Raw genomic sequence first — 62,705 nt, 5'->3', positions numbered from 1 at the left:
GTTAAGCTAGTAAAAGTTCTCCTTTACTAGGTCAACTATTTTACCCTTTTGAAATGTTCGGTTAATCCACCGTCATGTGATTTTCAAATTATTGCTATCCATAATGAACACTGGGGAATACATAGGGTCTTTCCATGAAATAAGAGCCCTTCAAGCTTGTAGTATTAGTAGAAAGGTTATTCTTTAATGCTTCCCCTGCTCCTCAAAAATTAGGATAATCCTGATATAGTTCTTTGATAAGGTCAAACCCAACAACTTTAGTCTGCATTGTTGTGACCAATACATGTTGATACCTAAACGCACCAGCTACTAAATTTAAAGTTTAGCCTTATGCTCAATAAGAAATCAATAAGACTATAAGAGTTCACTCTAATGGTCATGGTTTGGCTGATTTGTTGAGAATTTAAATACTTGAGGGCCTCATGATCTGAAAAGAGTATGAACTCTTTGTTCAGGAGATTGTGACTCTAATGTTGGAGAGCTCGAACAACAACATAAATTCTTTATCATAGGTAGAATAACTAAGTTCAGTATCATTAAGCTTCTTACTAAAAAAAAGTGATGGGATAGCCCTTTTAACTAAGACAGCACTAATATCGATGTTGGAAGCACCATAACTAAATTTAAACATTTGGTTAAAATAAGGAGAGCTATACGACTGGAGCTTTGGTCAACTTCTTCTTAAGCTCCTCAAAATTTTCTGAGCTTGCTCTGTTTATTGAAATTTATCTCCTTTAGTGTACTCTATAAGTGGTGTAGCAATAGAGCTAAAATTATGGATGAACCTCCTGTAGAAAGAAGCTAATTTGTGGAAAGCTTCAAGCTTCTTGAATAGATGTTGGAATGGCTAGCTATCAATGGCTGTAGCTTTGCTTGGATTAACTTGAACACCTTCTGCAATAATGATGCCACCCAAGAACACAACTTCACTGATGAGGAATGTGCGCTTCTTGAGATTAGCATAAAGCTTCTATTCTCACAAGGATTACAAAACTTGTCGTGAGTAAGAAATCATTAAAGTATACAATAATAAATTTACTAATAAAGGGTCTCAATATCTGATTCATTAGGAGCATAAACGTGTTAAGGGTATTTGTCAACCCAAAAGGCATCACATTTCACCCATACAAGCCATCTCTAATCTTAAAAGCAGTCTTCCACGCATCTCTTATCCAAATTCTGATTTGGTGGTATCCATTACGAATGTCAATTTTGAAAAAGGTAGTAGCACCATGTAAATAGTCTAGTATATCATTGAGTTGAGGTATAGAAATCGATACTTAATAGTGATAGTGTTAATAGCTCGACAATCAATGCGCATTCTCTAACTCCCCAATTCCAATCCTTTTTAGGTACTAGAAGAATAGGTACAGTATAAGAGTTGACACTTTCTTGAACTAACCCTTTCTACAATAGCTCTTTAACTTGTCGTTGGACTTTGACATATTCCTGGGACTCATTTTGTAAGCAGGCTTATTAAGAATGGCTACTCCTGGAATGAAGTCAATGGCATGATATATGTCTCGCAAGGAAAGCAACCCTGGTGGTATCTTATTAGATATCACATTTGAAAATTCAGACAATAAAGAAATGACTCTTAGTGGATTAGCAGACTTATCGTTCACTTCAACCACTAAAATGAAGCTCATCATTTGGGCTTCAGACTTTATCACTTTAAATTCCCCTCCTTGGTTATCAAAGGAAATTCCCATGAAGATTGGCTAATCTCACTGGGCGGCAAAGGTACTAGTATGAATTGGACACCATCTTTCGTGAAAGACTAAGTGTTTGCATGCCCTTTTTGCATAGCATGTTGATCTATTGCCATAGTCTCTCAAAAGAAGGTTGCATACATCTATGGGAATAATATCACACAAAATTTCATCACAATATCTATTCCTAATAGCAAAGGTCATGGGGCATTATTTATAAGCTTTTATCTTATTCCCTTTATTGAACTAATGAAGCTTGTAAGGATGTGGATGGTCTTATGTTGGAAACTTTAATTCCTCCACCATGTAGTTAGGCACTACATTTTCACAGCTTTTATTGTTAATAATGACATTACAAACTTTTCCTTGGGTCATGCAATGGGTGTGAAAAATATTACATCGTAGCTAAAGTTCTTCCTCAACTACATTAGTATGCAGACATCATCTAATAACTAATGCTTCCCATGATTTACAGGTATAACTTCTTTATCATATAGTAGATTAGTCTCATAAGACTTAGTCTCCTCCTCATCTTCTTTGAGTTCTTCATACACTTACCTTTCCCTAATGGTCACAACCCTTCGAGTAGGACAATCCATAGCAATGTGGCTAAATCCTTGGCATTTAAAGCATTTAATTACTTTAGAGCTAAATTCCTTAGTGGTAGTATTTACTGCTAGCTTACATATAGCGTCAATTTGCAACTTACTTGAGGGGTAGTCTGTTGAAAGCCTTGTAGGCATCTAAATAACCTCTGAAGGAAGTGGGCTAAAAGATGATCTCTTGGGCATCTGTTTCTCAACACATATGGCTAGATGGATTACATCATCCAAGGTTACTACTGAAGCTGGACTGGATGACTGATGATTATGTTTAAGTTTGCAAGGTATCGAACTATTGCTTGCTCCTCCTTCTCTTGAATGTCACACTTCATCATGAGTTGTTCAAATTCTTTGATATACTCTTTTATAGACAAGGACCTCTGTCGAAGATTTTACAATTGGACAAAGCTGTGGTAATGGTTTGCCAGAAATTTCCTAGTAAGCTGGTGTTTCATTTTTTTCCAAGTCTCAATCTTGTACTTCCCCTCATGTTTTCACTTTTATCTAAGGTTTTCCTACCAAATAGAGGCATGTTTCTTGAGTTTGAGGATTATCTTGACTTTATGTGCATCTACATGTTCAATAATTTAAAGCTAGTCTACGAACTCATCTGGTTGGAGTTTTTCCTTGAATTCAATAATGTCTACCTTGATGTCATTAGAATGAAATTATTATTGTCAAGGACGACGATGGTTGTTAGTAGATGATGAACTGCTACTTCCTGAATCTCCTTCTAAGTTTTCTCTGTTATTGTCTAACTCCTATGTCCTACATTTCATCTCTTCCATCTTAACTCTTGTGTCCTACATCTTATCTCTTCTATCTCCAACTCTCATGTCCTAAGTCTTGAAGGCATTTTGTTAGGAGTCAGGGCTGATAAGGAATAAATTTCTAGGGAAATTAAGGTAAACAAAAATTTTAGTGAATTTAAGGGCAAATAGGAAATGTTGGAAAGATATAGGAGGAAAATAAAAATTTGAAAGGATATGGGGACAGAATGAGAATTTTGAAAAGTAAAATAGGAGTTTCAGAAAAGTATAGGGGTAAAAATAAAAATTTTAAAAGGTATAGGGGTCAAAATGTACTTCTAGAAAAATATAGGGGTGAAAATAAAATTTATGTAAATTTAAGTAAAGTTAAAGGGTCAAAAATATTTTTTGGAAAGATTTAGGGCCAAAATGAAATTTTAAGAACTTCAAGGGTCAAAATGGAAATTTAGGGGTCAAAATGGAAATACTAAAAGGTTTAGGTTAACCTATAATTTTAGAAAATAAGACTGACTAGGCAATATGATGTGGTAGGATATGGTTGGTCTAAGCTGCCATTGATCGATTAGGATGGTGACATGGAGCAAGCATATGTAGCGTGTGGATCGGCGGTAATGATGCATTGGATTCCGGCATGGGTGTGTGAAGGTGTGTAAAGGAGTTTCTAACGACGAGTTAACTATTATTCCACATTTTTTGACCTTCTGAGCACGATGGTGTGGTTAAAATTTTGAAAAAAATGGCTGGAAAGGCAACTTCTGAGTGCGACAGTGAACTCTTTCACCAGTGTTGTCTCAAGTTTGCTTCTAAGGTGTTTTTCCGGCGATTCCCTATCTTTGAAACCTTGCTTTGATACCAAAATGGTTCAAAAACTGAATGGGAAACAAACTCTTGTTTATTGCTTTCAATCTGAGATGCTTTACAAAGGCAATGAGGGTCCTATTTATTGTGCTTAAAGAGTTACGAGAGTTAAGGAGAGATTACAAGAGTTTTATTGTGATCCATTTAATCTCATTACTTGACTTCTGTTGCTTGTTTTTTTGTTTTCCATTTCATTTAGGGTTTGAACAAGAGCAATTTTATCCTAACATTTCTTTAAGTTTATTAAGATAAAGTCTTTTTTCTTCAAGATCTGAAAGGGCAATAATGACTTCAAATAGTTTCTTCTTCGAAAAAAAAAGTCATTATTTTGGATTTGGTTAAGATCTTCTGAAGATTGCTCATCATTTTTTTATCGTATCCTATAATATTTTAACATGTGACCTGATTTGCCACATTTGTAATAGGTAATTTGTTTTTTCAGGATGTCAATATGGGGGCTGAATTCTCATTTAAGTTTTTGAGCTGGTGCATTTGGTTTAGGTTTATGTTTTGGCATGAGGTCAAAATGGTAATTCTTTTGAGGGATTATGGATTTAGGTTTATGTTTTTTACAAGATAAAAACCCAAAATTGTTAGTTAGTGAACATAAGCTATGAGATGGCTATAACTTAAGGAATGGTTTCATTAGCTTGGTTTATCCTAAGAAATTTGGAAGATTAGTTAGGAATTTTTTTTTAAAATGGTTGTTGGCTATCCTCACGAGTGTATACTCTTGTTAAAGTGAATAAGAGTCTTATATTTATGATTTGAAAGTAGTTCAGTAGATAAAGGATCACCAATGGGTTCTCCATTATGGGTAATGGGGGTCCCCCATCAGTTTCTACTTTAATGGCACCAAGAAATTTAACCATTAATGTTTTATTAAATCAAGAAGAAACCTCTTCATCAAAACTAGATAAGAATCCTGAGATAAATTAACTTCTTTTAATTAAAGGAAAATATTATTACCCAAAAGCCACAGCCCCTGACTTCTTGTTAGAAGGATCAAACTTTTAAACATTTTAGTACCAATAATATTTATAAATGGACTATAGATGGCCAAACCAAATATAACATTCTCAACACCATCTAACAACCATGGTAAGTACTGCTTGCCAAACAATCTACAACTATATTGAAGAAGTAATAGTTAACCTCCTTGTTACTGGATTTTTAAGGAAACTTAAATGATGGTGGAATAATTATGTCTTTTAGGAAAAAAAAACCAAAAACCATCTATACCTAAGGTTTTGTACTAGTGATAGTTAGGTAATTGTTGACCTTAACAAAGGACCCAATGTTTCTAGACAACAAGATTTTAAAAGTTGAGGCAAAAATCCAACAACCAAACAAAAATTGGCATATGCCTAACAAAGTTATATAAACATATCTAGTTCACATAGCATGCATGAAAATATTTATAGAATAGTAATTGAAGGCAACAAAATTGTAATAGAGTGTCATTGTATATTCAACAGGGGAGTATCACATAACACAGAGCAGGGAATATAAGAGAGCCGATAACAAATAAAAGAGATGAATAAACTCTATAAGCCAATCATACCTTTTCTTTTGCGAAAGGCATCTTGGAGTAGCCAAGTATTGAACTGTAGGCTCATGATAGCACATGTTCAGAGAAAATTCAAAATTGACTCTCATTTCAAATTTCAACACAAGTTCCTTCAATTCTAACTTTTCCAGTCCCAATATTTAATTTGTCTATTAATATATCGTCCATAAAATTACCTCTAATTCCCCGATCATCCTCTCTCCCATTGTTTGCAAGGGAAAGAAGAGCCATTCAGTATGCTCTGGAGGCTATTGGATATTTAGCATACGTAACAGAACCATATGGATCAACTAATATTTAAACCTCTTGTGGTCAAATTGTGAAAAATTACCTGAATCGATTGTTGAGCGTATGCTAGTGAAACAAAACGCAAAAACCACAAATAAGAGCCTTTCTTTCTTAGACCAACGTTCAACGAACAAGAGGGGAGAAGGCAATAATTTTCAGTTCAAAAATTTGTGCCACCAAAAAATCTCAACATTTGAACCATGAAATCCACTCATCTCCGCCTTAGGCTTTCAGCGAGTGGAGCGAATAGTGATCCGTTAGGTGTCCCAGCCACTGCACACTATTTCTCATTATTGGTAACAGGCTTTTCTGAATTACCAAGATTGCCTCCGTATCAAAGATATTGATTTCATCCGACTCTCATCTCGCTGTCATCAGTTCTCCTCTCTGCAATCCACAGCTTACCTGCTTCGTTTCCTCTTTAATCATCATTCATGCTTCGAGGATTCAGATTTAGATATCCTCTACCACCAACTCTTGGACAGAAAATAAGAAACACGTCAACCTTAAAGCTTTCGAGCCGCATTGATTGAATAAAAAACACAAGAAAATTTACCTTACAAGTTGTGGGCTTCACGGAGATATGATTCTTCTCATGCGAAATGATGATCTCAGAACCCATAAACTTCAGAAGAAGATAGTGAGGATTGAGAATCTAATGCTAATGAGTAATGAGGATTCCAAGGATGCTAGAGGCTTTTATGACAAGTAATTTAGTGACCGTTACGCCCTTTTACGTCTTCACTTGACAACAGTAATAAATCTTTTGTTGTTTTTTTTTTGAAGAACACAACGGTAATGGTCATTAAGAGATCTAAGATTATTAAAATATTCACAATGGTATGCTCTTTCTCCAAGTTTATCTTTGGTCAAAATATTCTTCATGAAACAATTTTCCTAACATTAAGGGAAAAAATAAGCAGCTAGATAAAGAGATTGCATGGAATATATTATTATTATCTCATCTAGATTTTCATATAAAGTAATGTGAACTTAAAGTTAAAAGAATAATTTATCCGTAAAATATTGCAAATCAATTGTTAGATATACTCATCAATCTTAAAAGAATTATCAAGTATCATATTTCAGCTGAAAATGTTTCTATTAGAATTGATATTGTAGTAGGGCAATTAAAAAGTACAAATGAATCTAAGCCACATTCGAAGTGTGGTAGACTAATTAGTTCTAAAGATAAAAATTCTAAAAAGAAGAAAGTAGCACAAAATAAAGGTGGCATAGATAAAGATGGCATAGTAGAGGAAGATAGTACTCTTAAAGAGTACGGAGACATAACTAGTCAGAAGACCTTAGAAGAGGTCCAAGTACCTAAAGATAATCAAGAAATTTTGATAAGTTATGTCAATATGGGAAAAAGATGAAACCGAAATAATATAGTTGTTAATAACATATTTTCATATAATGTTGTTGTGAAAATAATGAATTAAAATAAGGATCTAGAATTGAAATTGATTGAAAAACGTAGACATAGAAATGATTGGCTAAAATGGAAAGTTGCAATTCAAGCAGAGTTAAATTCACTTTCAAAACATGAAGTTTTAGACTTGGAGTTAGAATATCTAATGGTGTATAGCCAGTTGGATATAGATGGGTATTTATGCAAAAACAAAATGAGAAAAATGAAGGTGTTTGATATAAAGCACAACTAGTAACACATGGACTTTTGCAAAAACCTGGTATTGATTATGAAGAGATATATTTTCCTATGGTGGATGCAATCACTTGAAGATATCTAATTAGTCTAGCAATACATAGAAAACTTGATATGTGCCTAATGGATATTGTTATAATCTATCTATATGGCTCTTTAGATATAAAAATGTATATGAAAATCCCTGAAGGATTTAAATTGCTAGAAGCATGTAAAGATTTTTGAAAAAAATATGCAATTTGTTTGGATAAATCTTTGTATGGACTGAAACAATCTAAAAGAATGTGATATAACTGTTTCAGTGAATATTAGCTGAATGAAGGTTATAAAAATAATTCAATCTCTCCATATGGTTTTACGAAAAGAAATAAGTCAGAGTTTGTTATAATTACTATTTATGTGGATGATTTAAATATGATTGAAACTTCTGAAGAGCTCTAAATGGTAGTTGATTGCATAAAGAAACAATTTAAAATGAAAGATCTTAGAAAAACAAAATTTTGCCTTGGTTTACAAATTGAACACTTAGCAAATGAAATTTTTCTTCATCAATCAACTTGTATTGAAAAAAAATATTGAAGTAATTTTACATGGATAAAGCATATTCATTAACTACTTTGATGGTTATAAGATCTCTTAATGAGAAAAAAATTTCTTTTCACCCTTAAGAGAAAGATGAAGAACTTTTTGGTCCTGAAGAACCATACCTTAATGCTATAGGTGCACTGATGTAGCTTGTTAATTCAATAAGACCTAATATTTGCATTTGTTATAAATTTATTAGCAACATTTTGTTCTTCCCTAACAAAAAGGCATTAGGATAGAGTCAAACACTTATTTTGATATTTTTGAGAGACAATTGATATAAGATTATTTTATTCCAATGAATTTGGATCATAATTTATTGGTTATGCAGATGCAAGATTTCGATTAGATCTAGATAAAGGTAGATCACAAACGAGATATTTGTTTACTTGTGGAAGTATAGCAATATCTTGACATTTAACAAAATAAACTTTAGTTGCTACTTCATTAAATCATATAAAAATAATTGCAATTCACGAGACAAGTAGAGAACGTATTTGGCTAAGATCAGTGATCCATCATATCCAAAAAATGTGTGGTTTATTGTGGGAAAAAAATTACAACAATATTATATAAAGATAATACAGTGTGTATAGTTCAATTGAAAGGAGGATGCATCAAAAGAGATAGAACAGCATATATTTCTCCAAAAAAAAATTCACTCATAATATTTTGAAGAGTGGTAATATAGATGTTCAACAAATTTGCTCATGTGACAATCTTGTAGATTTGTTTACTAGGACACTGCTAACTTCGACATTTGAGAAGTTAGTGTATGATATTGAAATGCATAGATTTATAGACATAAGTAATGGTGTCACTAAGGGGAGTGAAGTGATATTGTTGCTAAGAGAAGAGTATGAGGAGTAAATACATGTCCTTTTCCCTTTCTAAAGTTTTGTCCTATTGAGTTTTTCTAAAAAGGTTTTTAATTAGGCAACTTTAACAAGTGTTTAAAAATATTGTATACTCTTTTTCCTTCATTAGGTTTTTATCCCATTGAGATTTTCTTAGTAAGGTTTTAATGAGGTATAATATTTATTATGGACATCCAAGGGAGAATATTATGAATATTATATGATTATACAAGCTCATAACTCCTAATGCTTAAGATTCTTCATCTACCATAACATCCAAATTCTCAAAGAATGATTTAGAATGAGTTTCTCGAGGTTAATGCCTTATAACCTCCAAATATTACATACTATGCTATTATGTCCCTATTTATTCATTTGTAATATTAATGTTAGGCTTTAATAGTTGAAGGCCTATAAATAGAGGCCATGTACAAAGCATTAGGGTTTTCAAGTGAATAAAATATACTCCCTTGTTTTCTTTTCCAGTCCTTCTTTCTTTGCTATTCTCTTTGTCTTTATTTTCATAACAGTGAAGAATATTTAATGAGTTATATATATATATATATATATATAATTTTATTTAAAAGTATCTTATAGTTCGAGGATAAAAAACTTTTAGCCCTTCAAATTTGTTTCAGTTATCGATTTGATCCCTCAAGTTTAATTTTTACCCATTTAGTCCCTTAAGTTGTCTTTAGTTATATATTTGATCCTTATTATTTAAAGAGGAGATAACATGGTTAAAATTTATTGACATAGACAAGGGAATATTGATATTAGTGATATAAATTAATAAAAAGAAGTGTAATTATTTAAATAGGAAAAAACATACTTGAAAATTCTTCAAAACAAAAGAACGAAATGTAACATGAGGGATTATATTGATAAAAATTAAACTAATTTAAGGAATAATTTATTCTCTTTTAGCTACATATACATTTAAGGTTGTCAATATAAATTATATATTAGATTAATTTGATAGTTAATTTGTGTTTTAGAACTTGAAGGACTAATATAATAATTTAAGAAGAATTAAGGGACCAAATTGATAATTAAATCAAATTTGAAGAACTAAGGGTTACATTATCCCTATAATTTGAGAAGGAGGGAGTATCTGACAAAAACTTTAGATAGATCAAATACTTATTTAAACAGTAACTTCACCTGTCAATTTTGATAATGTTTAATTGTTTGAAATACAAATACTTGTTAGATATTATTAAATTCTTGGAAAAATGACATTTAGGAACTCTATAAGAATATTAATGACAATTACAAACTTTAAATCTCAATAAATTATCTTTTATTGATTTGAGACTCACCATGGACTTTTGTAAATTCTCAACTAATTCTATAAAGATTTTCAAGTGTCTTTTATTAATTTTTCAAGCAATAGCTAAAAATCATAAGTGATTGATTTGTGATTCACAATTGACTCTCATAATTTTTCAAGCTGACATAACAAATAATCTCAACTATATTTTATAGATTTTCTAAGCAATTTATTTATAGTAGCGGCAAAAATCACAAGTAATTGGCTCGTAATTCACAATTGATTCTTGTAAATTTTCAATTAATGTTACAAATAATTCTTTTAAGTATATTTCATGATTTTTCAAGTAGTTTATCTGTATATTGAGAGAAAAAAATTGAGATTTACAATTGACTTTAGTAAATTCCCAACTGACGTTATAAATAACTCAAAATGTATTTTGTTGATTTCCAACTAACTATTTTCATTTTTTAAATTGCAAGTAAGGACCATAGTCTATTATTGAGATTTCAATATCTAAGATTTTTAATTGTCATTAATATTTTTATGAAGTCTCTAATTGTTATGTTCTCTAAATTCTTTTAGGGTTGTTGATTGACATTCTTCCTATTTCAATCAAACTAAATGATAACCTGGGTTGCACAGATACTAATACATGTATCGAATACGATACGTATCCGATATGCTGATAAATTAATTTTTAAAAATATAAGATATGACACATTTCCGATATGCATATATATATATATATATATATATTTATAAAAATACTAAAAATATTTTTAATTTAGAAAAATTTAAATTATCATACATATATTGTCCTTTATAATTATACCAAGTAAAATATAATGTTTAATTTAGTTTTTTTTATTTATACCTAATTGCCTACCACCTAGTCCTTACTAATAAGTATAGTATTAATATCACCTCTTTCTAGACCATCATAATATTACATTTCCTCATTTTTATAATTAAGAAAAATGTAATATTTATTCTTTTATTATATTTAAAACTTATTTTTTAAGGAAAATTTAGTCTATAACGGATCAAAAATTATATTAGTAATAAAAAGTTTAATATTACAAGTTTTAATAAATTTAATTTTTTTAAAAAAATATTTTTTAAGTATTGATTAACAATCTAGAAGTATTGAATATGTATTGAAAATTAAAATTTTTAAAATTAAAAAATATTTTTTCAATACTTTTTATATATGTATTGAAGAAATATTAATAAGTATCAGTATTCAATATGATACCAATACAGATATATGAAGCAATTTAAAATATCAGTGCTTCATAGATCATAATTATATGGCCCAAAACAAGAGGTTCGGAGTTCAAAAAATAAAATAGATAAAAGAAGAAAGATGATGGCCATCGCTTGTAGTTTCATTATCGGTCCCAAGATTGTGTAGCATTGCGGATCCATCTTCATTGCTTGCAAGTCGATGAACATCCTCCTAGTGCTCCATCTCTGATGACCCAAAAAAAACAAAACAAAAATCATTTAAATTGCGCTCATCATCAATTGAAATAATATAGATTTAATTAATTAGATTGTTTAAATTTACTAAAAATTAACTATCCAAATTTAAAATTTTAACTTAAATTTTTTATTTTTATTTTTAAGTTCTAGTTAAGCTATTATCTTTATTTTTTTATATTTTATTTATCAAAAATAAAAAATAAAAAATATTATTAAATCTGGACTATCTAAATATATTTGAATAATTAATTTATAAAAATATTTAATATTAAATTGCACTATTCAATATACTAAGTAGGTTGGTGATAAACATTGTGTTTATAAAAATTCTTTTTATAAATTTTTAAATAAAAAAAAAACTTTTAAATCTCAACCATCTAAACTTTAATCCGGAGGATGAAAATCTCATTCAGCACCGAATAGGCGAATACGTACTCGCGTTGTAAGTATTACAAATTAGTAAATTATTTGTTGACGTTTTGACCAGAACGATGTTATTTCTTTATAGAAAATAAAAGTTGTTATAATAAACTGATCTCTATCTCCTTTATATATAAACCCTACTCACTCTTCTTCTCCAGTTCCTCTTGTTTTCTCTGGTTTCGCAGTTTCTGACTGATCTACTTCATATTATATCGATCCATTTAGAAGATTATCTTTATACTAATATTATAAACAAAAAATGTTAGGTATTTTTATCGAATTTCAATCTTAATAAAGTAGTTAATTATCTTTATACTAATATTATATGTCCATATTTACTATTATTTAATAAAATGTTTCACTTAAAAAAACACAATGATTACACTTTAAAACATTAAACCCTTCAAAAAATGCATTATATTTTTGAACAAATGGAGTGGCAAATACACTCTTCATAGAGATAATTAGTGTCGCTTATGCTCAAACTTTCTATGACGCTCATGATATTGTAAATTTTATTTTGTTCTTGAATTCTATGTTGATTTTCAGAATTGAAATATTAGAAATATACGAATTTCATAAATAATTACATGATTTAATTATATATTTATTAAGATATTATTAAAGAAGCACATTTTTTATGCTTCCCATGAAAGACAAATGAATATACAAAATTACACTATTGTCTTACTTGGATTGTGTGCATTTCATCTCAACTGTCAATATAATTAGGAAAGTGCGTATTTTTTATTTTAAAATTATATTTAAATATTTTTAATTTAAATAAAGCATAACATAAATTACATCGATTTTTTTTAAAATTATTTAAAAACATTTAACTTGAAAATATTAAAAAAATTACGACCTATATTCTTGAATATGATCCATATAATCATACTCAACTAGCTATCACATACACACACTCTCTCTAAAAAGACTTGTAAATATATTTTAACTTTTTTTCCTAAATTACAATTATTTTTCAGAATTTTTCTCTAATAAATGGTTCGCGTTCTGCAATTATAACGGCTTACTTTTTGGGCCGGAACGCAACATTGCTTGTTGCTTCATGGTCTCAAGAAGGCGTGAGTATTATTTGTTGTTCATCTGAGCACAAATGTAAAGGCTGTTTAAAATTATTTTTATTTTATTGTTTTGAGAATTAATGTTTTATAAAAAAATATGTTAAAATAAAAAAAATAATAAAAATAGATGTTTTTCTTACTCTCTCTTATTCTCTAGAATAATAATTCCAAAATATCTAAAAATTGTTTCTATTTTTTTGTTCTTTGAAACAATATTTTATTTTTTATTTTCTAAATCACTTTTTAAAAACACGTTATCAAACAAATTTTTTGTTCTTTTGTTTTAAGAAATAAAAAACTGTTCTCAAAATAAGTTGCCAAATAAGCTTGTAACATTTCTTTGTTTTTGTTTTTTGGTTTTTTGATAAGAAAAGACAAAACCAATAGCATTGTGTACACCAGCACCTTCCTTCAAGATAATATCCCTTAAAGCATTGAAATGTATCATTTCTTGTTCATAATAAAGATTCATGCAAGCTCATATCTATCAACTCTATAAAAACCCCACTCACTCGCCTTCTTCCCCGATTAATTACTCTATCATCCTCTCTCATCATTTTGATGTTTCTGGGATCATGATATTGAGTCCATTCAGATTTCCATGGAGATCCAGGAAAAGAGCAAGAAAGAGCGAAAAGATCTCAGTGGGAGACTCTGCTGTTGCTGATCCCAAGCAACAAATTAAGTTCTTGAAATGATTACAGTACCAACATCGAAAAGCTGTGTGATTCCAAGAGAGAAGAAGAAGGCTTACTGATGAGGTGCCTCTGGGAGAAGAAGAAACAAAGATAATAACAAGGAGGATGAAGAGGACGAAGCTTGAAGCCTTTCACGAGTAGTGTTCGTTTTCAAATTCTATGAGAATTATTATATCAATAACAACAGATACTCCTTGTATATCTACTTTCACTTTGGTCCTACGTACAAGTCATCTTTTAACTAAAATTTATAGTCATTTTTATAAGTCAGTTTATATAAAAATGTGGATAATTAATTATTTTCTTTATTAAATTTATCTTTTCACAATTTTTAATGCATAGTGAGTGAAAAGATATACGGGATAAATTATTTTTAAATATAAATTTCATTGTCGATGTGAAAATAAGGTTGGTAGATGATCTATAAGTACCTCTATAAGTAATATTTAAGCCTGGAGATATGCTCAAGTCTTGGTGATCTTCTTAAGATCCAACTCCCATCAACTTTTTTATATACAAAAAAAAAATTAAATTGGGAAATTTCCTTTTGTTTTAAACAACATCAATATCTAACTCTCAAATAGGATTGGAGGCAGTATAATCTAAAAAGAAAATTGTATAGTTCATAGGAAAAATGAAAATATGGATTTTGTAAAAATATTAATCATAAATGAAGACCTTAAGTGTTTAAACATCAGGGAAGGACCATTGTTTCTATTTGTAATTAAAACATTTCTAATTACTAAAATAACTAATCGAAGGTCACCTATAAATTTAACAAAAGTTGATTGTAAATTTAAGGAAGATTACTTGTGAATATAATCATTACTACAAAAAGGCAATTCCACTACCTTAATTCATGTTACATTTTGCAAATGGGATTTAAAAAGAATACAATCCACGTCATCCAAATGAAAAGAGAATGTGAATCAAAAAAATTTATTTTTTTCTAATTTTAATAAGTCACATCCCCCTCCTATCTAGAGGGACATGGCTTTGTCAGAATCCATGTCCCTTAGAGAGGAGGGAGACATGGATTCTACAAAATCCATGTGGATTTTAACAGAACCCATAGAATACTTAGAGGGCTTGAGCTAGCCTTTCAAGGTAAAGTAGGTCATATCTGTGCAAGTACAAACATCTTAGCTTCACTCTAGCAATAATTTCCTAAAGCATACTTCATTATTTCGCTAAACTCTTAGAAAGTATAAAGCTTGCAACCAAAACAAGAAAATCCCAAATTCAAGGAGAAACATAAGATATAGCTACTAAATAAAAACAAGTGGTTCAACCCCAATTGATTATAGGAAGTATCGAGCTAAAAGACTTGAACTCATTAAGTAAACTTAAAATGAAAGTTAAGCTTGCTTTTATACCTAAAAGGAAACTTCATCAACCAACAATAACATTCAATGCATTACAAGGTCATATTAAAGACTTGCTTTTTGGGAAGCAAGGACTAATTTACACTAACATTTTGGTTGCATCTGTGTGTACGAGGAAATTAAGGGAGGGGAAATTAAATGCAAGGGTGCCTGTTGGTGGGAACTTCAATTTTGTAGATAACTTCTTCATCTTCATCAACTTCTTCTTCCAAGTGCTTTTCTTTTTTGGCAATTGCTTTCTCAATAGCCTATCACAATCATATTGTACCCGTTAGATGAATCAAATTTCTATCAAAACTAGAAAGTTTTTAATTAGTCAAGGAGCTTACGATGTTGTCAAGCTTGATTCCAAAACTGAAGCACAGGTCTTCAAATTATGCAGAAGCCATGTAGATTCTAATAGAATCCACGTCCCCCTCCTTTTAGGGATGTCGCTTCTACAGAAGTGGATTCTAACAGAATCCACGTCCCCTTCCTTTCAAGGAACGTGGCTTCTGCAGAAGCCACCTCCCCCTGAGAGGAGGGTGATGTATAAGCTTTTTTAGCCCCGCGCCGCCTATTTTTTCAAAAGCCATACTCATTGTTTGCTGCCTCTTGTCTCTCTCAACTCAGCCTCATCTCTCAATTGCTCTGCCTCTCTTCTCTCTTAGCCTTTTAGCTACTTTGCCTCTCATCTTTCTCAGCTCATCACTGTCTCTGTCTCTGAGCTTCGTCCCTCACTCTCTGTCTTTATTTTGTCTTCTAGCTTCCTTGCTATCTCTCATCTCTTATCTTCATCCTCGTCTTTCATAGCTCAGCTCATTGCCTTTCGTCTTTGTCCTCTCTCGGTTACTTTATGTCAACAAAGGCCTAGCACTCATAAAGCCCAGCTTAGTGTCTCTTCTCGCTACCCCTCTCCTTTCCTCTTCTCTATTGAACAACAAAGCCTCATATATATATTGTTTCTTTCTTTCTTGGTTTTTTTTTGAAGTTATCTCCATTGTGTCTTTCTAATCCATTTTCAATTTATTTTCTCACATTGTGTCTTTTTTTCACCATAAAATGCTTAGCTGTGAAGAGTTTAAAGTTATGCTTGTGGTATTTTACAATCTTTGTTAAACAAGGGATAATTTTTGCTAAGATAGACTTAATGCAGCTAAACCCATTAAAAGACTAAGGGATGGGAAACTATAAAAATATACTATAAGGATTAAGGACTAAAAAAACCTAATTAAAGTTAAAAAAACTTTAGATGAAGGATAAAAATAATAGACGGAGTAGCATAAAATTAAAGGTTTAATGGTTTGTGTTTTTTGCTGGAGAGGTGAGGAGTTTGATAAATACATTCAATCCAATTAAAATATATATATATATAATTGTCATAGATAGAGAATAAGTATCTTTTCATATAAGTCTTCTAAAAATCTTTTATATATATATATATATATATATATTTAATTTTATATTATATACAATTTCCAAACCAAGAATATGCATCTATTGGTTTATAATTGCTGTAATTTTAGGATGTTTAATTTTTAAGGGGAGGCTTTACTAATTTTTTTAATTTAGAAATTGAACTTGGATAAGCTTAAAGTTTGATATTTTCTAGCTTTAATAGGTAAATATTTATTTAATTGCTTGTTAGTTCTATTAATTTTTGTTGTTGTAATTTTAGGGTGTTCAATCTTTAAAGGAAAACTCTATCAATTTTCTTTTAGAAATGAATCAAATTGAAGCACAAGTAAGGCAATGAATTGTTAATTTGATAGACTTTATGATGATTGGTTAGGTAAAAATAGAATGAAGCGTGAGTACATAATATTGTCTTTGATGATTTCATGACTAAAACAACCAGGAAACAATATTGAGATCTACTTGGCTCCTTTGATTGAGGACTTGAAAATGTTGTGGGAGAAAGGTTTAGATGTATTGGATACTTATAAACAAGAACACTTCAAGTTGCGTACTATGATTTTTACAACAATAAATAACTTTATTGCATATGAAAACTTGTCAGGATATAATATAAGAGGCCATAATGCATGTTCTATATGTGAAGAAGGCACACATTACCACTAACTTAAGCATGGAAGAAAAATAGTTTACCTTGGTCATCAAAGATTTCTTGATCAGTGCCGTTATTATTGCAGATTGAAGAAGGCTTTTAATGGTTTGTAAGAGTACGAAATGGCTCTAAAGGCTCTAAAGTGAGAAGAATGTGTGAAAAAAAAGGTTCATTTTTTTATCTTCTATATTGGCAGAGTTTAAATGTGAGGTATAGTCATGATGTAATGCATGTGGAGAAAAATATGTGTGATAGTCTTATTGGTACACTTTTGCACATAAGTGGTAAGACTAAGGATGGAATAAATGTCAAACTAGATTTAGCTAACATGGACATAAAAAAACACTTACATCCATAACAAAAAGAGGGGAAGAAAGTTTATTTACCCCCAGCGGTGCACACATTATCTAAAGAGGAGAAAAGAAGTTTATGTGAATGTTTACATGCTATTAAGGTGTCACAAGAGCATTTTTCTAATGTTAGAAGATTTGTCTCGATGAGTGATTTGAAGTTACTAGGCATGAAGTCTCATGATTACCATGTGTTGATCCAGTAAGTTTTACCAATGGTTATTCAAGGGATTATGAAAGATGACATGAGATGTACTATAACTAAATTGTGTATGTTCTTCAATGCTATATGTAACAAAGTCACAGATCCAAATAAGTTGGATGAATTAGAAAAATATTATTTTATGCTAATTACTTTGCTCCAACATTTTTTGATATTATGGTGCATTTAATAATTCATTGGGTTAGGGAATGAGGACTTTGCTATCCTGTTTATCTAAGATGAATGTACCTATTCAAGCAATACATAAAAATCTTAAAAGGGTATTCTAAGAACCCATACAAGCTTGAAGCATCAATTGTTGAAAGATATATAGTGGAAGAGGCTGTTGAATTTTGTACATTATATCTAAAAGGATTGAAGGTCATTAGAGTCCCTCAAACTCAGCATAAAAGGATAAGATTTGCTGATAAGGGAACACAAGAGGTCAGAGTGAAGTATATATCTCATGAAGAAATCTTGTAAGCATATATGTACATCTTAAATAACATGAAAAAAGTTCAATCATATTTAGATGCTCATAGAAATTTGTTGAAAGACAAATACCCAATAAAGAATGAAATGTAGCTGGCTAATGAGCACAACAAGACTTGCAAAAGATGGTTCAAAGAAAAGGTTATGAATGAGACTAGTATGTCTGACACAATAATATAGTTAGTTGAAAGACCTCATTTTCAGGTTGTGTGTTGGGGTGGGTATGATATAAATGAATATTTCCTTTATATCAAAGCCTAAGATGATAAAAGTACCATGCAAAATAGTGGGATAATAGTAGAAGCTGAAGCTCAACATTTTTTCAGTTTAAAAGATAATAACCCATTATTAGCTTACATAGACTATTATGGAGTGGTTGATGAGATATGGAAAGTGAACTATACTAAATTTAAAGTACTTATTTTCAAATGCAAGTGGGTTCACTTTAATGCTATTGAAGTATAAAAGGAATTTGTATTTATTTTTATTTATCTCAAGAGGCTTGGTTTTAAACAAGAGCCTTTTATTTTAGCAAGTCAAGCAAAACAAGCTTTTTATATCACTGATCCAACGAATAAATAACATTCTATTGTACTACAAGGCAAAAAACAAATTATTAATATGCAGGATGATGACTCAACTTTTAACCTTAATAAAACCCTGCCTTTTCCTACAAATCTACCTAGATCAACTGAAGTAGATTTGGTTAATGATGAATATACAGTTAGAGATTATCATTATAAAGGAATTTAGAAGAATGAATAAAGTAAGAATTAATTAGTAAAATATTGAAGTAATTGATTTTTTATATTCATATATTTATTTCATTTATTTATTTCTATATATTTAATTATAATGTAAGTTATTTACCTGTATTCTTTTTTGATCTTAACAAGCACATAAAGGGTTCTAGTGAAGATGTAGTTGACACGTCCAATGCAACTTATAAAAAAAGAGGTAGAGGAAGTACAAAATTGAAAGAGCTGGCTTTACATTAAGGCACTACAAAGAAAGTGCATTTAGAGTTTGGTGGTGGTAAAAGACCACTTGGTTCAAAAAGGAACAAGTTTGTAAGTTACATAAATCTCATAGCTCGGAATAAAATTGGCATCTTGTATCCTAGTTGGCAAGAAGTACTAGAAGCTACAAAGGACATGATTTGGAGTGATTTTTTGGCATGCATATTTTTCTATTTTTTATTGTTTTAATTATATTAGATACTATTATTTTACTTCATAATTATGACACATTGTAGCTTACTTATGATATGTCTCCTACTTATGAGATGAAGAAGCATTAGCTTCAACAAGTAAGTGATTGATGGAAAGATTTCAAGTCATCCCTTTCTAAGGAATACATTTAAGGAGCAAAGAAGAACAATAATCCATGTTTGGAATATAATTTCATTGATGAAGACACTTGGAGATAATTTGTGAGATCAAGAGATAATCCTATATTTCAGGTAAATTTTGATATAATTAATAACTGACTTGGTTTATTTTTATTTAGTTTACATTTAACTTACTTTATTTTTATTTCATTATAGGAATTAAGTGCTGCAAATAAAGAGAGACAGTCTAAAAATAAATATCAACATTATTTGTCTCGGGAGGGATATAAAAAGTTGGACCAAAAACTTAAGGAAGTTGATTTGAAGCAATTGGAGAAAGCTACAAGATATGACCCCAGTATTGTTGTTCATCCCCCAGCTCCTCCAACTCGTCAAATAAAATGGAAAGAGGCTAGAATCAAGAAAGGCCAATATATTACTCCGGAAGTTACTAAAATTGCTCAATAGATTGTAAGTAATTATACTAAATAGATTAAATCAAATTTTAGATTTTGTATCCTTTAAGAAAAATTCATTAATTTTATATTGCATGATTCACTTAAGGAATAAGCTTTCTAAGGTTTATTTCAATCCATTGGAAGAATGGATATCTTGGCATCAACAATTAGAATGCCAGATTATTTTGTTCATATTAGGGGGTAGGAAAAGGAGTTGGTTTGAAGGAGTATTTTGAACCAATTCCATGAGGCTCATCAGGAGTTGTATCAAGAGCTAAGCTTGATGGCCTTCTGGTAAAGGCTAGAGATGAAGTTGCTCGAAAGTATGAACAGGATAATTTGATGCTCTATGAGCAGATTCTTCAAAAGGTTAGATCTATGGTCACTAATATAAGAAGCACATAGGACATTGGGCAGCAGGAACCCCAGGTTTTCATTACTTTTAATTAGTTTAATATTCAGTTTTGTCTATTTTTTTAATTTTCTTTCATTGGGTTTACTTATTGCTCCAAACTTCTCCCATGCTTCAAAGCACCAAAGATAGCTATAATCCACTAGAAATAGCACTACATGCCTCTAGTCCCTTAGTAGAGGAGGAACAATTTTGTTTTCTTTATTTGAATAATCCTTGAAAGCAAATTGTTAGTTTAGCATGGCTATATATGCTTGTAGAAACAATCTATAACATGAATGTTTTAGATGATCAAGTGAAGGTGACAGTTAAAGTTGTTCTTGAGTGAATGTGAATGTACCATTCCCCACCAATGAGGTTGGAAAATTAGGCAAAGCACTGGGACAATTCGTTTTATGACTTAAAAGACTTATTGACACAGAGATGACAATTTCAATGGTAGAAAAAAAACTCTTCATTATTCCTTGATTTGCTCTTTTGATTACTTATATAACTTTTATTCATTTCATGTTTCATTAGGATTTTGATGATGCTGAGGACTACTCTACTTTAATTTACTACAATTACATGAATTTTTAAGGCAATAACAAAGCCTATCAATTTGGCAATGCCTAAAGGAATTATGGGTATATACAAGTCATATCTTTTTGCAATGGACAAGAAAGACATCTTGGAATTCTTATTGATGAATGAGTTGGATATCTTATGGACTATGTTATCTATCTTATAATTTTATTATCTATATTCTATCTCATTTTCATCTATTTTAATTTATATGCAATAATTTTTATATCATTCTATTAATAGGTTTCTCAGTAATCTTTGCACTGGACCACGGAAAGATCAATTTGGATTTTTGTGTCCAGCTTTTTTGACATCAACTCACAACAATATCAATGATAGGATGAGATTCATGGGTAATACTATTTTAGAAATAAAATTGTCATATTATCTGGCCTCAATTCTTGAAGGGCAAGTTCTTTTATATATATATATATATATATATATTTAGTTTGATAATTTTTTTATGCTTTTATGTACTGATTTCATTTGTCTCTTTGTAGTTACCATTCATCCATTTGTGTTGTATGCCTGTATTTGCACAAGAGCTATTAGTTTTATTCTATGGGCAAGCAACCAAGTGTTGAAACTAAAAATATATTCAACATGTAAGTTAAGATTATTTTTATAAATATTAGATATTTATTTTATTTTAATATTTTATATTTTATTTAAATTTCATGATAGGGTATTTAAATTTCATGATAGACCATTGAAGATATATTACATGATCAGGGGAAAGCACCGCCCAATAAAAAATATATCTCAAAAAAATTCCTCACCAACTTAAATTTTTTCAAACATAAGTAATTTCAATTCAATACTTTTTATCCACAACTTTTTCACATATATTTTTGTTTATACTTATTGTTCAATTTTAATTTTCAGTGCCATCATCAGATAGAGAGTATAGAGTGTGGATATTATATTATTTGTTATATGTATGAAATTATTCAATTCGAAACTAACGAAAATTTACACATGGTAAGTTACATTATTATTTATTTTAATAATACCAGTTTTGTGAGGCTTTAGAATTTGGATATCTAATGAACATTTGATGAAAATTTACAGTTTTTTGACAATGAGTACTCCTATACTAGTGAAGACATAATTGACATTCGAAATAATTTAGCAAGTTATCTTCTTTAAGAGCTATTTATATAGTGATTTTATAGTTTGTCCATTAAGTTAGAATTTTAGCAAAAATAATGGAAAGTTAGAAGGATATAAACACTAATGTGTTTAAGTAATTTGTTAAAATTTGGTTGTAAATATTGACACTTGAATAGGTGATAATAGTTTTATTGTTCCAATGCATTTGGTATATTTTGTTGTGATACTGTATAAATGGCTATGAATGAGTTGCTATTTGTTGGACTTTTGCTATAAGAATTGACTATTTTTGTGGCATATTTTAGCAAATTTTATTTTGGTTGTCAAGCAAATGTAAATTGTATATTAAAAAAATTACAAAAACTATATCACATTATTAAAAGAGAGACATAATACAAAACAAACCATGTCACTCCTATTTAAAGAAGGACGTGGTTCATCAATGTAGCCACTATAGGATGAGAAACCATGTCCTCCAATTGATTTAGGAATAATTAATGTTATTTATATCTATTTACAACTTATGTTCCATATCTATGATAAGTGATACTCCTTAAATTCACAACCAACTTGCCTTAAATTATAAATCATGCATAAATTCACGAGACTATCTATTCCCTTACAACTAAATTTTTAAAAATTTACTATTTACTATTAACCTTAAATTTTTTACAAGTAATTATCCTTAAATTCATAAGTGACAATATACAAATCCATAAAATTATCAATATAATCCATTCACAATTGAATTTTCATTGATTATCACAAGTAACATTACTCAAATTCATAACTAACTTTATTTAAATTCATGAGTCACATTCTATTAGTTATTTTAATAATTATTTATTTTTTACTTACAGATAAAGACTACTTGCTACGTCCCTATATATAAAGGTGTTTTTAACTAAATCTTGGATATTAATAAAAGTGTGTTATTTAATTGAAATCACATTCAATCACAATAATTTTCAAATTTTGCCCATAATAATGTCAATTAATATCATGGTAGTGGTGAGTAAAGTATACAATTAATATCTTTTCTCTTTTTTCTAGATAAGAACAAAATTTTTTAATTATTTAAAAATATCATAATACTTTTTATATTTAAAGACAAAATAAACTTTTAGAAAACATCTCAGATATAAGAACAGAGAAAATATGGTGGGCCTTCCATAACATTTCAATTTCAATAATTTGATATATTCAATTGTGATTAATGACTTCACAAAATTTGTAATTGTCACATCCCTTTGTTCATAATTAAGTTAATTATGAATATGTCTCCTCTTAAGTTTAAAATTTGATGATATCTAATTTTCATTAAATAATCCTAGAACTTGATAGGCAAGTATAGCATCACAAAGCGGTGGCACTCATTTCAACTATCTCTGCAACATTCAAAACCTGAGACAGCCGGCCTCACTAGTCTTGATAATCCGCACCGTCATCAATGTACGTGAATGCATTCTTACAGTCCCAAAGTCACCAAAACTTCAATTTTAAGTCCTACTCACTTCCAATTCATTTATTTCAGTTAAGAATCAGATCATCATGCATGGAAACAAACGTATTCAATTTCCATTTAACAGCAATAAATCCTCGTACAGATCATCATCACTCGGTCGTTCTACACTCTTCTTTTTCTCCCCTATATATAATCCCTCTCAACATTATATCACTGAGAAAATTAAGTCCATTCCAAATGGGTTTTGAAAGGTCCAAAACACCGCTGGTTTTATTGAGTCTTTTGCTTTTTCTCTGTTTGGTCAGTGCTCGCCAGCTGAAGAACAACAGAAAAGTGGAAGATAAACAAGGAGAAGCAAGTAATGATCATCAAGTAGCAGAGAATCATGCAGATGCAGCATCGTCGTCATCAAGTGAGAAGAAGATTGATGAAGCAAATCAGGTGGATTATGGTGGAGATGTGATGAATCCTGATCAACAACCCCCTTCTCCATTTCCTCCATTTCCACCATCAATTCCTGGGATTCCTGGATTACCAGTTCCATACCCTGTTCCTGTTCCTGTTCCTACTACTCCTATTCCTATTCCTGTTCCTACAATTCCTATTCCTCCACTCCCTCCTATTCCTGGTATTCCTGGCTTTCCTGTTCCTCCTCCTCCTGTGTAACTTCCTTTCGAATTTAGGTCTTCTCCATTATCTTTTCTTTGTTTCTCTAGTTAAGGTACTAAAATACTCAAACTTTTTTTTAAGAGCTTTTGATATCTTTAAATTAACAATCATGCATAAGAACTCATTAACGTTATAAAAGAGATCAACTTTCCTCAATTCGCAAGTCTTATGACTTTGAATGTTATAGAACTTAATTAACGAATTAGGAAAAGTTGATATCTTTTATAAATTAATGGATGCCCATGCACATTTAAAGATATCATAAACTCTTAGAGAAGAAATTTCTGAGTATTTTTACATCTTAACCGTTGTTTCTTGTCTATTTCAACAAAGTGAGATAAGCACAAGATATAAGTGAGTCTCAAATTTTGAGATGAGATGTATCTACCTTTTAAGTGGACTTGATGGATTCTGTGTTTATCTGTCACTGAAGTTGACAAGAAATGAAGAAAAAGAAATGGAGAAGATCCAAGTTCCGAAAACGCATGACAGTGTGATGATAGCTTTCAGTTTGGTCATTTCAAAAGTAACCCTCTCCGTTTAGTTCCCTTATAATAACTTTTATCCCTAATAATATATATTTTCTTCTTCATCAAGTATATGTGAAGTTCACCAGATTAATCTGATGTTTAGTTCTGAAGGAACGAAAATGAATGCGAAGAAGTTATTGGGGGAATGAAATTGCGCTTTAGTTTAATTATATATGTACTACGTACGTAGTTGTGTTTGGTAATAAGTTGTAGTGTTCAATTAGATTTCTAGGTGTGGATTTTGTGGACTTAACTTTGTTTTGCAGTTGTTGAACTTCTCAGTTTATGTATGCCCAAAACTTTCAATTACAAGGTTGATCAATAAGAGAAGACAAGTATATATAAACCCTTTCGTAAATTAGCGGAACATCAGAATTACATGTGTATAGCTTCTCAGTTCTCTTTTAACATTCATATGTATGCATGCCAATCTGGAGCCTTAAATTACACTTTCAGAAGCAGCAAATTAAATGACGTACCACTATAATTTCTTTGATTAATATATCTTCTGCTAGTTGCGCTTGGAAATAAGTTTTAGGGTTTAATTAACTAGTTGTCTAGCTCAGGTTTTGTCAACTTAACTGGGATTTCTTAGGGCCGTGATTATGGCTGTTAAGCCATCAAGGTGCCTGCTTTAGGCTTCAAAAAATGTTTGCTTATATTTTATATATCCAATCATTATTTTTTATGTTAACTATATCTTTTCATTAAGAATTTATTATTGCCCGTGTTTTAATGCACCTATTATTCTCATTCCCCAATATTAATTAGTTTATTTTAAATGAACATGAAAATCTTGAAAAATTACTAGGTTTTAATGATCATTGTAATATTGATAGTTTTGATTTATTTTCAGAATTGAAAGCACTGAGAGAAATGTTAACAAAAAGAATATTGCTAACAACACCAATAATAGTTGGTACTGTTAAAAGAAGTTTTTCAAAATTGAAATTACTTTTTTTTTGGGCCAAAAAAAATTAAAATTACTTAAATCTTATTTAAAACTAACCATGTTAAAAAAACAGATTAAATTAACATTATTATTTATTGAAAGTAAAATATTAAAATTACTTGATCACAAAATTTTAATATATGATTTGAAACTAAAAAAACTACAAAAAGATATGAAAATAGAAAAATTACAATATATTAAGTTTCAAATAATTTCACCTTAGCCCTCAAAATATCATTACACGTTGTGCTTGCTGTTCTCAAGATATATGAAGAGCCTTTGAAATAATGAATTTAATATATGCAACTCCCATAAATTAACCATCAATAATGAATTTGTAACCCTCATCATTATCCCATCTACATATGTTATATTGGCTGTTGGTAGTGTTGGACAAAGACCTTCAAGCCCTGTCAAGAAAATCATGAGAGGCACTTGTAAAGAGAGTAAAATAGATAATTTTAAACCCTGTCAAGAAGGGTAGAGAAAGACTGAAGAGAACACTTTTAAAAGTTATTGAGTGAGACCTTTTAATTAATAATATTTTAAAAAAATTAATAAATAATAGAGCACAATAACGTCGTATAATTCATGCAGCTGACCCCATCTAATGAAATAAGGCTTGTTGTTGTTATTGTTGTAATGTTGGACAAAAATAGGACTATGAAATGAGTATATATAGGCTCTCATTAATTATTCCTTCGGGTTTAGCATCAAACAATATTAACAACTATTTGTCAGGGGCCTCGTGGCACCCAAGACACCTTCAAATGGGAGAAGTCACAGGTTTGGATCAGGTTAGCAATATAAACAAAACAGAAAAAAAAAATTTTTAGTGATGACTTTTAAAAATAACAATTATATATTATTGTCAAAAGTTTACTTTTCACCAAAAATAATTTTTAACAGCGACAGTGAAATGTCATCATCAAAAGCATATTTTCAAAAATAATTGTTAAATTTATAAAAAAATTTAAAAATTAAAACTAATTTGTGTAATTATTTTTGGTGACACCATTTATCTTCACCAAAAATATTTTTACAAAATTAAATAAAATTTTAAATTATATGAAATAATTTATAAAATTATCATTTAAATTATTAAAAAATTCCTTGTGAATTATTTTAAAATTTTAAAATTAAATAAAATCATTCAAAAACATTTGTGAAATTAAATTTCTTATTTTATATATAGAATTAGAAATAAATAATATATAGGATCGTGAAATAAAAAGAATAATAGTGAAGATATATTAAGTTTAATTATTAAATTATTTTTTAATTTTATATTATTCATAATATTTTTTAGACATGTATAGCTCATATTTTTTTAAGAATTATGTTATTAATCTAGTATTTTAATATGATAAATTAAAATCTTGATGGGTTATTATTTTTTATTATAATCAGGTTAAGTTATATATAAATTAGTACTTACATATAAATATATAAATAGCATTGGGACGTTAAAGTTGTACAGATGTTGTGAGATGCAAATGATATTATAGATTACTTTGTATATTACGCACTTGATGCTTAGTTTGTTGTACACATGGTATCTACTTCTTCTGTTGAGCGCTAATGGCTCTTGGATAAGGATTTTATGTGATTATGCCTAGTGTATTTAGGTTTTCATTGATATAAAAGAAGAAGTTACTAACAAGATTCTTATAACTAATTATTACTAAGAAGAATATGAAAAATTATTCAAATTTACCTTGCTGTAAGGTAGAAAATGATTAGAGGTTAGCTAAATTAATCAATTATTTTGTATTGTAAAATTTATTAGTATTCATTAAAAATTTAAAATGACTATTAACAAATTTATGTGCTTAGAATTAATTTATTATTAAAAATAATTTTTAAAGATATTGAAAAATTATAGATAAAATAAATTTTTAATAAAAAAGGGGGAAATATTTAACCAAAGAAGATAAAAATTTACTCATTTAACTTATTAATTTTGAGAAAAATATGGAGAAGATAAAAGTAAAAGATTTTTAACATAAACTAATATAATACATATTTATAAATAAATTATATACTTAATAATTTTCATTTCAAAAATAAAAATAAAATTTAAAAATTGATTACAATGTTTAGAAAATTATTTAAAATTTAAAATTTATTTATTTTAAGTTCATTTTTCTAACAAAAATAATATTTACTGATAAAAAATAATATCTTATTAAAAATATAATATAAATATTCATATAAATTATTTTATCATATTAATAATTAAAAATATAATATAATATATGTATATTGTTTTAATAATATATTATTTGATATATGCACATGTAGTTAAATAACATATATTTAATTTTGTATATAATAATTACAAGTGCATTTCAGTTTAACTAACAAAAAAGAAAGAATTAAAGCTTAGAAATGGGAAGTCAAAGGTTCAAATCTTAACTTTGACATATTTTGCAACAAATATGTAACATGGTATGTGGTTGCGAAGTGGCTTGAGGAGGCACACATATGACAGGTGATGTGACATCATTTGCCTCATACATGGCAGGTGAGGTGGCATTACGTAATCCACATACTACAAAATGACGTGGCATAAAATAAATATTATTTTTTAAAAAATGTTTCCGCTAAATTTTTTTAAATTATTATTTTAAAAAGGAGTTTTAATAGTGATAAATAATAAACATTTAGCAGTGAAAAACTTTTGATGACAATAATGTTTGTTATTGTCAAAAATTATTAACAATGACCTATTAAAAACTTTTAGCAATAATTTTTAGACTGTTAAAAATCTTTTTTTTTTTTTTTGGTTTGGTAGTGTGGGTTAAGGTAAATATCTGGTGTGGTGTGTGTGGGGCTTTTCTATGAGAAAGTGTAGGGTGTGTCAGTGTATAAAAAAAAAAAAAGGAATAACAAGTAGTTATTCTTTAATGTACAGTAATGAGCTCTGCAAATCCTCACTATACCATGAGATTCTGCGGTTGAATAAATTAAAATACCTTGAGATTAGTGCTGGGGTAAGAACTTTCAGGTAATTAAGCTCACATCCTATTTTTAAATCTCTTTAATTCCCTTATCTCGCTCACATACACCATCTCTTGAGATTATCTGATTATCCAACCATATGGGAGAATGCTTTTTAAGCTTCATGGCAACAATCTTGACTTTACGTTCTTCTAGCATCTTTTTATACTTGAAAACTTGTGGCATAAACTCATTATCAAGGTACTTTCATGGGTAAAAGAGTATAAATTTGCAACAAAACCATAAGTTCAAAAACGCCTAAAATTTTAAAGTCATTTTTAGTATAATGTTTCCCTTCAATTTTTAAAATCGATATAATTTAACTCCTACCATTAATAAATTAAAGTTAATTTTATCATTAATTAATCAAAAAAATAACAAAAAATAACATTGTATTTTTAAAAAAACAAACTAATAAATTTTCTCTTAGCCATTTTCTATAATTTTTTGTCATTGTATAAAATATGTTACTCCTTTACTTTTTTTTTTTGCTAAAACATTTACTATAATTTTTTGTCCTTTTTTTAATTTTTGAAGTTCTTTTCTGTTATTTTCTTTGTCAACTAATGATCAAAATTAATTTCAGTTTGTTAACAATAGCAACTTTATTGTATTGTTTTCAAAAATTAAAAAAGAACATTACATAAAATAAATTTAGAACTTCAAATGCTCCTAAATCTATAGTTTAGGGTCAATGTTCTTTTATCCTACTTTAATTTTATTCAACAACAAAATCTTTGCCAAATGACCTTGTTTGTGGGGCAATTTACCAAGAAATTTCGAGAGCTCATTGCTCTCACTCGGAAGAAGAAATAATACTTGCTGTAATCAGTTGATGGTGAACACAAATGATAATTTTTTTTTTTATATACGAAGGAACACAAAAATCAAAAACAAAACCAGGACACGCCTAGGAGATTACGGTGGCCTTGACAAGTGCATTAAGTACACATCATTGGCAGGAACATGATGAAAACCAGGTGCCAAGCCCAATGCCCTTTCCGCAAGAGAGTCAGCCAGCTCATTCGTGTCTCTAGAAATATGGACAACTCTAATATGCCAATCACGTTGCAGCAATTCCTGAACTTTTGTAATTTCGCTACGGTGTTTATGGAGGTCAATAGCTCCCCCTTGGATCAGTTTCACCGTCTCTAAAGAATCTAAACACAGATATATCTTTTTGAAGCCTCAATCCCCAAGGGTATTTTAGCCCCATTAAACAAGCCCACATCTCGGTAACAAGTGCAACCCTTTCTTGTAGACAGAGTAAAGGCCCATAGACACGTCTTCTCTTTATCTATGATCACACCCCCACATCTTGAACGCCTGTTCAGCTCAGAGAAGGCCCCATCCACCATCAGCATAACTTCATTCTCTTCATGAAGGACAGGGGGAGGCTCATGATATTTTCTCAATACTTGAATATTAGAACTCTTGAGCTTTCCCAGAGCTCTGTTAGTGCATCCAAAAATGGCCTGCGCCTGCGCGCAGATAGTAGCATTAGAAGTAGTAGCATCTTGAAAGATACGCTCATTGCGACGGCACCATATAAGCCAGCAGACAACCGAGAACCAACTACCCCAGTGCTCCTTTATCAATCCAACATGAACATTCATGTTCCAACGGCGCCATTCTTGAAGTTGCAAACTGAAGAATCTATTTGCATGTTTTGGTTTGGCACTTCTCTTCCATATATCCTGCACCCATCGAAAATCTCGAAGAACCTGAAGAATATCCTCATCATCCGAATTACACCATGTGCCTGTGCGTAGCACTAGTGCACATATGCTTTTTCTCTCTCAGTTTTTTGTTCAACAATCTTTCACGTAATATCATCCAAAGAAAGGATTTACATCTTTGGGGAATTTGAAGTTCCCACATCTTTGTCCAGCTAGACACCGCAGGTGTTAGATCTGCATAAAAGGATGAATAAGCTGACTTCACTGAAAAATTCCCATGCTTTTCAAACTTCCAGCGGACTAAATCTTTCCCATCCGGTCTACCAATTCATTCAAGCCCAGAATTCAACAGGTCCCACATCTTTTTAATACCGTTCTAAAATCTAGAACCTGGGCGAGATTTACTGATAGTGGGAAGAACATCCTCGCCACATTTATATTTGCTCCTGACCAGTTTAGTCCACAAAGCATCCCTGTTATGAATTAGGTTCCGACCAGCTTTCACAAGAAAAGCTTGGTTTTGAGCTTGTAGATTACGTACAAGCAGCCCCCCTCCTCTTATCTATGCACACCTTATCCCAGGCCCCCGCATGAATTCGTCTTTTCTCCTCCACAGAACCCCATAAAAAATCCCACGAACAGTTATCATTCTCATCCTAAGTAGAGCTTGGAAGGGGCGCTGTGTGCATGGGATACATGGGAATAGCAGATTAAACAGATGAGACCAGAGTGCTTTTGCCTGCAAAGGAGATATTACTCGCTTTCCAGTGGCTCAATCTTGCCTTCACTTTGTCAAAAACATACCTATATGTATCTTTTTTCACCCTCCCATGGTGTAAGGGGACCCCCAAGCTATTTATCAAGCTCTGGGGTAGGAGCGAAGCCACTGAGCTAATTTGTCTTAGTGTGACAGACATTTGTTGAGAAAAATATACGGGTCTTGTCTTGGCTAACCTTTTGGCCTGAAGCTACACGAAACTTCTCAATACACTCCTTTATAACTTCAACTTGGTCTAAGGTAGCTTCAGAGAAAATGATTAGATCATCCGCAAAGAATAAATGGGAGAGAGCAGGATCATCCTTGTTCAAGCAGATTGGCTGCCACCTTCCAATATTAATCTCGTCCTGAATAAGATGAGCAAGTTTTTTTGTACAAATAGCAAAAAGATAAGGAGAAATAGGATTACCTTGTCTAATGCCACCTGGTGGGGTGAACTCCTCAGTCTTATCTCCTTCCTAAAGAATTTGCATCTTAGTTGTCTTCAAACAGTGATAGATGAGATCAATAGTACCTTGAGGAATTTTCATTTCCTGTAGACGAGAACTAACAAAATCCCAGTGAATGTGATCGTGGGCTTCTCCAAATCTAATTTAATAGCCATAAAACCTTTCTTTCCTTTCATAGTACACATAGAGTGAATCACTTCCTGGGCTACAATTTTAATGTCAAAGCTAAGGCACCTTGGGATGAAGCTAGTTTGGTTAAGGGAAATCAAATCTAGTAAGAACCTCTTTATTCTATTTGCAAGAATCTTGGTAATGGCCTTGGAAATAACATTACAAAGGCTAATCGGCCGAAAATCTCTTGTAGTCTTTGGGCGATCCTTTTTTAGGATGAGAACGATTAAAGTTCCATTTATCTCGCTAATAGATGATGGGTTCACAAAGGCTTGCCGCGCAACCTGGGTCACACTCTTTCCCACAACATTCTATTGGCTTTGAAAGAAAAGGGAATTCGGCCCATCCAGCCCTGGAGACTTTAGTGTACCCATATCAAATATGGCCCTTTGAACTCCCTCCTCTTCAAAATTTCTTTCCATATAATAGAGAAGAGAATTGTTAATAGCGGGACAAGAGGACTGCATAGCAAGGCTAACAACATTACTTTCTTTATCTTTAAAAAACTTGGAAAAATAATGAAGAGTAGTGGATTGTTTCTCATCAACATCATAAATCCACTCTCCATCATCATTTTGTAAAGAAACAATTTTGTTCCTCCTACTGGTTCTAGCTCTAGCTAAAAGTACTTGGAATTTTTATCTCCAAGTTGATACCAATCACATTTAGCTTTTTGGGCCTATAACAGGTTTTCTTGAAGTAGCACCTCTTCGAGTTCACACCAAAGTTTCAACTAAAGCTCCTCTGAGGCTCGAATATTACAGCATGAGTGATACATTCCAACAAGACCTTCAATTCGATTTAGTAAATGTATCTTTCTTCTACCCAAGTGACCATAAACCTCATCCTTCCACATTTTAGGAGCCTATGTAAATCGAGCAATATTCATGCCCCACTCATTTCCTTCTGACTAATTCTCTTGGATGAAGCGCTCAAAATCATTATCAAGAACCCAAGATGCTACAAAAGAAAAAGGTCATTCTTTAGGATGTTGGGGAGTTTCTTCCTCCCATAATTTTAACAAAACAGGCCAGTGATCTGACTTAAAGAAAGGAAGATGAAGGATAGAAGCATTAGGAAATTTATCAATGCAAGACCCATTAACTAGCACTCAGTCAATTCGACTTTCACTATTTCCCCTTCACCAAGTATAGTACGGCCCACTATGAAGAAGGTTAGAGGGCTCCAAGTCATCCACCCACCAACTAAACTCTTTATCAATAAAATTATGGGTACGACATAAGGCTTTACGATCCTACATGTAAAGAGTGCTGTTGAAATCCCCACCAATACACCCAGGACCATCCACTTGAGATCTCACCCTTCTCAATTCCTGTCGGAGTAGATTGTGGTTAGAAGCTACAGGGCTAGCATACACTGCAGTAAAATAATAGTGTTCAGAAGCAACTGTAAGACAAAGGTGGATGAACTGAGAATGCCATTCGCGAACTTCAAATTTCAACTGGTCATCATTCCATAGTATCCACAAACCTCCGCTGAAGCCTCTTGCATCCACAATGAAGAAATTTTTAAATCCCATATTTTTAACTAAATTCTAGGCCTTCGTTCCACTAGTACATGTTTCTAGAATAGCCACAAATTTAATCTTATGCTTTTTAACCAACTCTTTAATAAGGCCTAAGAGAGTAAGAGACCCAGTAGGGGTGTTCACGGGACGGGACAAGATTGGGACACCCCCGTCCCATGTCCTGTCCCAAAAAAAAGATCAAGACTGAATTTTGGTCCCATGTCCCGTTCCTTCCTGAAAGTCGTCCCGTCCCGTTAAGAGTTGGGACGGAATGGGGATAAAATCGGGACATCCCGCCATCCCGATAAATGCAATAATATCGAAAAAAATCTGAATAATAACGTTTATTAAAATTTTAAATCATATAATTTATTAAGTTTAAAATCAAAACAACACAAGTACATAAATAACAATAATTTAAAATTAATTATTGAATTATATTAATCACAACTACATATTATAATAATAAATACAAGTGATCTTTATGCTATAAAATTAGCAACAATAGGCAAGTCAAACATAACATCAAATCACTGTTCTTCTACTTTAGTGAAAATGTACTAAACTAATTACTCTTCTAAAAATAAAACAAGAAATACGTTATAAATAAAAGTTATTAAATAGATAGGTATAAGAATAAATTATATTAATATAATAAATATATTATAAAAAAAGATATCGCCATGTTTACTCCATGCCACTAAAATTATCAATATAAAAAAACTTTAATTTTAAATAAGAATTGCAAGTATTAAATTATAATTGATATAATTAATATAAGTATAAATTATATTAATATAATTAATATATTTAAAATAAAAAATAATATATATAATATTTGGGATGGGACGGGACGTCCTGATGGTAATCCCGTGTCTCGTCCCGTCCCGAACCCTTTTCCTGTCTCGTCCTGTAAAGTCCCGACCCAATTATTTTTGGGTCAGGACAAGACCCGTCTCGATATGATCGGGACGATACCGGGCCAATCAGGACGGGTCCAGACTAAACACCCCTAAGACCTGAAGCCTCTTGTATTGCAAAATAAGAAGGTCATTAACACATGTGAGAAGGGTTTTAGGCTTTAGGGCCTTCATTAGCCATTCCCTCCCTCTGGTCAATTAATTGGTCAATAACCCTAATAGTTTCTCCAACAGTCCTGTTCATTAAGCCCATATTTTGTAAAAGCTCTTGGGCATCCATATTCAAGATAGATTTCATATTCACAAGATTTTGACTTGTAGGTCTACTCTTAATGGGCCCTTCTTGCTTCACTTTAAGCCCACAAACCGGAGTTGGCTTCTCTCCATTTCCTCCCCTCTCCATTTCCTCTCCACTTCCCATATCAACCATTGAATCTATTTTTCAATGGTTAAAATTTGATGTTTCATAAAATTATTATTATATTTATTTTCATAAAATTTTATATTTTAATAATAATTTTATGAAACATTAAATCTGATCCATTGAAAAATAGATCCAATAATTGATATGGGAAATAGAGAGAAAATGGAGAGGGGAGGAAATGGAGAGAAGCCAACTCCCTCACAAACCATATCAGTTGAATTGTTGATTTCCCCACCTATTTGATGCTTATTAAGATCCATCACGTGCGAGGGTCTTACTTCCAAAGCAGAAAAAGAATTGGAACAAAAAGGTATTAAATCAATATGTTTGATCCCATTAGAAGTAGATTCACGTACCTTTAGATGGGAACCCACCCCATGAGAGATATTCTCCTTACCTTTTGCTTTAAATTTAGCAATTCCTTTTTCTTTTTATGCCTATAGGAACCTACTCAGATATTTTACTCTTGTTCACTTCACTACTAAATTTCCGCATAACCTCCACACTTTTGGCTCCTCCTTCCAAAATCTTATCCTTATTCATATCCCTTATTAATTTATATCCCCTAATATCATGCTTCTGCAAAATATTCACCTTATCCCCTTCTTTTACATTACTTGATATATCAGAAGATCCCTTTAGATCCACCTTCAACATCTTTCCTCGAAAATCACACTTGACTAGCATCGCTAGCCCAAAAACTACGCTCGACGTTGGCATCGCTGGGGTTTTGATGGGGTTCTCTAGCTAGTCATCCTTAACAATTGGCCACTTCACCATCTTAGCTTGTTCCACCACTACTGGATCACCAACCTTGATATCACCCACTTGCGTCATCTCCTTCTCTAGGAAAACACTCATGTGATGTCCATATTTTTCACAGTGAAAACATACCAAGTGTAATCCCTCGTAAATAATTTTGTATTCTTCCCCTGAAGAGGTAAAAAATGGAAGCAAAGGTTGGCTCAGATCCATCTCTACACACACTCTGGCAAACCCTCCTTTATTTCATATCGATGTGGATTTGTTTACCTTCAAAGTTTTCCCCACCATGTTTCTTGTCTAGCAAAGAGATTCCACATTGTAGAGTTCTAGAGGTAGATCTAGTATTTAAATGCATGCCGTAATCCTCTACTGTAACATCCTGAGTTTTAATTCCCTAATTAATTAAACCTAATCAAGGTAATTAAGTAAATTGAAGTGGTGTATGGCCAGAAAGGTCTAATAATCATAGTTGATGCTATTTCAGCCTTAGTTGTAGGTTCGGTATTGAGGCGGATCACCCAAGCATTGAAAGGAGAAGAAAAGGAAGAGTTGAAGTTGCTGTGCCACACGCTGCGGCGCATAGATCGTTTGCCATAGCATACAGCCATCTTTGAGCGAGAGAGGACCTTTCTGTGCCATGCGCCACGGCGCGTTGTGCATCTGCCATGGCACGTGGCCATTTTCTACACTTTATCATATGTGAAATAAGACATAAAAAGAAATAAAAGAAAAGAGAGAAAGGGGAGGCGTAGCAATGCTCTGCTAGGATTTGCTTGGGGACTACTTTGAGAGTATTTTGAAGGCTACAAACACTCAAGGTAAGTATCATACTCATTAATCTCCCATTTTCTTTCACATTTATAAGTTTATGGTTAGGATTTAATAGTAGAAGTGAAATTTCAATCTATATAGGTTATAGATCTGAATTTGTTAAAGTAAATAGAGTTAATGGGGATAGATTAGAATATCTAAATGTAGGTATAATGAGTTTTGCTGTCTTGAGTTATTAGGTACCATAAATGTCTAAAAATCTCATTTATTATAAGTGGTTGGAAGTTTGTAATGCTATTAATAGGGATTTAATGACTCATTAATGTTATTAAGGGCTAAAGATAACTACTAAACCTAATGGTTAGGCTCCACCTCTTGTAAAGTGAAGGTTAGGCAATTTAGAAGTAGAAATTGAGGGTTCAAATGTTTGAGTTTGTTATGTTGATAGAATTCAACTTGGTTGATTATAGTTTTGGCTCTTGGTCACCTATTGGAGTGGAAATTCAAACTTGAAAGCTAATTGATTGAGGGGTAAACCTTTGAACTCTCAAAGGTTTGAGGTAATTGGGAAAAAACTTTACTTTGGGTAGTTGTATATTAATTAATTGTTAATTAGTTGTTAAATATGAGATTATGAATGTTACATGCATGAAATTGATTGTTAAAGTAAAAAAAAAACTATATGTTAGTTTCATTGAGTGCATGAAAAAGCTATTCTTAGCTTGAAAATGCTTATACTTTTAAAAGATGAATGTGATGATGTGTAGATGTACTTGTATGTTAGTGAGAAAATGTATTTGAGAAAATGATGAGAATACACACTTGGGTAGTGCAAGGTCGTGAGCCCAACGTGATTGTTATAATAGTGAGTAAATGAGAGCGAAAAAGTAAACTCAAGTGAGTAATGATTATAGTATAGTCAGTGACGGGAGTTCACCTAAGGATTGGGAATAGAGAAAAATTCATATGGTAATTAGGCTGCCCTCTGGTGCACAAGGGCTATAGCCTTATCCTATTATTTATCGAGGGATTGTCCCATAGTTGTCAAGGAACTAGAACCTAGCTATCTCCATCGATTCAATGAGGAGAATAGCCTAAGGTATGAGACACCCCAAGGATTTGAAAATGGGGGAAGCCGTGGTCTAAGAGTGAGTTCTATAATCTTTGGTCAGGTCACACTTCACAATTGGTGAGCTTTAACAGTCCAGTCACACGAATGGAACCCTAATCAATGTTATAGCCCACGGTTTCAGTTTGAGAAAATAAGGAGGATATAAGGTTGGATGATCATTGCTCAAGTAAATGTATGATGTGTCACGCGTGCTAAGTGGTGGCAGGTAGCAAGAGTATGGGTCATGTCGTATATCCGAGAATATGGTGATAATGCACCTAGTTACATGAGTTAAAGAAGCTATATAATGATAAATGGTAAATTATGGTACATGTGAGTTTGATTTGCATATTTGATCTCCCTATGCATGTATTTTGTTTTACAATTGATATATAACTGTATAGGGTAGGGTTAACCTTGGTTACTGAGTGGCTAGACTCACCCCTCTTATTTAATACTTTTCAGGCTCTAGCTCTAGTGTTGAGAGGGAGAAGACTAAAGAGGCAAGGAATTAGCATATTTCTACTGCATGCCTCTAGTTTAGTTTTAATTGGATAATAGTATATAGCTTGCCAATTCTAGGATGCATATTACCTCACTTGTACTATTTTGGTTGTTGAAAATATTAGAATTATATTTTGGGCCCTTAGCCTTTGTGTATGTTGACATATACATATGTTTATAGGGTCAAAATACTAGCGCAAGTGTAGAAATGAAGATTTGAGCATATTATGAATGATTTGAGTTACATGCAATGACAAATTACCTCCTCCTTTATTTTTAGTAAAATGGGGTTGAGAGTGAATTTTTGTTATATTAATATTTCGATGCTTGTGATGTATTGTACTGGTAGTCCTAGGTCCATTGGACATGGTCTAGGTATTAAGAAAAGCTTTTGGCACTTATTGAGAGTTTTGGACAAATTATGTTGAAAAGTAGTCAAATTATGCTTGGGTATCCAACTTCTTAATGTGACTTATTTTAAAAGTGAAACCCGTGCCATTAGTTAGTTCATGTAAAGAGCTTTCTGTAAATACCTAGATCACCCCATTCAAACATCGAACGGAGAATCAAGGCGAGTTAGAAATTCCCCTGATTCTGCTATCATTTGACAGAAAAACCAGTGAAATTTCATGTAACACACCGCGGCGCATGGCACCTGAGCGGTGGCATGTGGCACAAAGAGTAACACGCCATGGCACAGCATGCACAAGATTGCTCTAAAGCACAGGATATGTTTTATTTTTCAATCGTTTGTGACTTCTTTCACTACTCTGAGGTATCTCATGCTTTTGAAACTTATTTTTACTCTAATATGAAAGATTTTGATTGATTTTAACTTGTTTCTATTTAGAAAACTTGGGATCCCTTACTTTTGGGTTAAAACTTGATAATCACTTTTTGAGCTAATCCTCTGATTACCACGGGTTTCTTTTATTAATTGCATTTAGTAGAGTGAGAACGTTACATCCGCTTTCCCTCTGCCTTTCATAGATTGAAATTTGGATTTTTGAACAAGGAGATAGTGGTAATCAATCATACAAGGTTCCTCTTAATAAGCATACTCTAAATCTTTCTTTTTCATAAAAGACACAACAAAATATCCATTGTTGAGAGGTGTGATGTGCATCACGTCAGTCAATCTCCATATGCGAATCAACTATGGATGCAAAAACCTCAAGGGTATATTCTAGGGGTGTTCAGTCCGGACCCGTCCCGATTGGCCCGGTATCGTCCCGATCATATCGGGACGGGTCTTGTCCCGGCCCGAAAATAATCGGGACGGGACTTTACAGGACGGGACAGGAAAGAGGTTCGGGACGGGACGGGACACGGGATTACCATCGGGACGTCCCGTCCCGTCCCGAATATTATATATATTATTTTTTATTTTAAATATATTAATTATATTAATATAATTTATACTTATATCAATTATAATTTTAATACTTACAATTCTTATTTAAAACTAAAATTTTTTATATTGATAAATTTAATGGCATGGAGTAAACATGGCGATATCTTTCTTTATAATATATTAATTATATTAATATATTTATTCTTATATATATCTATTTAATAACTTTTATTTACAATGTATTTTTTGTTTATTTTTAGAAGAGTAATTAGCTTAGTACATCTTCACTAAAGTAGAAGAACAATGATTTGATGTTATGTTTGACTTGTCTATTGTTACTAATCTTATAGTATAAAGATCATTTGTGTTTATTATTATAATGTGTAGTTATGATTAATATGATTCAATAATTGATTTTAAATTATTGTTATTTATGTACTTGTGTTGTTTTGATTTTAAACTTAATAAATTATATGATTTAAAATTTTAATGAATGTTATTATCCAGATCTTTTTTCGATATTATTTCATTTATCGGGACGGCAGGACGTCCCGATCTTGTCCCGGTCCCGTCCCGACTCTTAACGGGACGGGACGGGACACGGGACCAAAATTCAGTCCCGATCTTTTTCTCGGGACGAGACACGGGACGGGGGTGTCTCGGTCCCGTCCCGTCCCGTGAACACCCCTAGTATATTCTTTCCAAGGAGTATGATAATCAATGAGTTCCTCCAAAGTTAGCACCATTCCACATGTTGCTCAGTTGAAACCTTAAGTTTCGAGCATTTTATCCTCCTTGTTCCTTGCGTTGTGCCATCTTTGTTTGAGCTCTCAGATTCTTCAATCTCCTGTTTTCTTCATTAAATATCCTTTCCAGCCTTTTAGAATATCATCATTTTCTTTATTGTAGGATAGAAATCCTACAGAGTTAAGGCTTAATAAGAAGTCCTTATAAGAGAATCTAGGTCTATGATTCTGCACCAACGATTTTTTCACTTCCTCTATTGTATTCCTTTTCTCACATGTAGCCATTCTTTTGGCCAAAAACACCATGCCCTTATCCCCTCTGCCTCTACTATCCTTGCCTCCCGCACTTTGACTACCACCACCATCACCGCTGTCATCCACCACCATCACTATCAACCTTTGCGGTAGGATATCTCTAAACAAAAAGGAAAAAACAGAAGCGTTTCTTTTTAGTTTCTATCTTCTAAAGCCAATAAACACAAAGGATTAAAGGAATGAGACTTATTTTTTTATCAATTCCATAGGGTTTATTTTTGTCCAACACTTTAAACAGAGAATTAAACATTGATAGGGTTATAATTGGGGTTAAAAAATGGGAATATTGCATTTAAGGCCTACTAAAGGCACATATCCACGCTATAGGCCCAATGAATTTTGAAATTCCTCTGCAACCTAAAGAGTAAAGGCCTCAAGTGCAATTATTTTTTTAAGGTAAAAAGATTGAATTTCCCTTAATGAGTGAGAATATTTGTCATGTACGTTAATCAAAGAAAATTAACAATAAAAGATTTGTAAATAATAAGAAAAGTCTAATTGTCTAATTACTTACAACAAATTCATTTACTTACAAGAATTCATGTGAGTTAAACTTGTACCTTTAAATCATTCAAATTAAATCTAAACTGTCTAGATTGATAACAAATTAGATTTATTAAATTTTTTATAATTTTTTATGTTAATAAATATATAATAAAAATATAAAATAAAATCTAAATAGTTCAGATTAAAATCTAAATGGTCCAAATATTATCACCATGATAAGCACTAAAGCGAACCCCAATTTGGAGGTCATTCTTATAAACAAATTAAACAGGCCTTTCTGCCTTCATAACTTTGTGTATGCATTATTTCATGCATCACCTCAAGTCCTCAACTATATCTATTTATTGGCATACAAAATAATTTTAGTGATACTTGGAATATAAATAGGAAGAATGACAATTAAGTCCCAAAATATTGAATTAATACCGATTAAGTCCTCAATAATTTTTTTAAAAAAATAAATTAAAAATATCTATCCAAATTATTACAAATCCAAGAGTTTCAATTATAAATAAGTATTAAACATCAAATGTAATTTTAAATTGCAACAGAAATTTTTATTTGTAACTATTTGAATTGATATTTATAATTTATTTTGTAAAAAAAATTGTCTGGAACTTAACTAATATTAAGTGTAAAAAATTGAAATTAAAATTGAAATAAAATTGAATTTTAAAATATGTTAGTTAAGCAATGGAATCCTAATTTATTTTATATTGATTATGTATATTAGAAATATAAAAAGTCCAAAACCCCTTTTCAAAATTTTTTTTTTTAAAAAAAAAAAAACTCATCACCGTCGATCTGCTACCGAAGCAGTGAAGCAGCTCGAGGAGATAGGTGGTGTAAAGCTAGAAAAAGGGCTTTCTTTTTTCTTTTCTTTTTTCCATCGACATGCACAGCTTCCCCCTTGCCTGATTAGCATTCATCCACGACTAAGCTATAACCTGACATGGATAGCCCATCTGTGGCATCTATGTCTCCGGTTGAATTTGATGTATATAGTTTGATTCTATTGTAAGCCTTGTATAGGCTTTTGAATAACTTGAATTCGAGGTTTGTATCTCATGTTATAACTATTGGAAGGTGACTGCCATAGAATAGCAACAAATTCTGGGCAGATTTTTTTTTTTTTTTCTCACAGGTATTCTTCTTATAGAAGTAATTCTATTCGAAGCATTAACGCATTTTTTAAAGGAAATAAAAAAATCGACTGCCATGATATGTGCTTTCATCAAAATAAGTATTCCAAAAATCATAATGAAACCATTTTTTAAGTTCGGGATGGGAAAGTGAGAAATTAAAAGGGGAGGTCTAATCAACTCATTTGTCAACCATATCCAACATGTTTGGAAGTCCGTTAATGTTGGATTTGGTGAAAGTCTGTCTGGCGGGTGCCCAAAACCGACACTTTCCAAACGTCCCTATAGTCAAATGCTCAAGATCAAATGAGAACATCAGTCATTTCCCATGACAATGCATCTTATATATTTAACCTGCCATGTGAATTTTTATGGTTGCAACAAAATATAAAACAGATTCAACAGCGGGTTTTCATTTCATGCACTACGTAATAAGCAAGGATACGAATCTTTTCCAAACATGTCCTACAGCTGTCTGCCCAGGTTGATATGTTCCCCACCTTGCATCCTGCTAGTTCCAAGAGAGAAAGGGGCTATGGACATCTCAGACCTCCTTAAATCTGAGTCAAGCTCCTTCTGCTTCAGTTGCAAGATTCGACGCTCATTCTCCAGTTTCATTCTTTCATTCTCCAGCCTCAACCTCTCTAGCTCCCTATCTTTCTTACTGCAGTATCTTAGCCACTTAAAATGCTGCTTCTCAAGTTCAAGACTTTGGGCTTGGCAAGTCACTTTTTGCTCTTGCAGCTGCAACATCTGTATCTTAATCCACTGACTTCGTTCCCATCCTGACTTGAGGGGGTCTTGAAAAATACTTGCCATTTCAGCTTCAAATTTTTCCACCCTAGAAGATTGTGGGCCGCCACGGTCATCATTGTCGTTATTGTTCTTTCCACTGTGCTCTTCCATCATCTCTGCATCACCACGAGCATCATGATTACCTTCATCATCTAACTCATCATCCTCACTTTCATTTAAGTCCTCAGCTTCCTCCTCTGAGTCATCATTGTCTCTCGAATCCCTCCCTTGTTGTAGAGAATAGGCATGCAGATCAAGATTATGGCAGTTTGGTATTCTTTGTCCATTATGGTAAGCACACATCTCCTTATAGAACAAGTGCTTTGAGCTCAAAATCTTTCGAACCACATCCTTTGTTTTTGTTGACAGGTTGGGCATTGAATCCATCAATGCAGGATTCTCCACCACTTTGCAGCTAATTCCTCTTCCAAGTATATCATTTAGCTTCTTGTACCTCTTATTCAAGTCATTGAATTTGTCCTCGCACTGTTGCGGCGAAACATGGCAACCCTTTTTTATCATTATCTTGGAAACCGTTTTCCATTTACCCTTCTTCTGTAGACACCCGGATCGTCTTCTATGACCATCCATGCCTTGAATTGTCCCATCATCACCCACACAAGCTACCACCCCTATAAGAAGCCTAACTACATTGTCAGTCCACTTCATTCGCTGCCATGGAGATCTCTTTTTGTTCTTCCCACCGTCATAGTTCTCGCAATTTGCATCTTCTGCATGACTTGGTTCATCCTCTTCACTCATATCATCACTATTGGTGGGAATAGTGAGAGCTGCCGCTTTTCCCTTACCAAAATTCACTGTTGTGTTTGAGCCTTTCACTTCTAATAGCCCGACTGGGTGATCATTTTCTAAACCACTCACCATAGCCATTTGATTTTGGCTGGTCACTGATGGGTGACCCAACTGAGCATGTTGATTTCTGTTGAATGGCAATTCCAGGTCCAATATCCCTCCACTGGGATTGGATAAAAATCGACCTCCTAAACTTGAGTTATTCATTGTTGGAACACAATCAACAATTCTCAGCTTTGCCTGCTGGTCAAAGGCAGAACAGAATGAACACAGATATTTGGATTAAGGCAGTCACCAGAACAAGATCCAGACTAGTCTAAGCATGCAGCCCGATACACCCAAAAATCAGAAAAGCTGTGCCCTTTATATTCATTTAGACTCCACTTCAGCAACAAAGAAAAGGTTGATCACAATTCTCAACATGAAGAATCCACTTTGTATATGATCACATTATATAGGTTGTCCTTCGGATTTGTAAACCTAATATAAAACAGATGCCAATGAGCATATTTATTAATTCTTCATATAAGTAAATTTTTTCAAAATTTAACACGAACCCTCATAAACAAATTTAACCCCCTCATCTAAAATAACACCAAGCCCCATATAGATAATCAAAATATCTTGTTTGCAGAGCACATTCATGAACCCATTGGGGACAGTAACGAAAGAAAGCCAATGTCAACGTCAGATTCTATTGTGAAAAGAGATAAAAATCTAAATTATATTACAGTGTTTATTTTATTGCCTTTAATGTCATGCAGTGTTATAGCTCTCATTCTGCAATATTAAGTCAATATCATCTATAACTCACGAGACACCTATAGCAAATATGCTCCAGTTGTAGAGACCAACACACACACACACACACACAGCTCCATTTCAATACGTTACAGAGCTTCCACATCAGGTTCCTACTTACCACCAAAAAGCTATTTGACTATTTCTTTGTCACAAGAATGTAAATGGTAAAATAAGCACCGCAAATCATGCAAATATAATATGAAGTGTTATCAGAAGCTACGTGGTCAAACACTTCAATTAATATTTCGGAATTGCTTTTTCCAAAGACAGGTTTATCTCCATGGAGAACTCCGTGAAACAAGCTAAACTAGTTCCTCTAAGGAAAATTAAGCTTAAGCATGGACGTGAGCTATATCTAGAATACCTATCAGGCTAAACCATCAAGCGTCCAATTTTTTTTTTTATAAATACTTCATTGTATAGGAGCATCTATTTGGCAAATAATTTTAGGGTAAGTATAAGAAGATACAATAACATCAACAAAAAGCCTCAGCCTACTAAGTGAGGTCAGGTTATATAGATTGCACGACACTATTGCACACTATCATCAACCAAGTTTTTAAAAATATTATTAATTAAGAGATCTCGTCCAATAACTTTTACAAATATTCTCTTTGGTCTTCTTATATGAACTTAAGATTATCTGTTCTATTCTCCTTACTAGTGCCCCCACAGCCCTTTCCATATATGTCCAAACCATCTCAGATCATTTTCCACTATCTTTTCCTCAATAGATGCCATGCCTACTTTTTGTCGTATATGCTCATTCTGGATACAGCATATAAAGATACAGGTAAGTAAAACCATTGATTAGGAGGATCCATTTGGTTCTAGATACAAGTTATATGGATTTCCAACAGAAAACTGTGTTCAACTCGTTCCCTTAAGTGAGCAACTGTTACAAATTTACCAATCCGTTATTGTCTTTACTATTTCCCCGCTTGACCTATTTTTTTCCTTCCTCTCATAAAGCAAACCACAAGGATTTGTTCCAATCCTTTTGAAAAATCCAACCGCAAAGTCCCCTCCTTTGTGCTTTAAAACGTACACATGATGAAGAAATGATCAAATTAACATAAATATTAAATTGCCCGTAAACAAAAACACACACCTTTAATCACCCTGCAATCATCCAGCTTTTAGATTCAGAGAGCCACCTTCAATTACCCTGCAATCCGATACCAGCCGATGATATTGAGAGAGGCAGCAGCACGAGAAGCTTAGTGGCAGCATGCTGAAGAACCCCTTACCTGATGCTCAGAACAGTAATCGAACACCGGACCAGAATCACGACGGAGAAAGCACCAAGACGGACCACCACAGATGAGGAGGACGGAACGGTTTTCCGATCCGAGCACCACCGGAGGAAGATTGGGCGCGAGATCGAACACAAGTGAAGCTTGAGAAGGAAAATCTGGGAATTTGGGATCTGAAGCTCCTCAGATTCGGACGTTATAAACAATAAATATGTTAAAAATTTTCACTATGCTACAAGAATTCAGGCATCAGCCTTGTCGCTGGGACTATAAGCAAGGGGTAAAGTTTGGGGCTTGGGGTCGCATTTGCGACACGCGAGAAACAGGCCAAGAGGCATGTGCCACTTGACACTGTTCACTGTTCCCTTGACCAATGAGCAGAGACTCCATGACTCGTGGTTGCTGGTAAGGGCGCGACGCGGAGTCAGGATTTAAGAACAGAGGTTAAAGTTAAAAATTATACATATCATAAAATTTTTATAAAATTTAAAAGTGTTGAAAATATCTAACACTTATATAATATAAAAAATTTTAAAAAATTAAGGAATTGCAAGTCCTACTAATCCTCCAGTATTTGATTGCTGAAAATGTAGTGCTTGTTTGACAATTTATTTTAAAAATAGTTCTTAATTTTTAGAATGAAAAAATAAAAAATTATTTTAAAGAATAAAAAAATGAAAACATTTGTTAGATGTTTTGAAATTATTATTTTAAAGAATAAAAGATAATAAAAACACTTATTTTTATTTTTTTAAAACATGTTTTATAAAATAATAATTTTTATAATAATAAAATAAAAATAATTTTAAATAAACTCGTAAGCTTTTGCTTTTTTCTTTTAAAGCAAAATGATAGATCTTGCAAAGACATCAGTCAAGAATCATTGAAATGTCAAGAGGGAATCCTTATTTATAATGAAAAAATAAATAATTCTTAAAATAATTAATAAAACATCACCCATAAATTTAAGTAAAATTAATTATAAATTTAAGTAATATAATTTGTGAATTAACAAAAATAAATTATAAATGAATAGATAATTTTGTGAATCTATGTATCGTTACTTATAAATTTAAGAATAGTCACCTATTAATTTTAAAAAGGTCAGTCATAAATTTTATGAAAATTTAATTTTAAATGACTAAATAATCTAATAAATTTTTGCATCACTTGTGATTCACAAGTCATCTGTGAGTTTAAAGAATATTACTTGTAAATATATGAAACTTAATTCTAAATAAACATGTATAGTCTTAATTCACTACAAAAAAACAACAAATTAGTGACGGAATTTAGTGACGAAGTGATGAAAGTTTCTGTCGCTAAAATTTTATCATTATTTTATCGTTAATCTATCAAAAATAATTTACTAATGAAAAATTTCATCATTAATGGTTAGAATATCTTATTTCAATTTAGTGACAGAATTTACAATAAAAAATTCTGTTATAAAGCTCTCTATCATAATTTTGTCGCTAATTATTTTTAATTTAATTTTATTATTTATAATATATATTTATATATAATTTATTTAATAATTTCTTATCATGCTATAAATAAATAATTTAAAAATTATAATTTAAAATAATCTATTATTTTAAATTATTTGTATATTATTAATAATAATTTAAATTGTATACTTAATTATTCTTATTTAAAAATAAAAATAAAATAAAATAATTATAAAATAAAAAATAAAATATTTTTATTATATAGATACAAATTATAATATAATATATAATGATAATAAAATATTTTTAAATTTAATATTAAATTTATTATCAAAAATAATTTTTTTAAATAAAATAATAGCAATAATTATTATATATAAATTAATTTTTCCATATTAATAAATAAATATAATGTTGAAAAAATAAGTAAATTTGACTACTATATTTAATAATAATTTAAATAATATATTTATTAATATATGTGTGTGTAGTTAGTATTATATATTTAATTTATTAATTAGGACTAAAGATACTTTTTAGCTCACTGACAACAAGGTAGATGCAAAGGCACATGGGAGTATAAGGTTGCAAGTTCGAACTAAGCCAAGGTATAATTGAAGGTAATAATATTTGACATTTCATGACAAATAACATGGCGATGACGTGGCACTGATCCATTGGGTGACTAGGACGTAGTGGTAACATGACAGTGAAGTGGCACTGGTCCACTGGGTGACTAGGTAGTGGTGAGGTGGCATTGACCCACCGGGTGACGTGGCAATGAAATTTTGGTCCACCTAATAAATTTGCAACAGAATTAGCGACGAAATAAGTTCGTTAAAAAATTAGCAACAGAATGCATTCCATCACAAAGTAAGAATAACTTTATCCTTACAATTCTGTCGCTAACGAATTAGGGATGATGTTTTTACCAACAGAAATATTCCGTCGCTAATTTATTTAGCGACAAAAAATTCTGTCGCTAATCAGCTTTTTTTTTTGTAGTGATTATAAATCAATGATTTAAAGATCCTCTCCTATATTTCTGAATATCCATTCACAATTAATTTTTTATAAATTTACAATTAACTTCCTAAAAATTCACAAATGATTCTTCTTATATTGACAAGCCACAATATATAAATTCAGAGGCAAAAAAAAAATATGGGAAATGGTGGGGAAAGCAGGGGATGAACTGTCACGAGAAAGATATATAACTTAATTAGTTTCTGGAAATCCTAGATTGATGAACTCCTCTCATGACCACGGGTAGAGAGAAGGTTGGGAGAGTTTTCTCTTAGTAGATGGAGAGACTTCTTTCAGCCTTCCACCAACAAAACTTGTTAACTTGTTCTTTCACATGTTCAATTTCGTTGACTTGTTATAATATATATGAGGTAGACTTGTTAAAACTCTAATTAACCTGTTATTTTATTAACATGTACTTATTAATTTATTAGCAAAACTTATTAACAACATAACTCCTACACATTCAATCTTGTTAACTTGTTATTATAATATATGTGTTGTGAACTTGTTAAAATTTTAACATAATTTGTCATTGCAAGCACTAATGTGTACTTGTAAATTTAGGAGTAAAACTTGTTAAAAATACCTTAAACATATTCAATTTTATTAATTTGTTACAATATGAAGCAGATTTGTTAAAATCTTAATCTAACTCTTTAATTCACTAATGCATACATATTAAATCACTAGCAGAACACTTTAATAATACATTTTACATATTTAATTTTGTTGACTTGTTTGTTGTTATTAAGAAATAAACTTATTTAAACCTTAACTTAACTTATTATTTTGCTAGTGTACCTATTAATTCACTGGCAAAATTTGTTAACTTATGTATTGGACTTGTTAAAATCCTAATATAACTTTTCATATAACTAATCATTGAACTTAATTAATGATTTAAAGTTGTTTTATATTGTAACTTCAAATTATTTAGCGGTAAAAACACCATTTAACAATTTATTTGTTAGAAAAATTTGAACCTAAAAATTTTATGAAGGAGTAAAAATTCGATCCGGATAAAGACGTACTTTTAACAACGTGCTGCTTCTAGGGAAATAATGCATAATTTTATTTATTTTTATTTCATCGTCATCGTCACGCCATGCATCAAAGTATAAACTCTCAGAACGTACAATCAATTAAACTATGAGAGAGGTAAAATAACACGTACAGACACGTGAATACATTATGACCCATTGCACATTTCTTTCGCACGATGATGAAGACGAGTAAATTAAAGAAATAATAATGAGTTACTGAAGCAACAACTAGGGATACATGGTGATCGATCAAATATTAGAAATGAATATTACTGATGCATCGGACCACACCATGTCTAGTCTATATCATATATCAAGAAGTTTGAAAAAGAAGAAAGGGAAAAAAATAAACAAAAAGAAGAGAGTAATAAAATCCAAGAGATAAACCATAGTTTAAGTTTAGACCTCAAGAAAAGAAGAAGGTGAAGAAAATAAAAGAACAAGTGAAGTCGAGGAGGCATATACGGTACCCAGGGCCGAAGAAAGACAAAGGATTCTGCTAAGATATCACAAAACCATTCTTCAGCAGTAATAATAAACCCTCTTGTTCTTTCTGCTTCTTCTTCTTCTTCCTCAGAAACTGAGCTTTCCAATATTGCTGGCACTGTATTTCCAGAAACTGGCATGTTGTTTATATTGCCATTCGGATTAGCGGTAGATTCTCCTGAGATCTTTTTGTCTCTCTCTGTCTTCTTTTCTGGACGACAATGAAAATGGAGTCTCCATTGAAATCTTCTGAATATCGATTCAAGATCAAGATCACCCGCCCAGAAACTGCGAAATGAGAGGAACTCTGGGGAAGAAGGCTAGTGAGCGAGTGGGGTTTATATGATATGATAAAGGAGGTTGGACAGTTACAGCTTGTATGAATCTTTGTTCCTTTTTTTCGATAGTTAATCTTTGTTTCTATCCAGAAATATTATTATTCTGCTCAAACAAAACAAGAAATAATAGCCATGCCCCATGAAACAAGAAATAACACATTTAAAATATAATAAAATAGGAAAAATTACAAATGGGTCCGACATAAAAAACTTATTTACACATAATTCTGATGAACTTATGAAAATACACTCAAATTCTATGGGTCTTAGTTGTAACTAATTTACTATGTAAAATAAAACAAATGCCCTTAGAAACCAATCTTTTAATTGTAATCAACCAACATTGATCGGTTATTAAATTAGTCAACATTGACTAGTCAAAAAATAATTTTTAAAAAAATTTAATGGTTTATAAGTAAATCTTCAAGATTTATAAATTTAAACTTATTATATCTACAAGTCAATCTCTTATAATATTAATAGATTAATATTTACAAGTTAACTTCACATATTTACAAGTTAAACATCTAGACTTATAAATTTGGGACCTTTAATTTTTAAATATTAATATTATAAGGGGTTGAATTATAAAGATAAGTGTTACTTGTAAATCTTAAATATTTACCTATGGCTAAGGGTTACAGCTATTATGGTCAGTCAATACTAGTTAAATGATTGAGAGTTTAAAGACATTTGAGACAGTTTATATGATGAATTAATTATAATCAAATCTCATAAAACTTGAGTGTATTTTTCTAGTTTCTAAAATTTATTTGTAAATAAATTTATTATATGGAACGTATTTATAAGTTTCAATAAAATATATATGTTCAGTCCCAATTAAATCCCGATAGTTAATTAAGATAAAATTTACATCTAATCCAATTATCCAAGGGGATAGACTTTACAGTATAACTTATAAAATTTAATTTTATATTCTTTTTATTATAATATCATAATTTAATTATCAAATCATATCATCATTTATAATATCAAATTTCATAAAACACAAATAGATGCAGGCCGCATGATTTGACTTTTTTCTTTGACAACTATGGCTTTAATTTTGGGAAAATTATGTGAAAAATTACACCTAAATCCCACAAAAGAGAATTCACTACCAAAAGATTTCATAAAATTTATAAAATACTCCTAAATTTTAAATCTTATGCATTTACAACTGAACAATGAACATTTACAACTTGTAAAGAAAAATAAAAATTTGTAATAGCAAGTTGTAAATACTTGTTACTCAATTGTGAATGTTTTTTATCAAGTTGTAAATATATTAGATTTGAAATTTGAGAATATTTTATAAATTTCATGGAGCCACTTGATAATAAATTCTCCTTCATGGGAGCTAAATGTAATTTTTTTTAAAAAATTATATAAAATTCTTGTGGAGCATATTTATTTATAAATAAATCTCATAAAATTTAAAAATAACAGCCAAGTCTTTTGAAATTTGAGTGTAATTTGAAATTGAGATGTAAAGACAAGAATGACCCTATTAAAAATTCATTACATGAATCAAATAATTTAGAACTATTTCATCATTAATTTATAACTATCATTTTAACTTTTTACAATTGTAATTTTACATATCCAATAGTTAAATTAATCATGCATTACAAGTTTAATAATAATTGTATACAATTGTCTTATAAGTAATTTACAACTATCATTTTAATATTTTATGACTATAGCTTCACATATCTAATAATTAAATTGATCATATGTTAATAACACTAATTGTTTACAATTACTTCATCAGTAATTTATAACTATTATTTTAATATTTTAATTTACAACTATAACTTAGTATTTTTAACAAGGGCATTCTTGTATTTGTACTTATTTATAATTCAGTTTGCTCCAAGTGATCTATACATATTTTTCCTTTTCATTTTTTAATTTATAGTGTTGAATGTGGAAATTAAACTCTTCCCTAATGAATCTTTGCCGTATATAAATGGAAATTGAATCACATTTTATAATTTTTCATTCCTCTTCATTTTCCACTCATTATGTGCGGTTAGAATAACATTAGATACAATCAATTTATAAGATTGGTAGAGTACAATTGAAAAGTAGAATTGAAAATTATGTAAAATCATAATTTTATGAAAATATATCCAAACATTCTTATTATATTTACATCTCAAAGATAATTATGAACCAAAAACTTCATGAAATAAAATTTATATTTTTTTTTGGATAAGCCTTTGTGGAATAGTTGGGAACTATATAAAAAATTTATCAATTTGTTATGAAGGGCGATATTCCCAATTTGAAACAAGTTCATTTCCGTCATCAAAATCCTCGGATGAAGTTATCAATTAAGCATCAAAATCATTCTGAACAGAAATAGAAATTGAAACAAGAAATTAGAGGAGAAAAGAGAGAGAAAATGAACTGAAATAATAAAGCAAAAAATAAATCCCCTCTTGATGATGATTACTGATTAATCCAATTTTAACATAACTTCATGTTATGTAACTAATTACACCAAGAAAAGCCCTATCTCCAAACTGATCCAGAGAGATGACGAAAACGCAAGAGAAACGAGAAGGTAATTTAAAAACGTAGGGAATTAAATTAAAATCAATAAAGCTCCCAAAATGATAATCCATTCAAAGCCAAAAATTAATCCCCAAATAATCTAATAATAAAATATCCTGTGATTAAGTAACCTCAATTTTAATAGCAAAAATACCATATTGGGAATTAAAACACAATATTTCACTAAATAATAAAATAATTCAATTTATTCATTAATTATCTTCATTAATACTAAATAGTATTAAAAATATTCATTTAAACACAATATATATATATACTCCTTACATTAAAAAATATAAGACATTTTTAACTGAATCTCACCCCTTAATAAAGTAGTTATCTATTTTTAAATTAATCCTATCTACTCATATTCACCTCTATTAAATATCCTACAATAAATATAAAGTTATTGTCAATAGGGACATTTTTTAAAAAAAAAAGTAAATAATAATTACACCTCGAAAGATTAAAATGTCTTATATTTTTTAATATTTAATTTCTTAAAAAATGTTTTACGTTTTTGAATGAAGAAAGTATTGTTTTTTTTCTTGGGCATTCATCTCATTAATGAAAACTTTCTTTTGCCAAATTGCATCATTTAAACAAATTTTTTCCAATTTTTTTAGTATTGTTACGTTTTTTTTTTTTCGTTCTTATTAATTGACGTATGACAATTCTCATGATAAGAATTAATTGATTTTGACCCTAAGATTGAGATCGTAAAATTACTAGGATTTATATTTCTTAAACTTTGACTGAATCAATTGATAGCATCAATATGAAATCTGAATTTAAAAGTAGGAATGCACATGATAATCATCATAACAAGAGTAACATAAGGAATCTGATTTTCATTTTTATTTTTTTAATCCTTTTTTAAAGGTTAGGAATTCGAAAACAATTCTGCAATTCTGCGCTTATATATAATAGGACTTCTATGTTGATCTTAATTATGATTTCAAGAAATTGGATTACACATCTTCCTTAATTTCCTCAACATGACATTACTATGCTTGGTGATCAAACATTAGAAATTAAATACAAGAGCAACAATAAATCCATGGTGATCAAATAGTAGAAATAAATTATTATTGAAGCTTGTGACTACATCATTTCTGGCCTACATATCATGGACAAGGGGGGGGGGGAACCAGTAAAATCCATGAGATAAACCCTAACTAGTTGCTGGTCAAAAAAAAAAAAAACAACCTAACTACCCAGGCCACTAAAAAAAAAAACAAAAACAAAGAAAGACAGAAAGAGAGAGAGAAGAGAAAGTAAAGTAGAATATCCAAATTCAATAGGCAAAGAAAGAGAAGGAACGCAGTTACGTAATCACTGCTTCAAGCTTGGTCTGCTTCCTCCAGAGATCAGCATTATTATGCCCTCTTCTTTTCCCACAGTCTCAGGCTCATCAGTAAGCCCTCTTGTTCTTCCTGCTGCTTCTTCTTGTCCCACAGGCTCACAGAAAGCACGACAACGACTATAAAGAAAAGAAAGAGAAGGATTAGGATTAACGCTGCTGCGTAACAAAACGCTTTAAGCTTCGTCCTCTTCTTCATCCTCCTTATTATATCTTTGCTTCTTCTTCTCCCTGAGGCGGCTCATCAGTTAAGCCCTCTTCTTCTTTCTTTCTTCTTCTTCTGCTCCCATAGGCGCTGCTACTGAGATTTTTTTTTTTTTTGGCTCTTTCTCGCTCTTTTCCTGGATGACAACCACGACGACGACGACGGGGTCTGATCTCCGCCATTGAAATCTGAAGGGATTCAATATGAAGATCAGCCAGAAACTAAACTTCAAAATGAGAGAGACAAGCACGCAGAGGAACTGGACCTCAAGTTTGGACCGCATGGTTTACTCGGGCCCATTTGTTTTCTATCAGATCCCACCCCTTCTTCTTCGGTAATAAGTTTATTTTTTATTATTTCGTTTTATTAATTTATATTTGATTTTTACTTTTAAAAGCTCCATCCTCTCTTCAATGTAACTCACTTGGTTGAGAGCTATCATGGTTCAAGTTATATTAATAAATATATAATTAAATCATGTAATTATTTATGAAATTCATAAGAACAAAATAAATTTTATAATCACATGAGCGTCATGGAAAGTTTAAGTCACACCGATTATCTTTATGAAGGGTTGTATTTGCTATATATTATATTTTTTAGTGTTGAATATATATATATATATATATATGGAGAATATTAAAAGTCTATATACTCTTTTAATTTAAAATGACCTTTCCATATAAAAAAGAAAATAATTTCACATTTTCTTGTTAACAAGAAAGCTATATTATTCTCAACTTAAACATAATATTGTGGCTTACACTGAAATATTTACACACTCACATGGACCTGTGCCAAGTTGCAACATAATATTACAAATAATATAAAATTATATAACATATATTATAGTTTTCTTAAACTATATTACACACCAGCATCTTATACACACTTGGTGAAGAAATATTATAAGTTTTGTTTCTTTTCTTCCTTCTTTTATATTAAGTATTTTGTTGTGACTACGTAGGCTTGATATCTCCATGTCAAGCATTTGTATTGAAAAGTTCAAGAGAAATTACACAAAAAGACCTTATCACAATATTTATTGCTCATAAGGCATTGGAATTTGGGGAGGGACTTGGATTCTGTGGTGTCAATATGTTAGAAATTAAATGTCTTGTGGAGGCTTCAACCAAAGGGAGGAGGATTAGGACAACATTTTTATAATTATAAAAGGACAAACTGATTTTACATGCCTACCTAACTTTAAACAGACACGATGTAAAGTAAAAGTAAAAGTAAAAGCAAATGATATAACTAAAGTAAATAACTATATTCAAAAGTCAAATGTAACTTTTAATAAAGTTTATTACACAACAAACTTGACTCCTCTCCCCTTCTCTACTCTCGCTACCATGCGATTTAATTTTTAGCATTGTTGTAGCCATAACTCCATGAATATTCCGATAGTAATGGCAAGTGGTCGTGATTTTGATGGTTACAGCAACAATGGAGAGTAAGGTGTTAGTTACTTGATCGTTACTTGTTCCCTCTCTAGTTATTCAAAATGTTTCTCTAATGTCCTCCAACTCTGATTTCAAATCTTGACTCGAGGCCTACAATTACCTTCATGCATACAGGGGGGAATCCAGATGTGAGATGTACGTAGACACTAATAAGGCATTTTCTTTACATGGAACACACATAGAGAGCATGGTCCATTCACTTCCCTCTGAGCCGCATTCTCCTCTGATCCCTTACCTAATTCTTCTGAGGGGTAAGGCAAGGATAATGGAATCCATTGGAAATGAGGGGAGTGAATAGATGAGACCGGGATTGGTGATTTGTTTGTTTGCTCGATCGCTTGAATCAATTTTGTTGAATAATGCCTTACTTCTTGCAGCAGTTTCTCTGTTATCTATTTAAAAAAAAAAATTGCCACACTTATGTTCATTTTTGATTTGATGGTTTTCATTCATGAATCTTTGTCTTTTTGGTTTCCTTTTTCTGTGAACTTGTCAGCCATTGTGCTGAACTTCACTTGATTTCCTATAAGAAAGTTTTGCTTATATAAAAAAAATTTGTGAATTACACTGCTCATAAGTCCACCACTAATTAAACACTCCATTATATTTAACACTTTTTTCTTATTTTAATTGGTTGGAAATTTAATTTGAACTTGTTTTCATTAACAAGCTACGATTCAAGATAATTAAAATATATACATGAGAAAGAGTATATCTTCCTTTTGATGAAAACTTTTGAAAAAATTGATATCATCAAAGGCTAGCTACCGAGCTAGCCATGAATTAATAATCGTTCTCTTTTTGCATTTTGATTAATTCCGAAGCTATCGAAAGTACTGCATTTAGAATTTTCATGGATATATATGTCAGATAAAATTAATTTAATTACCTGTTCTCTTAATTTAATTTAACTAATTTTCCAAATATAAATTAAAGAAGACGCAGGATCGAAGAAAACTAACATATGGATGCATGGTGATCAAACAAAATAGAAATTAATTACTGAGGAAGCATTAGACCACACCATTTCTGGTCTATATGAAGAGAAGTTTTGAAAAAAAAGAAGAAGAAGAAGAAGAAGAAGAAGCAACCTCGAGAAGACACAGAAAATGGCTGAAAATATAAGCCTTCTTGTTCTTTCTTCTTCTTCTTGTTCTTTCACAGCAGGCTCATCAGTAAGCCCTATTTTTTTTTTTATTCCTGATTCTCCTCGTTCTCCCACTCGTCGCGTTTTCGTTGCTGCATCTACAAGTAGCCACAACGATTCAAATCCGTCTCCTCTTCTTTCTGCGTTCTTTGTCAGCAGCAATAACCCCTTTTTCTTTCTTCTTCTTCTCTCACAGGCTCATCAGTAAGCCCTCTGGTTCTCTTCTTCTTCTTCTTTTTTCTTCTTCTGTTTCTTCTTCTTCTACAACTACTACTTCTTCTTCCCCCACAGGCTCATTAATAAGCCCTCTGGTTCTTTCTGCTTCTCATCTTCTTCTCCGACAGCAGGTTCATCCTCATCTCTGGTACTGTGATTTCTTTCAAACTTGACAGTAGAGCTCTTGGATGTTGACACATCTTTTCGCCCTTTCTGCAATTTTCTCTACACCACCACGACGGACATGTGATCCCCATTGAAATCTTCTAAATGGATCGCTAAAATATGAAGTAGATCAGTCAGAAACTACGAAACGAGAGAAAACAAACGAATTGGAGGAGAAGAGTGAGTGGGGTTTATATATAAAGGAGATACAGATCAGTTTACTATAAGAATCTTTGTTTTCTATAAAGAATTAATACCGTTCTGATCAAAACACCAACAAGTAATTTGTAATACTTACTACGGGTATGCATTCGCCTATTTGTTAGTACGTATTTAAGGTGAAATTTAGAGATTCAGATTTAACTTTTTTATTTTTATTTATATTTATTAAAAGAAAATTTATAGAAAAAATTAATAAACATGTTTTATTACCAACCTATATAGTATACTCAATGATTTAATTTAATATTAAATATTATATATTTTTTTATAAATTAATTATTTAGATATATTTAGACAGTCTAAATTTAATATAAAATTTTATTTTTAAATTTTTTTACTTTGATAAATAAAATATTAAAACTAAATATAATATCATAAATGACACTCTTCAAAATAATTTTTAAAATATAAGTTAAAATTTTAAATCCAGATATTTAATTTTTATGAAATTTGAAAATTTTAAATTAAGTCTCTACTATTTTAGTTGGTGATGAGTAGAGATATAAAAAAATAAATAAATAATTTCATTTTTTTTTTATCATCAGAGGTGATCAGCAATACGGTGTTCATATTTATCTCTTTATTTTTTTGAACTCTGGACCTCCGTTTTGGGCCATATGGCTATCATTTTTTGATTGAAATAGGAAGAATATTGACAACGGCCCAAAAGATTTAGGGAAAGTAACAATTAGGCACCTAGTAAAATATTAATAACAATAGAAAACCCTAAATTATTAAAATTTCAATAACAAATCCATAATTCTTACTTACAGTTAAAAAATATAAATAGTTAGTTTCAATTATTCATAATGTTAATTGGAGATAATTGTGAATCTTAAATTTTTTGCTACACAATAAATTACTTAGAAAATAAAAAATACATTTAGAATTATTTTAACGTTAGTTGAAATTTATGAGAGTTAGTTGTAAATCATGAGCCAATCACTTATAATTTTTTACTGTAAATATAAATCAATTGAAAAATATATAAAATAAATTTGGCATTATTTGTAATGTCACTTTAAAATTTATGAGAATCAACTATAAATTATAAGCTAACTTCTAATTTTTTGCTATCGTTTGAAAAATTAACAAAAGATGCTTAAAAATTTTTAAAAAATTAGTTAAAAATTTATGAAAGTCTATTGTGATGTGAGTCTCGAATCAATAAAAGATAATATATTGTAAATAAAGACTTTGCTCTCTAAGGATTTTCAATAATTAAGGGTATGTAATTGACATTAATGATCTTATGGAGTCCCTAATTATCATTTTTTCAATAATTTAATAATATTTGACAAATATTTAAGCAATTAAACATTATTAAATTGATAAGTAAAGTTACTATTTTAATAAATTTGATCTACCTAGAGTCAGGTTCGCCCTACGTCCCCAATTATAGGGATAATGCAACCTTTAGTCCTTCAAATTTGATTCAATTATTTATTTAGTCCCTTAAGTTCTTTAAATTATTATGTTAGTTCTTTAAATTTTAAAATACAAATTAACTATCCAATTGGATCTAATGTGTAATGTATATGATGACCTAAAATGTATATGTAAACAAAAGAGATAAAATAACCTTAAATTTTATAATTTTTATCAATATAATCATTTATATTACGTTTTGTTCTTTTATTTTTAAGAATTTTTGAGTATATTTTTTCTTATCGAGATAATTACACTTCTTTTCATTAATTTACATCAATATCATCAATATCCCTTCACTATTACAAAATAATTTATGGGAGCACTTTTAAAGCACTCCTATATATTACATGCACAAGAGCGCTTTTAAAAAAAGCGCTCCCATAAGTTTTCAGCTTTTAAAAAATTTTAAAAAAAAACTCACAAACTTACAAGTGCACTTTTAATAAAAGCGCTCCCGTAAGTCATATATAGAAGCTCTTATTAAGAGTATTCTTATTAAGAGCGCTCTTGTAAGTCCCATCATACAAGAGTGCTTTTTTTAAAAGCGCCCTGTATGGTAAGTTACCGGATCCTGTATATCCTTTTTTTATTTTTTAAATTATTTTATACTTTTGTATATTTTGCTGCTCATTACAAATGGTAACTATCTTTTGCTGCTCATTACAAATAACTTTTATATATTAATATCTAAAAAATCAATCCCAAAACAAATGGTTAAATATTATAAGTTGTATACAACTAAAGAATTTGAAACTAAAAGAAACTTTAGGATAATTTTAGCTTATCTAATCTCTAGTTAGTTTATTTTATAAATAATACTTTTTAGTATTTTTCTAACATTATATGTTACCTATCATAGACAATCATTACGTATTCAAACTACTCCTCAATTACATCTTCTATTTGATCCATGGTTAAATGCAAGAGCTTGCTCTAGCAAAATACTATAAAGAAAAATCAACATATAATAATCAATTATCTATGTTACATGTAAGACATGAATTTAATTTTGAAACACTTACATTTGACAAAATAATTAACTCTTAGGTGTGATTACTTCTTTCATATAACTTCAAGACATAGTAACTGTATTTCCAACTTTTTTATTGTGTAGTTACCTATAAAAATAATACAATAAGATATAAAATCCAAACATATTAGAAACAAAATGTAACTAATTAACATTTTAGAGATAAAATTATATATAATTTGGATCTACAGATCAAATCTGAAAAAATCCGATAGAACCCTCCCCTATAACTTAGATGTTCCAGAATTATCCAGCAATTCTACATTAATCCAAAACAACATATTTAGAATAACAGACATAAAATACTAATCAAACAATCATTTCTATACATATATATATCAAACATGTTTTATTAAGCAAATAATACAAATCTTTATTTTTATTCCATGTATAATACTTAACAGGATCACTCTTTTGAGTATTTGGAGGGAAACCTTCTCCACCTTGGTAATGTGCTATGGCTCTATCAAAATTAAACATACCAACTGAAAGCTTGACTAATTATTATAATAAACATGTATAAAAAATGAAGAATAAAATACTTACTTGATTAAATAATATACTCATAGATCTATAATTCTTGAGCTCATTATCTTTTAAATGAGTCGAGATAATAAATTGTAGGGATGAATGGATTGATACAAATAAGCATATATTGTTGCCTGAAAATATAAAATATTGTATTAAATCAAATATCCACCAGATTTAAAGATAGATAACAGGCTAAAAATAGCATGTTCTTCTTTCCTTTAGCCTTGAATGCATCAACAATTGTTTGAGAATGATAATCAATGTTGTATGTACTTGTGTTGTTGGGCTAATGAATAAAAATTTTGTTATCAATGAGCCTAGCACAACAAAAGTATAATACAAATACCTACAATGAAACAATAGAAAAGATCATTATAAACAATAAATAAATACCACAAACAAGTAATGAGGCTTAAAAAGTACCTGATGTATAAACTAATTACTATGGTTTGTAGCTAATCCTTTATCAAAATATCGTTAATATTTTCTATTCCTAATCTTTCGACAACCATTCTCACCATAAATCCCCTCGTCCATTTCTATTTCACGAATGACATTTTTTAAATGTTGCCCTCATAACCGCTCTGAGTACATTTTGATTAGGATATGTTAACTGAATAGATTATGAATCGGTCTTCCCTGCCTAGTTACAAAAGTAAATTCTTTTGACAATTTTCCTAAAGGCTTATCTTATATTATTTTTATTTCTTTTAATAATCTTTTAGGAGCGCTTTATTCAAGAGCACTCCTAGATGATTTTTTTTTTATTTCAATATTTTTCATTTTATATAGGAGTGCTCACTTTTTAAGCGTTCCTATAGAGTTCACAAACTAGAGTGCTTTTTTAAAAAAGTATTCTTGTATCTTCTGCATATAGTAATTTGAGTGTTTTATTCATAAGCGCTCTTAAATAGGTGCTTCTAAAAGCATGTTTTGTAGTAGTACTTGTCTATGTCAGTTTTAGCAATATCATCTCTTCTTTAAATAATAAGAATCAAATCAAACAACTAAGGATAGTATAAGAGACTAAATGATAAAATTAAACTTAAGAGACTAAATTAACAACTGAGATAAATTTGAATAACTAAAACTTTCATTATTCCTAAATTATAAGACACTTGTGAACAAAATTACACATATTAATAAAGCTTATTAAATATCCTTTACAATTTTTTCAAAACAACACTATGAATTTCAAAAATATCTTTTATTTAATACTCCATTTATAAAAATATTAAAGAGAGATGTATAATGAGAAGGATAATATTAAAAAGGCATCATTAATAAAACTTTATTTTAATTAAAATATCTTATATTTCTAGGATTCTTCATTGATACTCTCCCATTGAATTATGAAAAGTGTGATTCTTTAAATAACATTATAAATATATAAAACAAATAATAATTATACTTATCAGTTATCAATAAGAATAAAATTAAGGACAAAAAGATTTATATATTACACCTATACAACATACATTGTACAAATATCTATCCATAATTACATGGAATATTGTTATAGGCCGATTTTGATATAATGTAGCTATAAAATAATAATAAATTACATAGATCATTGTATATGGTTTTTTTTATTCATCACTCCATATTATGAGAAATCTATGATATCAATAGCCATCACTTGAAAATCTTAAATTGTATTAAGCTTCTAAAAAAAACTAAAGTGTAGCAGTAGAATCACTTTAGGTCATTTATCCTCAAGGAACAGCAAATGCAAACAATTCCAATTTAAAGACCAATACGAGTTAGGAATTCAAGCTTGAGTTTTTAGAGTTTAAGAAGGAAAACTAAGTTAAAATCTTGGTCAATCTAAATAAAGAGAATATGAGTGTTCAACCAAGTATCAAGATAGCTTTCCAAGTATGAATATACTATTTTTATCCTTATTAATCTCTTCAATATTTTAGGATTAAGTTGCCTTCTTCACGAGTATATTTATTTAATATGAATACATATTTTAAGACTTGAATTTGAGTCTCTAAAATAAGTTGATTCAATTTTCTCAACTAGTTAAACCAAAGTACTCTTCAATTGTTATCTTTACATATGTACTTTTCTCCTATTTTAAAGATTAAAATTTTTATAGATTCCTCCAAATAAAAAAAGGTCTACCTTATTACCATTGTCATTAGTGCCAGAACTATGGTGGCCATTGGAGCCCCTTACTTGCGGCAAGGTCGCTAGACCATCAATTCTATCGGCTGTATAACCATCGAAGCTTCAACGTAATGACAAGTTGTGCAGTTTTTATTTTAATTAAAGCTAGTAATATAGGTCAATTTGCGACCAGCGAGTTGGCCCGCAACAAGTTACGGGTTAT

The 62,705-nt window shown here is 30.8% G+C and overlaps 2 protein-coding genes across 6 annotated transcripts in view; one reads left to right on the top strand and one right to left on the bottom strand.

Annotated features, from left to right (window-relative positions):
- LOC129307143 (U1 small nuclear ribonucleoprotein C-like) overlaps positions 1 to 24,362 on the top strand; it is a 25,804-nt gene extending 1,442 nt beyond the window's left edge. The window contains exon 2 of the mRNA XM_054948024.1: positions 24,002 to 24,362. Within this exon, the coding sequence (XP_054803999.1) occupies positions 24,002 to 24,362 (361 nt within the window). The remainder of the gene's footprint in view (positions 1 to 24,001) is intronic.
- A 17,956-nt stretch (positions 24,363 to 42,318) lies between these two features.
- LOC129305990 (uncharacterized) lies at positions 42,319 to 46,063 on the bottom strand. 5 transcript variants are annotated; one of them, XM_054946255.1, is made up of 3 exons: positions 45,677 to 46,063; positions 45,538 to 45,594; positions 42,319 to 44,102 (listed from the first exon to the last, which is right to left on the bottom strand). In XM_054946255.1, exon 3 carries the CDS (start codon positions 43,827 to 43,829, stop codon positions 42,480 to 42,482), a length of 1,350 nt encoding a protein of 449 aa, XP_054802230.1. In that variant the 5' UTR covers positions 43,830 to 44,102; positions 45,538 to 45,594; positions 45,677 to 46,063; the 3' UTR covers positions 42,319 to 42,479. The 5 variants fall into 5 exon arrangements, with proteins under 5 accessions (XP_054802230.1, XP_054802234.1, XP_054802233.1 ...); XM_054946259.1 differs by having other exon boundaries at positions 42,319 to 43,865; XM_054946258.1 differs by having other exon boundaries at positions 42,319 to 43,862.
- Between the last annotated feature and the right edge of the window lie 16,642 nt (positions 46,064 to 62,705).

The sequence above is a fragment of the Prosopis cineraria genome, unplaced genomic scaffold (genome assembly GCF_029017545.1).
Source record: "Prosopis cineraria cultivar Desert tree isolate PC_DT_omini unplaced genomic scaffold, ASM2901754v1 PC3, whole genome shotgun sequence".
Taxonomy (NCBI): Eukaryota; Viridiplantae; Streptophyta; class Magnoliopsida; order Fabales; family Fabaceae; genus Prosopis; species Prosopis cineraria.
The sequence above is the reverse complement of the archived record's forward strand: the minus strand, read 5'-3'. Positions and strand labels throughout refer to the sequence as shown.

Bases quoted from the DNA above. Each gene is read 5' to 3' on its own strand.
- LOC129305990 (XM_054946257.1), bottom strand. From the start codon at position 43,829: ATGAATAACTCAAGTTTAGGAGGTCGATTTTTATCCAATCCCAGTGGA.